The sequence below is a fragment of the Eucyclogobius newberryi genome, unplaced genomic scaffold (assembly GCF_026437365.1).
Source record: "Eucyclogobius newberryi isolate DKJ021-1_F unplaced genomic scaffold, fEucNew1.0.hap1 SCAF_13, whole genome shotgun sequence".
Taxonomy (NCBI): Eukaryota; Metazoa; Chordata; class Actinopteri; order Gobiiformes; family Gobiidae; genus Eucyclogobius; species Eucyclogobius newberryi.
This window is the reverse complement of record NW_027315757.1, coordinates 3,102,711-3,163,658: the sequence shown is the minus strand read 5'-3', so window position 1 is coordinate 3,163,658 and position 60,948 is coordinate 3,102,711. Positions and strand designations below refer to the sequence as shown.

Sequence of the window (60,948 nt, the reverse complement as noted above, 5' to 3'; positions counted from 1 at the left end):
ATCCCAAAACAAACTAGACTGTAAAAAAAATGTTTAAACTTGAGATAATAAAGTTCCGTGCTGGAATCGAACCCTCAAACACTTTGCACAAAGTCGTGTCTCTAACCATCGAGCCATCAGGTGTAGCAAAATGATGAACCGCAAGTGATTTGGGCCGCAAGAGCGCCGCCATCTTGGATTTCGTCACTTCCTTTCCAATTCCCTATTTGACCTAGTGCCAACCCTCTCTTCAGTGTGTCCACGTGTCAAGTTAAAAGTATCCACTTTAAAAGGACCAATACCCACACAGTGTACAGTACTTTTACTTATGTACTTTGTTACTTTTCACCACTGATTTGAACTGCCTTTAAATGTAAATATGTAAATGTTTTTCAGAGATGGTCCATAGTAATACACCCGTGTAAACATTGTATGAACATGTTAGAAAAGGTTGAGAGCAGCCTGAGTGCAAAGGCAGGTCCAGCTCCAGCATTAGTGTATTTTACGTAGTTCTGCAGTATTAGTATGTACTTTATACATGCTCTTGTACCTCTGCTTTAACAACTTAAACATTGTCCGACAAAACGTTCACACGACTTCATATGGGCCAGTGGAGTCAGAGCTCCATCTACTGGCAGCAAAGGGAACGACACAGGGAGAGAAACAAAGCTAGCTTAACCCGACATGCTAAAGGAAGCGTGCGGTTCTAACGAACATCGTTTGAGTCAGAAATGCTCAGAACGACTTCAAAACGCCACAGAAGATCTTGGAGCTCTAACTAGGACTAAACTTGATTCATGAAAGGAACGTGACACTAAATGACGGCTCCAGGAGTGTTTGATGTTGGAACATGATTAAAGGACGATGTATAATGTGTGTCTTTTGTGGTAGATTTGTGAAGTAGAGGTCAAGTATTAGCAGCGAGTATTAGACAGTAAACAAATGACAGTAAATATCTCTGTACAAACTCCTTGTACAACACCGTCTTCACAGAGTGGGACAAATAGTCTTTTTACAATGACATCATTTTGGCAGTGCAAGTGTCTCGGTTTAAAGCACCTTTTCATCCTGAGAACTGATGTAAACACAACACGTACACGTCTTTGACTCTAAAATATTTGATGACTCCAGGTGATCAGAGGCGGTTGTGGCTGAGGCTGAGGCGTGTCAGTCGTACTCGTCCTCCAGATCCAGCACGTTCTCCTAAACAACGACAGCAGCAACAGTCACTTCATGTTTCATCAGAACAAGACAAAGAGTTAAACCTGGGCTCGTGTGAGCAGTGACGAGGCAGCGTGTTCAGCAGACGTTCAGATCGAACAGCAGCGTGTTCAGCAGACGCTCAGATCGAACAGCAGCGTGTACAGCAGACGCTCAGATCGAACAGCAGCGTGTACAGCAGACGCTCAGATCGAACAGCAGCGTGTTCAGCAGACGCTCAGATCGAACAGCAGCGTGTACAGCAGACGCTCAGATCGAACAGCAGCGTGTACAGCAGACGCTCAGATCGAACAGCAGCGTGTACCGCAGACGCTCAGATCGAACAGCAGCGTGTACAGCAGACGCTCAGATCGAACAGCAGCGTGTACAGCAGACGCTCAGATCGAACAGCAGCGTGTACAGCAGACGCTCAGATCGAACAGCAGCGTGTACAGCAGACGCTCAGATCGAACAGCAGCGTGTACCGCAGACGCTCAGATCGAACAGCAGCGTGTACAGCAGACGCTCAGATCGAACAGCAGCGTGTAACGCAGACGCTCAGATCGAACAGCAGCGTGTACAGCAGACGCTCAGATCGAACAGCAGCGTGTTCAGCAGACGCTCAGATCGAACAGCAGCGTGTTCAGCAGACGCTCAGATCGAACAGCAGCGTGTACAGCAGACGCTCAGATCGAACAGCAGCGTGTACAGCAGACGCTCAGATCGAACAGCAGCGTGTACCGCAGACGCTCAGATCGAACAGCAGCGTGTACCGCAGACGCTCAGATCGAACAGCAGCGTGTACAGCAGACGCTCAGATCGAACAGCAGCGTGTAACGCAGACGCTCAGATCGAACAGCAGCGTGTACAGCAGACGCTCAGATCGAACAGCAGCGTGTTCAGCAGACGCTCAGATCGAACAGCAGCGTGTACAGCAGACGCTCAGATCGAACAGCAGCGTGTTCAGCAGACGCTCAGATCGAACAGCAGCGTGTACAGCAGACGCTCAGATCGAACAGCAGCGTGTACAGCAGACGCTCAGATCGAACAGCAGCGTGTACAGCAGACGCTCAGATCGAACAGCAGCGTGTACAGCAGACGTTCAGATCGAACAGCAGCGTGTACAGCAGACGCTCCGATCGAACAGCAGCGTGTACAGCAGACGCTCAGATCGAACAGCAGCGTGTTCAGCAGACGCTTAGATCGAACAGCAGCGTGTACAGCAGACGTTCAGATCGAACAGCAGCGTGTACAGCAGACGCTCAGATCGAACAGCAGCGTGTTCAGCAGACGTTCAGATCGAACAGCAGAGTGTACAGCAGACGCTCAGATCGAACAGCAGCGTGTACAGCAGACGCTCAGATCGAACAGCAGCGTGTTCAGCAGACGTTCAGATCGAACAGCAGCGTGTTCAGCAGACGTTCAGATCGAACAGCAGCGTGTACAGCAGACGCTCAGATCGAACAGCAGCGTGTACCGCAGACGCTCAGATCGAACAGCAGCGTGTACAGCAGACGCTCAGATCGAACAGCAGCGTGTTCAGCAGACGCTCAGATCGAACAGCAGCGTGTACAGCAGACGCTCAGATCGAACAGCAGCGTGTTCAGCAGACGTTCAGATCGAACAGCAGCGTGTTCAGCAGACGCTCAGATCGAACAGCAGCGTGTACAGCAGACGCTCAGATCGAACAGCAGCGTGTTCAGCAGACGCTCAGATCGAACAGCAGCGTGTTCAGCAGACGCTCAGATCGAACAGCAGCGTGTACAGCAGACGCTCAGATCGAACAGCAGCGTGTACAGCAGACGCTCAGATCGAACAGCAGCGTGTTCAGCAGACGCTCAGATCGAACAGCAGCGTGTACAGCAGACGCTCAGATCGAACAGCAGAGTGTACAGCAGACGCTCAGATCGAACAGCAGCGTGTTCAGCAGACGTTCAGATCGAACAGCAGCGTGTACAGCAGACGCTCCGATCGAACAGCAGCGTGTACAGCAGACGCTCAGATCGAACAGCAGCGTGTACAGCAGACGCTCAGATCGAACAGCAGCGTGTTCAGCAGACGTTCAGATCGAACAGCAGTGTGTACAGCAGACGCTTAGATCGAACAGCAGCGTGTACAGCAGACGCTCAGATTGAACAGCAGCGTGTAACGCAGACGCTCAGATCGAACAGCAGCGTGTACAGCAGACGCGCAGATCGAACAGCAGCGTGTACAGCAGACGCTCAGATCGAACAGCAGCGTGTACCGCAGACGCTCAGATCGAACAGCAGCGTGTACCGCAGACGCTCAGATCGAACAGCAGCGTGTACAGCAGACGCTCCGATCGAACAGCAGCGTGTACCGCAGACGCTCAGATCGAACAGCAGCGTGTTCAGCAGACGCTCAGATCGAACAGCAGCGTGTACAGCAGACGCTCAGATCGAACAGCAGCGTGTACAGCAGACGCTCAGATCGAACAGCAGCGTGTACCGCAGACGCTCAGATCGAACAGCAGCGTGTTCAGCAGACGCTCAGATCGAACAGCAGCGTGTACAGCAGACGCTCAGATCGAACAGCAGCGTGTACAGCAGACGCTCAGATCGAACAGCAGAGTGTACAGCAGACGCTCAGATCGAACAGCAGCGTGTACAGCAGACGCTCAGATCGAACAGCAGCGTGTACAGCAGACGCTCAGATCGAACAGCAGCGTGTACAGCAGACGCTCAGATCGAACAGCAGCGTGTTCAGCAGACGCTCAGATCGAACAGCAGCGTGTACAGCAGACGCTCAGATCGAACAGCAGCGTGTACAGCAGACGCTCCGATCGAACAGCAGCGTGTACAGCAGACGCTCAGATCGAACAGCAGCGTGTACAGCAGACGCTCAGATCGAACAGCAGCGTGTACAGCAGACGCTCAGATCGAACAGCAGCGTGTACAGCAGACGCTCAGATCGAACAGCAGAGTGTACAGCAGACGCTCAGATCGAACAGCAGCGTGTTCAGCAGACGTTCAGATCGAACAGCAGCGTGTTCAGCAGACGCTCAGATCGAACAGCAGCGTGTACAGCAGACGCTCAGATCGAACAGCAGAGTGTACAGCAGACGCTCAGATCGAACAGCAGCGTGTTCAGCAGACGTTCAGATCGAACAGCAGCGTGTACAGCAGACGCTCAGATCGAACAGCAGCGTGTACAGCAGACGCTCCGATCGAACAGCAGCGTGTACAGCAGACGCTCAGATCGAACAGCAGCGTGTACAGCAGACGCTCAGATCGAACAGCAGCGTGTTCAGCAGACGTTCAGATCGAACAGCAGCGTGTTCAGCAGACGTTCAGATCGAACAGCAGCGTGTACAGCAGACGCTCAGATCGAACAGCAGCGTGTACAGCAGACGCTCAGATCGAACAGCAGCGTGTTCAGCAGACGTTCAGATCGAACAGCAGCGTGTTCAGCAGACGTTCAGATCGAACAGCAGCGTGTTCAGCAGACGTTCAGATCGAACAGCAGCGTGTACAGCAGACGCTCAGATCGAACAGCAGCGTGTACAGCAGACGCTCAGATCGAACAGCAGCGTGTACCGCAGACGCTCAGATCGAACAGCAGCGTGTACAGCAGACGCTCAGATCGAACAGCAGCGTGTTCAGCAGACGCTCAGATCGAACAGCAGCGTGTACAGCAGACGCTCAGATCGAACAGCAGCGTGTACAGCAGACGCTCAGATCGAACAGCAGCGTGTTCAGCAGACGCTCAGATCGAACAGCAGCGTGTACAGCAGACGCTCAGATCGAACAGCAGCGTGTACAGCAGACGCTCAGATCGAACAGCAGCGTGTACCGCAGACGCTCAGATCGAACAGCAGCGTGTACCGCAGACGCTCAGATCGAACAGCAGCGTGTACAGCAGACGCTCAGATCGAACAGCAGCGTGTAACGCAGACGCTCAGATCGAACAGCAGCGTGTACAGCAGACGCTCAGATCGAACAGCAGCGTGTTCAGCAGACGCTCAGATCGAACAGCAGCGTGTTCAGCAGACGCTCAGATCGAACAGCAGCGTGTACAGCAGACGCTCAGATCGAACAGCAGCGTGTACAGCAGACGCTCAGATCGAACAGCAGCGTGTACCGCAGACGCTCAGATCGAACAGCAGCGTGTACAGCAGACGCTCAGATCGAACAGCAGCGTGTAACGCAGACGCTCAGATCGAACAGCAGCGTGTACAGCAGACGCTCAGATCGAACAGCAGCGTGTTCAGCAGACGCTCAGATCGAACAGCAGCGTGTACAGCAGACGCTCAGATCGAACAGCAGCGTGTTCAGCAGACGCTCAGATCGAACAGCAGCGTGTACAGCAGACGCTCAGATCGAACAGCAGAGTGTACAGCAGACGCTCAGATCGAACAGCAGCGTGTTCAGCAGACGTTCAGATCGAACAGCAGCGTGTACAGCAGACGCTCAGATCGAACAGCAGCGTGTACAGCAGACGCTCCGATCGAACAGCAGCGTGTACAGCAGACGCTCAGATCGAACAGCAGCGTGTACAGCAGACGCTCAGATCGAACAGCAGCGTGTTCAGCAGACGTTCAGATCGAACAGCAGAGTGTACAGCAGACGCTCAGATCGAACAGCAGCGTGTACAGCAGACGCTCAGATCGAACAGCAGCGTGTTCAGCAGACGTTCAGATCGAACAGCAGCGTGTTCAGCAGACGTTCAGATCGAACAGCAGCGTGTACAGCAGACGCTCAGATCGAACAGCAGCGTGTACCGCAGACGCTCAGATCGAACAGCAGCGTGTACAGCAGACGCTCAGATCGAACAGCAGCGTGTTCAGCAGACGCTCAGATCGAACAGCAGCGTGTACAGCAGACGCTCAGATCGAACAGCAGCGTGTTCAGCAGACGTTCAGATCGAACAGCAGCGTGTACAGCAGACGCTCAGATCGAACAGCAGCGTGTTCAGCAGACGCTCAGATCGAACAGCAGCGTGTACAGCAGACGCTCAGATCGAACAGCAGCGTGTTCAGCAGACGCTCAGATCGAACAGCAGCGTGTACAGCAGACGCTCAGATCGAACAGCAGAGTGTACAGAAGACGCTCAGATCGAACAGCAGCGTGTTCAGCAGACGTTCAGATCGAACAGCAGCGTGTACAGCAGACGCTCAGATCGAACAGCAGCGTGTACAGCAGACGCTCCGATCGAACAGCAGCGTGTACAGCAGACGCTCAGATCGAACAGCAGCGTGTACAGCAGACGCTCAGATCGAACAGCAGCGTGTTCAGCAGACGTTCAGATCGAACAGCAGAGTGTACAGCAGACGCTCAGATCGAACAGCAGCGTGTACAGCAGACGCTCAGATCGAACAGCAGCGTGTTCAGCAGACGTTCAGATCGAACAGCAGCGTGTTCAGCAGACGTTCAGATCGAACAGCAGCGTGTACAGCAGACGCTCAGATCGAACAGCAGCGTGTACCGCAGACGCTCAGATCGAACAGCAGCGTGTACAGCAGACGCTCAGATCGAACAGCAGCGTGTTCAGCAGACGCTCAGATCGAACAGCAGCGTGTACAGCAGACGCTCAGATCGAACAGCAGCGTGTTCAGCAGACGTTCAGATCGAACAGCAGCGTGTTCAGCAGACGCTCAGATCGAACAGCAGCGTGTACAGCAGACGCTCAGATCGAACAGCAGCGTGTTCAGCAGACGCTCAGATCGAACAGCAGCGTGTTCAGCAGACGCTCAGATCGAACAGCAGCGTGTACAGCAGACGCTCAGATCGAACAGCAGCGTGTACAGCAGACGCTCAGATCGAACAGCAGCGTGTTCAGCAGACGCTCAGATCGAACAGCAGCGTGTACAGCAGACGCTCAGATCGAACAGCAGAGTGTACAGCAGACGCTCAGATCGAACAGCAGCGTGTTCAGCAGACGTTCAGATCGAACAGCAGCGTGTACAGCAGACGCTCCGATCGAACAGCAGCGTGTACAGCAGACGCTCAGATCGAACAGCAGCGTGTACAGCAGACGCTCAGATCGAACAGCAGCGTGTTCAGCAGACGTTCAGATCGAACAGCAGCGTGTACAGCAGACGCTTAGATCGAACAGCAGCGTGTACAGCAGACGCTCAGATTGAACAGCAGCGTGTAACGCAGACGCTCAGATCGAACAGCAGCGTGTACAGCAGACGCGCAGATCGAACAGCAGCGTGTACAGCAGACGCTCAGATCGAACAGCAGCGTGTACCGCAGACGCTTAGATCGAACAGCAGCGTGTACCGCAGACGCTCAGATCGAACAGCAGCGTGTACAGCAGACGCTCCGATCGAACAGCAGCGTGTACCGCAGACGCTCAGATCGAACAGCAGCGTGTTCAGCAGACGCTCAGATCGAACAGCAGCGTGTACAGCAGACGCTCAGATCGAACAGCAGCGTGTACAGCAGACGCTCAGATCGAACAGCAGAGTGTACAGCAGACGCTCAGATCGAACAGCAGCGTGTACAGCAGACGCTCAGATCGAACAGCAGCGTGTACAGCAGACGCTCAGATCGAACAGCAGCGTGTTCAGCAGACGCTCAGATCGAACAGCAGCGTGTACAGCAGACGCTCAGATCGAACAGCAGAGTGTACAGCAGACGCTCAGATCGAACAGCAGCGTGTTCAGCAGACGTTCAGATCGAACAGCAGCGTGTACAGCAGACGCTCAGATCGAACAGCAGCGTGTACAGCAGACGCTCAGATCGAACAGCAGCGTGTACAGCAGACGCTCAGATCGAACAGCAGCGTGTACAGCAGACGCTCAGATCGAACAGCAGAGTGTACAGCAGACGCTCAGATCGAACAGCAGCGTGTTCAGCAGACGTTCAGATCGAACAGCAGCGTGTACAGCAGACGCTCAGATCGAACAGCAGAGTGTACAGCAGACGCTCAGATCGAACAGCAGCGTGTTCAGCAGACGCTCCGATCGAACAGCAGCGTGTACAGCAGACGCTCAGATCGAACAGCAGCGTGTACAGCAGACGCTCAGATCGAACAGCAGCGTGTTCAGCAGACGTTCAGATCGAACAGCAGCGTGTACAGCAGACGCTTAGATCGAACAGCAGCGTGTACAGCAGACGCTCAGATTGAACAGCAGCGTGTAACGCAGACGCTCAGATCGAACAGCAGCGTGTACAGCAGACGCGCAGATCGAACAGCAGCGTGTACAGCAGACGCTCAGATCGAACAGCAGCGTGTACCGCAGACGCTTAGATCGAACAGCAGCGTGTACCGCAGACGCTCAGATCGAACAGCAGCGTGTACAGCAGACGCTCCGATCGAACAGCAGCGTGTACCGCAGACGCTCAGATCGAACAGCAGCGTGTTCAGCAGACGCTCAGATCGAAAAGCAGCGTGTACAGCAGACGCTCAGATCGAACAGCAGCGTGTACAGCAGACGCTCAGATCGAACAGCAGAGTGTACAGCAGACGCTCAGATCGAACAGCAGCGTGTACAGCAGACGCTCAGATCGAACAGCAGCGTGTACAGCAGACGCTCAGATCGAACAGCAGCGTGTACAGCAGACGCTCAGATCGAACAGCAGCGTGTTCAGCAGACGCTCAGATCGAACAGCAGCGTGTACAGCAGACGCTCAGATCGAACAGCAGAGTGTACAGCAGACGCTCAGATCGAACAGCAGCGTGTTCAGCAGACGTTCAGATCGAACAGCAGCGTGTACAGCAGACGCTCAGATCGAACAGCAGCGTGTACAGCAGACGCTCAGATCGAACAGCAGCGTGTACAGCAGACGCTCAGATCGAACAGCAGCGTGTACAGCAGACGCTCAGATCGAACAGCAGAGTGTACAGCAGACGCTCAGATCGAACAGCAGCGTGTTCAGCAGACGTTCAGATCGAACAGCAGCGTGTTCAGCAGACGCTCAGATCGAACAGCAGCGTGTTCAGCAGACGCTCAGATCGAACAGCAGCGTGTACAGCAGACGCTCAGATCGAACAGCAGAGTGTACAGCAGACGCTCAGATCGAACAGCAGCGTGTTCAGCAGACGTTCAGATCGAACAGCAGCGTGTACAGCAGACGCTCAGATCGAACAGCAGCGTGTACAGCAGACGCTCCGATCGAACAGCAGCGTGTACAGCAGACGCTCAGATCGAACAGCAGCGTGTACAGCAGACGCTCAGATCGAACAGCAGCGTGTTCAGCAGACGTTCAGATCGAACAGCAGCGTGTTCAGCAGACGTTCAGATCGAACAGCAGCGTGTACAGCAGACGCTCAGATCGAACAGCAGCGTGTACCGCAGACGCTCAGATCGAACAGCAGCGTGTACAGCAGACGCTCAGATCGAACAGCAGCGTGTTCAGCAGACGCTCAGATCGAACAGCAGCGTGTACAGCAGACGCTCAGATCGAACAGCAGCGTGTACAGCAGACGCTCAGATCGAACAGCAGCGTGTTCAGCAGACGCTCAGATCGAACAGCAGCGTGTACAGCAGACGCTCAGATCGAACAGCAGCGTGTACAGCAGACGCTCAGATCGAACAGCAGCGTGTACCGCAGACGCTCAGATCGAACAGCAGCGTGTACCGCAGACGCTCAGATCGAACAGCAGCGTGTACAGCAGACGCTCAGATCGAACAGCAGCGTGTAACGCAGACGCTCAGATCGAACAGCAGCGTGTACAGCAGACGCTCAGATCGAACAGCAGCGTGTTCAGCAGACGCTCAGATCGAACAGCAGCGTGTTCAGCAGACGCTCAGATCGAACAGCAGCGTGTACAGCAGACGCTCAGATCGAACAGCAGCGTGTACAGCAGACGCTCAGATCGAACAGCAGCGTGTACCGCAGACGCTCAGATCGAACAGCAGCGTGTACAGCAGACGCTCAGATCGAACAGCAGCGTGTAACGCAGACGCTCAGATCGAACAGCAGCGTGTACAGCAGACGCTCAGATCGAACAGCAGCGTGTTCAGCAGACGCTCAGATCGAACAGCAGCGTGTACAGCAGACGCTCAGATCGAACAGCAGCGTGTTCAGCAGACGCTCAGATCGAACAGCAGCGTGTACAGCAGACGCTCAGATCGAACAGCAGAGTGTACAGCAGACGCTCAGATCGAACAGCAGCGTGTTCAGCAGACGTTCAGATCGAACAGCAGCGTGTACAGCAGACGCTCAGATCGAACAGCAGCGTGTACAGCAGACGCTCCGATCGAACAGCAGCGTGTACAGCAGACGCTCAGATCGAACAGCAGCGTGTACAGCAGACGCTCAGATCGAACAGCAGCGTGTTCAGCAGACGTTCAGATCGAACAGCAGAGTGTACAGCAGACGCTCAGATCGAACAGCAGCGTGTACAGCAGACGCTCAGATCGAACAGCAGCGTGTTCAGCAGACGTTCAGATCGAACAGCAGCGTGTTCAGCAGACGTTCAGATCGAACAGCAGCGTGTACAGCAGACGCTCAGATCGAACAGCAGCGTGTACCGCAGACGCTCAGATCGAACAGCAGCGTGTACAGCAGACGCTCAGATCGAACAGCAGCGTGTTCAGCAGACGCTCAGATCGAACAGCAGCGTGTACAGCAGACGCTCAGATCGAACAGCAGCGTGTTCAGCAGACGTTCAGATCGAACAGCAGCGTGTTCAGCAGACGCTCAGATCGAACAGCAGCGTGTACAGCAGACGCTCAGATCGAACAGCAGCGTGTTCAGCAGACGCTCAGATCGAACAGCAGCGTGTTCAGCAGACGCTCAGATCGAACAGCAGCGTGTACAGCAGACGCTCAGATCGAACAGCAGCGTGTACAGCAGACGCTCAGATCGAACAGCAGCGTGTTCAGCAGACGCTCAGATCGAACAGCAGCGTGTACAGCAGACGCTCAGATCGAACAGCAGAGTGTACAGCAGACGCTCAGATCGAACAGCAGCGTGTTCAGCAGACGTTCAGATCGAACAGCAGCGTGTACAGCAGACGCTCCGATCGAACAGCAGCGTGTACAGCAGACGCTCAGATCGAACAGCAGCGTGTACAGCAGACGCTCAGATCGAACAGCAGCGTGTTCAGCAGACGTTCAGATCGAACAGCAGCGTGTACAGCAGACGCTTAGATCGAACAGCAGCGTGTACAGCAGACGCTCAGATTGAACAGCAGCGTGTAACGCAGACGCTCAGATCGAACAGCAGCGTGTACAGCAGACGCGCAGATCGAACAGCAGCGTGTACAGCAGACGCTCAGATCGAACAGCAGCGTGTACCGCAGACGCTTAGATCGAACAGCAGCGTGTACCGCAGACGCTCAGATCGAACAGCAGCGTGTACAGCAGACGCTCCGATCGAACAGCAGCGTGTACCGCAGACGCTCAGATCGAACAGCAGCGTGTTCAGCAGACGCTCAGATCGAACAGCAGCGTGTACAGCAGACGCTCAGATCGAACAGCAGCGTGTACAGCAGACGCTCAGATCGAACAGCAGAGTGTACAGCAGACGCTCAGATCGAACAGCAGCGTGTACAGCAGACGCTCAGATCGAACAGCAGCGTGTACAGCAGACGCTCAGATCGAACAGCAGCGTGTACAGCAGACGCTCAGATCGAACAGCAGCGTGTTCAGCAGACGCTCAGATCGAACAGCAGCGTGTACAGCAGACGCTCAGATCGAACAGCAGAGTGTACAGCAGACGCTCAGATCGAACAGCAGCGTGTTCAGCAGACGTTCAGATCGAACAGCAGCGTGTACAGCAGACGCTCAGATCGAACAGCAGCGTGTACAGCAGACGCTCAGATCGAACAGCAGCGTGTACAGCAGACGCTCAGATCGAACAGCAGCGTGTACAGCAGACGCTCAGATCGAACAGCAGCGTGTACAGCAGACGCTCAGATCGAACAGCAGCGTGTACAGCAGACGCTCAGATCGAACAGCAGCGTGTACAGCAGACGCTCAGATCGAACAGCAGCGTGTTCAGCAGACGCTCAGATCGAACAGCAGCGTGTTCAGCAGACGTTCAGATCGAACAGCAGCGTGTTCAGCAGACGCTCAGATCGAACAGCAGCGTGTACAGCAGACGCTCAGATCGAACAGCAGAGTGTACAGCAGACGCTCAGATCGAACAGCAGCGTGTTCAGCAGACGTTCAGATCGAACAGCAGCGTGTACAGCAGACGCTCAGATCGAACAGCAGCGTGTACAGCAGACGCTCCGATCGAACAGCAGCGTGTACAGCAGACGCTCAGATCGAACAGCAGCGTGTACAGCAGACGCTCCGATCGAACAGCAGCGTGTACAGCAGACGCTCAGATCGAACAGCAGCGTGTACAGCAGACGCTCAGATCGAACAGCAGCGTGTTCAGCAGACGTTCAGATCGAACAGCAGCGTGTTCAGCAGACGTTCAGATCGAACAGCAGCGTGTACAGCAGACGCTCAGATCGAACAGCAGCGTGTACAGCAGACGTTCAGATCGAACAGCAGCGTGTTCAGCAGACGCTCAGATCGAACAGCAGCGTGTACAGCAGACGCTCAGATCGAACAGCAGCGTGTACAGCAGACGCTCAGATCGAACAGCAGCGTGTTCAGCAGACGCTCAGATCGAACAGCAGCGTGTACAGCAGACGCTCAGATCGAACAGCAGCGTGTTCAGCAGACGCTCAGATCGAACAGCAGCGTGTACAGCAGACGCTCAGATCGAACAGCAGCGTGTTCAGCAGACGTTCAGATCGAACAGCAGCGTGTTCAGCAGACGCTCAGATCGAACAGCAGCGTGTACAGCAGACGCTCAGATCGAACAGCAGCGTGTTCAGCAGACGCTCAGATCGAACAGCAGCGTGTTCAGCAGACGCTCAGATCGAACAGCAGCGTGTACAGCAGACGCTCAGATCGAACAGCAGCGTGTACAGCAGACGCTCAGATCGAACAGCAGCGTGTTCAGCAGACGCTCAGATCGAACAGCAGCGTGTACAGCAGACGCTCAGATCGAACAGCAGAGTGTACAGCAGACGCTCAGATCGAACAGCAGCGTGTTCAGCAGACGTTCAGATCGAACAGCAGCGTGTACAGCAGACGCTCAGATCGAACAGCAGCGTGTACAGCAGACGCTCCGATCGAACAGCAGCGTGTACAGCAGACGCTCAGATCGAACAGCAGCGTGTACAGCAGACGCTCAGATCGAACAGCAGCGTGTTCAGCAGACGTTCAGATCGAACAGCAGCGTGTACAGCAGACGCTTAGATCGAACAGCAGCGTGTACAGCAGACGCTCAGATTGAACAGCAGCGTGTAACGCAGACGCTCAGATCGAACAGCAGCGTGTACAGCAGACGCGCAGATCGAACAGCAGCGTGTACAGCAGACGCTCAGATCGAACAGCAGCGTGTACCGCAGACGCTTAGATCGAACAGCAGCGTGTACCGCAGACGCTCAGATCGAACAGCAGCGTGTACAGCAGACGCTCCGATCGAACAGCAGCGTGTACCGCAGACGCTCAGATCGAACAGCAGCGTGTTCAGCAGACGCTCAGATCGAACAGCAGCGTGTACAGCAGACGCTCAGATCGAACAGCAGCGTGTACCGCAGACGCTCAGATCGAACAGCAGAGTGTACAGCAGACGCTCAGATCGAACAGCAGCGTGTACAGCAGACGCTCAGATCGAACAGCAGCGTGTACAGCAGACGCTCAGATCGAACAGCAGCGTGTACCGCAGACGCTCAGATCGAACAGCAGCGTGTACCGCAGACGCTCAGATCGAACAGCAGCGTGTACAGCAGACGCTCAGATCGAACAGCAGCGTGTAACGCAGACGCTCAGATCGAACAGCAGCGTGTACAGCAGACGCTCAGATCGAACAGCAGCGTGTACAGCAGACGCTCAGATCGAACAGCAGCGTGTTCAGCAGACGCTCAGATCGAACAGCAGCGTGTACAGCAGACGCTCAGAGCGAACAGCAGCGTGTTCAGCAGACGCTCAGATCGAACAGCAGCGTGTACCGCAGACGCTCAGATCGAACAGCAGCGTGTACCGCAGACGCTCAGATCGAACAGCAGCGTGTACAGCAGACGCGCAGATCGAACAGCAGCGTGTACAGCAGACGCTCAGATCGAACAGCAGCGTGTACAGCAGACGCTCAGATCGAACAGCAGCGTGTACAGCAGACGCTCAGATCGAACAGCAGCGTGTACAGCAGACGCTCAGATCGAACAGCAGCGTGTACAGCAGACGCTCAGATCGAACAGCAGCGTGTACAGCAGACATTTCTGTCTCTACACGGCCCTGTACACCGCTAACAGACGCTTCGTACCCATCCTCCCTGGCGCTTCACCCAGGGCGTGAAGTTCTCCATGTAGCGCTCAGCGTAGCCCTGCATGCGCTGGGCCCCGGTGGCTGTGACGATGCGGCGAGACACTTCCATGGAGACGGCGATGCGGTGCAGGGTGGGGCTGGCATCAGGGGCCGGGGTTGGCACCTCATACGCCCCGAGGTCACTGCTCACAGTGTCCAGCAGCCGAGCGAACGACACGTATGAGAGGCGAGACAGGCTGGAGCGCAAGAACGGCTCCGACTCAATCTGAGACAGCAGCAAGTGGAGAAAGACAGGTTACAAATCAAATTACAAACTACTGCTCATCTTTTACTGCGGTAGTCTCAAGTGGTATTGAGACTCACCATATTCAACATCAAGTTTGAAATGAGACGACACAATTTGAAATGTAATAACACGGCACTGCTCCTGAGACTCCGCCCATCATGGTGTGAAGAGTGAATACCTTTCATGACTGTTACATCACTTCCATGTGCTGAAATTTTAGAATGTTTCGAACGCTTGTGCAGTTAACGTGCTATGACAATAGTGATTCCCACTTCCCCATGTGTCCACCACAAGAACTCAGTTGCGTCCTACAGTCTATTTGCTTCCAGGTTTATACATGTTAAAGTAGAGCTGGCAATAATTGAATGTGATCTGGCCCTTGTGACAATCCGTGTTTTTAGTTAGTGGCCATATCGTGCTTCACCTGTTTTCTGTGAAGTACAGATCGATGCTTAAAACACACACTCATTTTATTAGTCAGCCCGTGTCGTGCTCTGAGTGAGTAATAGTTTCAATCAATTGCAGTGTAGTGTGAACGTTCTGAAGAAAGATCACACTTAATTCCCCTTTATTTGCATCTTAAAGCAATATGAATATATTGAGAGAACATAAATCATCATCATCATAAAATCTCAATTGTGTTCTGGCTCTATCTGGCATATTGCCCACCTCTAGTTTAAAGTATACTTTATTAATCCACTGTGAGAGAAAAGGCCTCAAAGTGCTGTTGAGCCAAACTGCCAGGAGCAGTGGTCGCTGCAGCGCCCTGGGACCAACTCCAGTTCTTAGTCGATCTTTGGAGGATTGCAGTGCATCGGGGCTGGCCCCAGCTACAGTAAGACGTCTTGCCCACGCAATGAAAGAAACAGCCCCGAAGTCATTGATGAGGGCTTATCAGGGTCCATGAAGTCTGACACAGAGAGCAGGCAGAGGAGAGCGGGGCAGGTGTGGTGTAAGGCCACAGGTGTGGGGTAACAGGTGTGAGGTAGGTTCACAGGTGTGGGGTAGGGTCACAGGTGTGGGGTAACAGGTGTGGGGTAGGGCCACAGGTGTGGGGTAACAGGTGTGGGGTAGGGCCACAGGTGTAGGGTCACAGGTGTGGGGTCACAGGTGTGGGGTAGGGTCACAGGTGTGGGGTAGGGTCACAGGTGTAGGGTCACAGGTGTGGAGTAGGGTCACAGGTGTGGGGTAGGGTCACAGGTGTAGGGTCACAGGTGTGGGGTCACAGGTGTGGGGTAGGGTCACAGGTGTGGGGTAGGGTCACAGGTGTAGGGTCACAGGTGTGGAGTAGGGTCACAGGTGTGGGGTAGGGTCACAGGTGTAGGGTCACAGGTGTGGGGTCACAGGTGTGGGGTAGGGTCACAGGTGTAGGGTCACAGGTGTGGAGTAGGGTCACAGGTGTGGGGTAGGGTCACAGGTGTAGGGTCACAGGTGTAGGGTCACAGGTGTGGAGTAGGGTCACAGGTGTGGGGTAGGGTCACAGGTGTAGGGTCACAGGTGTGGGGTCACAGGTGTGGGGTAGGGTCACAGGTGTGGGGTAGGGTCACAGGTGTAGGGTCACAGGTGTGGAGTAGGGTCACAGGTGTAGGGTCACAGGTGTGGAGTAGGGTCACAGGTGTGGGGTCACAGGTGTGGGGTAGGGTCACAGGTGTGGGGTAGGGTCACAGGTGTAGGGTCACAGGTGTGGAGTAGGGTCACAGGTGTGGGGTAGGGTCACAGGTGTAGGGTCACAGGTGTGGGGTCACAGGTGTGGGGTAGGGTCACAGGTGTAGGGTCACAGGTGTGGAGTAGGGTCACAGGTGTGGGGTAGGGTCACAGGTGTAGGGTCACAGGTGTAGGGTCACAGGTGTGGAGTAGGGTCACAGGTGTGGGGTAGGGTCACAGGTGTAGGGTCACAGGTGTGGGGTCACAGGTGTGGGGTAGGGTCACAGGTGTGGGGTAGGGTCACAGGTGTAGGGTCACAGGTGTGGAGTAGGGTCACAGGTGTAGGGTCACAGGTGTGGAGTAGGGTCACAGGTGTGGGGTCACAGGTGTGGGGTAAGTAAGTAAGTGATTGCAAAGTGCAAATGCAATCTGTGTAATGTAAATAAGTAAATATGACGATTTGAGCGTTGTGTGTCCCTGTCCTCCTAGAGCGGGAGCAGGTCCTGTCCTCTCAAAGCACATGATGATAGTAGTTGTGGACCTTTGTGTTGATGGCGTCTCCCTCCAGAGTGATGAGGTCCACCAGCCTCTTCACCACCAGCTCTTTGTCGTACACTAAAAGACATCAAACTCTCTTCATTCATCTTAATATGAAGACAGGGACAGTGGATTCGTTTGATGTCATGGATTGCATCATGTCTCAACCTCTTTTTGTCCACGGACTAGGTGTCCTCCTGTTTATTAACCTAAGCCTGGTCCTTATATTAAAGCAGGACGGGTCTGTGTCTCTGTGGTTGGTCTGTGTCTCTGTGGTGAGTCTGTGTCTCTGTGGTAGGTCTGTGTCTCTGTGGTGGGTCTGTGTCTCTGTGGTGGGTCTGTGCCTCTGTGGTAGGTCTGTGTCTCTGTGGTGGGTCTGTGTCTGTGGTGAGTCTGTGTCTCTGTGGTAGGTCTGTGTCTCTGTGGTAGGTCTGTGTCTCTGTGGTGAGTCTGTGTCTCTGTGGTGAGTCTGTGTCTCTGTGGTGAGTCTGTGTCTCTGTGGTTGGTCTGTGTCTCTGTGGTGAGTCTGTGTCTCTGTGGTAGGTCTGTGTCTCTGTGGTGGGTCTGTGCCTCTGTGGTGGGTCTGTGTCTCTGTGGTGAGTCTGTGCCTCTGTGGTGGGTCTGTGTCTCTGTGGTGGGTCTGTGTCTCTGTGGTGGGTCTGTGTCTGTGGTGAGTCTGTGTCTCTGTGGTGGGTCTGTGCCTCTGTGGTGGGTCTGTGTCTCTGTGGTGAGTCTGTGTCTCTGTGGTGGGTCTGTGCCTCTGTGGTGGGTCTGTGCCTCTGTGGTGGGTCTGTGTCTCTGTGGTGGGTCTGTGTCTGTGGTGGGTCTGTGCCTCTGTGGTGGGTCTGTGCCTCTGTGGTGGGTCTGTGCCTCTGTGGTGGGTCTGTGTCTCTGTGGTGGGTCTGTGTCTGTGGTGAGTCTGTGTCTCTGTGGTGGGTCTGTGCCTCTGTGGTGGGTCTGTGCCTCTGTGGTGGGTCTGTGTCTCTGTGGTGAGTCTGTGCCTCTGTGGTGGGTCTGTGCCTCTGTGGTGGGTCTGTGCCTCTGTGGTGGGTCTGTGTCTCTGTGGTGGGTCTGTGTCTCTGTGGTGAGTCTGTGTCTCTGTGGTGGGTCTGTGTCTGTGGTGGGTCTGTGCCTCTGTGGTGGGTCTGTGCCTCTGTGGTGGGTCTGTGCCTCTGTGGTGGGTCTGTGTCTCTGTGGTGGGTCTGTGTCTCTGTGGTGGGTCTGTGTCTGTGGTGAGTCTGTGTCTCTGTGGTGGGTCTGTGCCTCTGTGGTGGGTCTGTGCCTCTGTGGTGGGTCTGTGTCTCTGTGGTGAGTCTGTGTCTCTGTGGTGGGTCTGTGCCTCTGTGGTGGGTCTGTGTCTCTGTGGTGGGTCTGTGCCTCTGTGGTGGGTCTGTGCCTCTGTGGTGGGTCTGTGCCTCTGTGGTGGGTCTGTGTCTCTGTGGTGGGTCTGTGTCTCTGTGGTGAGTCTGTGTCTCTGTGGTGGGTCTGTGCCTCTGTGGTGGGTCTGTGCCTCTGTGGTGGGTCTGTGTCTCTGTGGTGAGTCTGTGTCTCTGTGGTAGGTCTGTACCTGTAGAGGGCTCTTGAGCCGGGGGCTTCAGTGTGCGTTTGGGGGGCTCTGGCGACTGCCTCTTTATGCTGTTGCTCCTGTACGCGATCTGTTCCAGCCGCTCTGCCACGTCCTCGTAGAACTGCATAGGATGACCTGCACACAGCACACACAGTCCTGCTACTGACCACACACAGTACTGACCACACACAGTCCTGCTACTGACCACACACAGTCCTGGTACTGACCACACACAGTCCTGGTACTGACCACACACAGTACTGACCACACACAGTACTGACCACACACAGTCCTGGTACTGACCACACACAGTACTGACCACACACAGTCCTGGAACTGACCACACACAGTACTGACCACACACAGTCCTGGAACTGACCACACCCAGTACTGACCACACACACACTGCTGCATCGCGTGGCTCTTACCGGGGGAGATGAGCGTCGGGGGGGACTCCGGGGCCGCAGGTGTGCATGGGTCAAAAGGCAGGGTGCTGGGCCGAGGAGGAAGTGGACATGGCTCCTTGTCCTTCTCCTTGTCCTTCTCCTTGTCATTCTCCTTGTCCTTCTCCTTGTCCTTCTCCTTGTCCTTCTCCTTGTCCTTCTCCTTGTCCTTCTCCTTGTCCTTCTCCTTGTACTTCTCCTTATCAAGTTTCTTCTTGAAGAACCTGGACAGCCGGCGCTTGATTTTGTTTTTGCTCAGCTTCTTCTTTTTGTCTGCGTCGTCCTCGTCTGATGAGGTCGGTGGCGAGACGAGCGCATCCTGTAGCACAGGAGCGACACTTCAATCATTCATCAAAAGGAGTTAGAATGAGCTGCAACTAACCATTATTTTGCTAATCGGTTAGTTGTTTAAGACAAAATAGTCCCATAAATTAGAGACGAGCCATAGGCCAAAATAATTTGCCTGGCTTAGGCCCAGATTTGTCGTAAGTGATTTGAGGTGCGGCCCTCGTCATGAGGCGTGTCATGATCGCTGTGATGTAACAGCCAATAAAGCAAGGCCCAAAGAACACAGGGACCAAAATATAAACACAGGACCATGAGTCACCTCTGATCTGCTCTTTGGGCCTCACATTTACCATTGTCTGAGTCAAATCCTTTTGTGTGTTCCAGCCTTTAGTATCTTTATATCGCCTTTGAGTGGTAAATTCATCTTTTAAAGCTGCGCCCGAGCGCGTGTACATTCTAAAGGTTTACGCAGTGGACGCGCCCGGGCACTGTACACAGGTGCGTGTACGGAGCGCTCGAGCTCTCTGCGCACATGCGCAGTAGAGGTGTTGTCGCATGAGCAGTGAATTTGTTGTCTGTGTGGCCTTTCATTGTGTAAAATGATGGATATCGAGAGTGTTGTTTTCACGTATTTGGTTTGTTTCTGTCTCTGTTCCACCGTGAATACATCGTACAGCTCCTTTCTCCCACAAATAGCCACAATCAGTCTTTCGTCTGCCATTGTTGACGAAGAAGGAAGAAGTGGCTCTTCTTGGGGAATTCCACGGGGAATACCGAAAATGCGAGGGGCAATACGTACGTATGTACGTCCGTCCTGCTGCGGCGGCTACGGCGCATCTGCTACAGAGACCTGAACAAATCTGAGCACGTCGCGCTAGCCGCTTTGGTCGCCTCGGCCGCCTCATACGCGCCCTCAAAGCGTCGAGAGCGTAAGAAAACGCACCAATCGCGCCGCAAAAACGAAGAAATTGCGCCGCGGGAAACGCACTACGCGCTCGACGCGCGTTTACTACAGAATTTGAATGTAAACTGGACGCTTCGGCAGCCACGGTGTGGAGGCCCCTTAAGGCTTGATTCCATCTTTCACTCACTCACAGCCTAAGGGAGGAGGCTCGCCACACCGCCTCGAAAAGTGACTGTATGTCACTTTTGATGCGAGTTATCCAAGATGGTGCCAATGAAGGCTGCCTCTGCCTTTCGGTGCTCTTCGTTAGGACCTCCAAGTGGGAGCCCACCATCATCATCAAGAAGACCCAGCAGAGGATGTACTTCCTGCTGCAGCTGAGGAAAGACAAGCTGCCAGCGCAGAGGATGGTGCAGTTCTACACGGCCATCATTGAGTCCATCATCACCTCCTCCATCACCTCATCCATCACCTCATCCATCACCTCCTCCATCGCCTCCTCCATCACCTCCTCCATCGCCTCCTCCATCGCCTCCTCCATCACCTCCTCCATCATCTCCTCCATCACCTCATCCATCACCTCATCCATCACCTCATCCATCACCTCCTCCATCACCTCCTCCATCACCTCCTCCATCACCTCCTCCATCACCGTGTGGTACGCTGGAGACACAGCCAGGGACAAACAGAGACTACAGCGCCCTCTGCTGAGAAGGTGTTCGGCTGCAGACTTCCATCTCTGCAGGACCTGGACGTCTCCAGGACTCTGGGACGAGCAGGTCTGATCACTGCTGACCCTTCTCACCCTGGACATGGACTATTTGAGCCACTCCCCTCAGGCAGGAGGCCACTTCTCTCAGGCAGGAGGCCACTCCCCTCAGGCAAGAGGTTCTGGTCCAGATGGGACCAGAACCTCTCGCCATGAGAACAGTTTCTTTCCCTCTGCTCTTGGACTCATGATGGTGGTGGACTTCCGCAGACGCCACCCCACTGCCCCCTCACCAGTGAACATCCAGGGAAGGGACATTGAGAGAGTGACTCATACAAGTACCTGGGTGTTCATCTGAACCACAAACTGGACTGGACTCATAACACAGACTGTACATGAAGAGCCAGAGTCGGCTCTACCTCCTGAGGAGACTCAGGAGGTAGAGCCAGAGTCGGCTCTACCTCCTGAGGAGACTCAGGTCTTTTGGAGTGACAGGGCCACTCCTGAACAGGAAGAGCCAGCTCTACCTCCTGAGGAGACTCAGGTCTTTTGGAGTGACAGGGCCACTCCTGAAGACCTTCTACGACTCTGTGGTGGCATCAGCTCCTGTACGGTGTGGCCTGCTGGAGCAGCAGCATCACAGAGAGGGAGAGGAAGAGGCTGGACAGAGTCATCCAGAAGTCCAGCTCCGTCCTGGGCTGTGGTCTGGACTCGGTGCAGGAGGTGGGGGACAGAAGGGTCCTAGCTAGATTCACATCTATGCTGGACCATGAGTGTTGCCCCCTGCAGGACACTCTGTCCGCTCTGGAGAGCAGCTTCAGTGAGAGACTGATCCACCCTCGCTGTGTGAAGGAAAGGTTTCTTAGGTCTTTCCTTCTGCTGCTGTCAGACTTTATAACAAACACTGTTAGTCCTGAACACTCACAATACTGACCAAACCATGTGCGATTCTGTCATATGTGCAATTACTGTTGTGATTCATGTGCAATTACTGTGAAATTCATGTGCAATCCATGTGCTGTCGTGACACATATTCATGTGCAATTACTGTCGTGATCACATCAAATCAATTTATTTTTTTTTGCAATGCATAAATACCATGCAATGGTATTTATGTATTTATTTATTTATTTGTCAATGGGAGTTTTTATTTATTTATAGGAGATCTTCTACTGAGAGTATTTTTCAGACTTCCTATAAGTGATCTGTTCTTTTCTTCTGTATCTACCTCTGTATCTACCTGCGTTGCACCAATGAAATTTCCCCATGTGGGACAATAAAGGAATATCTTATCTTAACTTATCTTATTGTCTATTTATTCAATGGCTTTTTAAATGTAGATGCTGATCGTTTAGCACTGGATATGTGTATTGAAAAAAAGTAAATGATGATCATTTTATTGCTTTTATTTAAGGCTGCCCCTGTCTGTTTGCTGTAACCCGACACAACATTTTACAAGTGGGTCGGGTCGGTAGGTAAATTCTTATTTTTTAAGATAATATATTCCTTTATTGTCCACACATGGGGAAATTTCATTGTTGCAACGCAGGTAAATACAGAGGAAAAGGACAGACAACTTATAGGAAGTTTAAAAAACACTCTTAATAGAAGAACTCTTATAAACAAAACTCTTATAAACAAAAACTCCAATAGACAAAACCTCTCATTTCTTAATAAGGAATGGAGGGGAAAAATAAAGATAAAGTAAAATAAAAACAGCTAGCGTGAGACAAGATAATACTAACAATAATGGTAAAATAAACACTCTATTTTCATCAGTTATATGCACATGAATGTGACATTATTGCATGTGAGTACGACAGTAATTGCACATGAATATGACGGTATTGCACATGGTTAAGTCAGTATTGCACATGTTCAGGGCTAGTAGTGTTTGTTATACAGTCTGACAGCAGCAGAAGGAAAGACTGTGAAACGTCTCCTTCACACAGCGAGGGTGGATCAGTCTCTCACTGAAGCTGCTCTCCAGAGTGGAGAGAGTGTCCTGCGACACTCATGGTCCAGCATAGATGTGAGTTTAGCCAGGACCCTTCTGTCCCCCACCTCCTGCACCGAGTCCAGAGCACAGCCCAGGACAGAGCTTTGTCCAGCTTCTTCCTCTCCCTCTCTGTGATGCTGCTGCTCCAGCAGGCCACACCTACAGGAGCTGATGCCACCACAGAGTCATAGAAGGTCTTCAGGAGTGGCCCTGTCACTACAAAAGACCGGAGTCTCCTCAGGAGGTAGAGCCCACTCTGGCTCTTCCTGTACAGTCTGTGTTGTGAGTCCAGTCCAGTTTGTGGTTCAGATGAACACCCAGGTACTTGTGATGTTCCCTGGATGTTCATTGGTGAGGGGTCAGCAGAGTGGTGTCTGCAGAAGTCCACCACCATCTCCTTTGTCTTTACTGCGTTGATTAGGAGGTGGTTCCGCTGACACCAGTCCACAAAGTCCTGCGCCTGTCCCCTGTACTCCGCATCATCGTCGACCGTGATGAGTCCGATGATGGCAGAGTCGTCACAGAACTTCTGCTGGACACAGCTGTCCGTGTCGTGTCTGAGGTCTGCAGTGTAGAGGGTGAAGAGAAAGGGTGCGAGGAGGGTGCCCTGGGGCGCCCCCACACTGCAGGTCCGAGTGTCAGACACACAGTTTCGGTCTGTGAGGTAGTCCAGGATCCACTCTGCCAGGTCGTACTCCACACAAACCGTCTCCAGCTTGTCCCTCAGGAGCTGATGGTGTTGAAGGCGCTGGAGAGATCAAAGAACAGGATCCTCACAGAGCTGCCAGGCTTCTCCAGGTGAGAGAGAGCGCGGTGCAGCAGGGAGATGATGCCGTCCTCCACTCCGATGCCAGGCCGGTATGCGAACTGCAACGGGTCCATGGCTGAGCTCACGGTGGAGCGGAGGTGGTCAAGGACCAGCCGCTCCAGTGTCTTCATCAGACGGGACGTGAGAGCCACTGGCCTGAAACTGTTGAGGTCTTTGGTGCGCGGTGTCTTGGGCACAGGTACCAGACAGGAGGTCTTCAGACCTGTGGTACCACCCTCAGCTTCAGGCTCATGTTGAAGACATGCTCCATAACTCCACACAGTTCATCTGCGCAGGACTTAAGGAGCCTGGAGCTGATGCAATCAGGTCCTGCTGCCTTCCTCACTTTAATCCTCTTCAGCTCTCTCCTCGCCTGTGCTGCTGTGACAGTCAGTGGTTGGCAGGGGGACTGTGTGCTGGGGGGATGGGTGAGTCCAGGTGAAGTGGGGAGCTGATGGGCCGGGGCAGAGATGTGAAGAGGAACGGATGCAGGCCATTTTCCAGCTGTGGAAGAGAGAGCATGCAGCTGTGCAGGGGGAGGGGTCTGTGCAGGGGGAGGGGTGGGCGATTGATCAAATCTCAGGAAGTGAGAATTTAGCTCATTCACCCACTGTATAAACCCACAGCTTCAGCTATGCTGCCCTAGGAGTAACTGTGCTGTGGGAAGTATGGCAGCTTGAGCACTATCCTCTTCTTCTGACGACTTATTCTATCTAACAATATGTATTTTTTAATTGCACTTGCAAACTGATCACCGCCTTCTTTTTCTCACTCCTGAGGATCTGTGGACCCAGATGCCCCTCTCCTGGTGAAGTGGTCCCTGCCCCGTATGGCTGGTCCCTCATCTGCCTGAAGAGTGGGTCCAGCTCGACTGATGGTCCCTCATCTGCCTGAAGAGTGGCTCCAGCTCCAGTCTCCCTCGTGTCCGTCTGTGAGAGTCAGATCTCTCCTTCACTGGAACTCCTCCAGGTTTCCACTTTTCCCAAGGAGGTTTTTTGTAGTTTTTCCTGGCCCAGAAGGAGGGTCTAAGGACAGAGGACTCTGGGACATCGTCCCTTGCCACCACAGACATTGTTTGACTCCATCGCCACCACAGACATTGCTTGATTCATTTTTCACTGTCGCCCTCAGAGGCAACTGTTGTTGTAATTTTGGGCGTTACAAAAATAAATTGAATTGAATTGAATAGGTCTCCCTCCGTCTGGGCAGGGGGGTTTTTGAAGCCCGAGATGGTTTTCAGGCTCCTCCACACTCCCTGAATGCTCCTCCATCCTCCTCTTGTAGCCGGCCTCAGCCTGCCTGATCTTCCTCCTCAGCTCCTTCTGCACAGTCCTCAGCTCCTCCTTGTTCCCTGACCTGAAGGCTCTCTTCTTCTCCTTCAGCAGAGCCTTCAGTTCACGGTTAATCCATGGCTTGTTGTTTGGAAAACACTGCACCGTCCGGGAGGGAACAATGTTCTCAAAACAGAAGTTGATGTAGTCCGTGATGCACTCTGTGATGGTGTTGATGTCCTCCCCATGTGGGTCATAAAGCTCAGTCCAGACAGTGGTGCTGAAGCAGTCCCTCAGAGCCTCCTCGCTCTCAGCAGACCACATCCTCACCACACGGGACATCACAGGCTGCCTGTGCACGATGGGTTCATACACAGGCCTCAGATGTACAAGGTTGTGGTCCGACCTGCCCAGGGGAGGGAGGGGGGAAGAGGAATAAGCCTCTTTGGTGTTGGCAAAAAACAAGCCCAATGTTCTATTGTCTCTGGTGGGGCAGGTGACATACTGGGTGTATGTTGGTAGAACAGAAGAGGGAGAAGCGTGGTTAAAGTCACCAGAGATGAGGAAGAGAGCCTGTGGATGCTGTGTTTGCAGCCTACAAGTGCAGGAGAGCAGTGCTTCACAAGCATTTTCAGCATTGGCAGACGGGGCCACATAGACTGCAATCAAAATCACATGTGAGAACTCCCGGGGCAGATAATATGGCCTCATGCCAATAGCCAACAATTCAATGTCTTTGTTACATAGCTGCTGCTTCACTGTGCAATGTTCCGGCTTACATGTTTTATATCGCTTTTTACTTTGAAGGCAAAAGAAAGATCCAAATTTAGCCATTTTTTGACTCGGAGTGACGGCCAGGGGTCAGGCTTCAACAGTCCAGGGGTCAGGCTTCCACAGTCCAGGGGTCAGGCTTCAACAGTCCAGGGGTCAGGCTTCAACAGTCCAGGGGTCGGGCTTCAACAGTCCAGGGGTCAGGCTTCAACAGTCCAGGGGTCAGGCTTCAACAGTCCAGGGGTCAGGCGAACTTTATTGCAAAGTTTATTTGGCGCTCAGACCCCGGTGTAAGGCGTAGCGATCATGGGCACTCCATAATCTAATTGAATTAGATGCCTTCCCCTGGAGACTGGTGGTGGTAGATATGGAGAGAAGGTAGAGAGGATGAGGGGAATGGAGAGGAGGAGCAGGGGAGGTGGTGGGTCGCAGTACGGTTTGAAGCGGCCGAGCCATCTGCCTGGGGGCTTAAATGCGACCGCCTGGGCCCTGATTGGGAGCGGGGAGGAGTCACTTGAGAGTGTTGATTGAGGATGAGGAGCAGGTGCGAGGGACGATGACGCGGGAGTCCACTGTCCTTCCACCCTCCCTCCCTTCTTGGCCAGGAAAAACTACAAAAACCTCTTTGGGGAAAAATAGAAACCTGGGAGAGTCCAAGGTGAAGGAGGGATCTGACTCTCTCAGACGGACAGGCGGACGCCCACTTGAGTACGATGATGGAGCTGGGGAGAGGGGTCCTTCCATGGTGGCCGACGCAGATTTAATTTAGGTCTTCCAGGTGAACTTACGCAGAATTCATTTTGTTGTGATGACGCTGCTGGGCGTGTTTCAATCCCAGAATGCATTGCGCCAGTCTAATTTAAATCAAGCCACACCGTGATAGAGAGTGATATGAACTATGGCCACTTCAGTGGAACCGACAGAGGCAAACCACGTTGAAAAGGCAAAATAGGTTCTGTCTTACGTGTTCTGTTTTGTTACAGAAGCATGTCGACGATCGAAAATTAAGACTCACACACGTTTTGCGCTATGCATTATCAGTACTTTGTGATGAAAGATAGCTTTACCAGCGCTATAAAAATATTCGACACGGCAGTTTTGGAAAGACCGGTCGGCTAAATAAATGAAAAATAAAAGAATTTGACGGTTTTTCAACAAAATGCTGATTTTTTTTTTCAGTCTGCTTTTTTCGTACCGGGTCGGTCGGGTTACGGCAAACAGACATATTATTTTGCTCAGCCTAATTAAACATCCTTTTTATTATCAAAGTTGTCCAAGGAAAGTCAAAGATGGGCCTGGGTCATTTTATTTCTTGGTTTGTTTTAGCTAATGCCCCTTTTAACACACACACACACACACACACACAGGGGCCCTGCCCCCTCCTCACCTCCTGGTACTTGTGCTGTGTGGCCCTGCCCCGGGCCGGGCCTTTGGGCGAGCGAGTGTTTCGTCGAGGCAGCTGTTTGATGAAGTCCATGAAGCCGCTCTTCTTTTCATCTCCTGAGCTGAGCTCCTCAGCCTGAGAGTCCCAGGCTTTACTGCCTTTGGGCCAGTCTCTGAGAGGCAAAGAAGTTCAGTCACAATGAGCGAGGAGGAAAGATATTCCACTTTTCAATGTCATTCTTGTCTGTGTGCACATGGTAACACGGTATTATCAATAAAGGCCCTGTATTTATTCATGTAATGAAGCTTTATTGCCCCAGCACAAACATATTGTAAAGGCAGGGTCAAAATCAGACCGCTGTGTGCTGTCCACATCTAATGATAGAGTGTTGATCTCCACAAAACAGGACGTGTGCTGTTAGCATGCTAACTTTGAGATAAGGCTCAGAATGTGTTGGGGAAGTCAAGAACAACTTTGGACCACTGCAAACTGTTCCAAATGAATACTTCATATTTCTTTGTCTTTTTTATTCAAGTACAGTGGCTTTAATAACAAACTGAAGCTAATGGCTTCTTCTGAGAGTTCACACTTTGCTGTGGTTAAATTCACCTGTCACTCACTCTGAGTATGGCCAATAGGAGAAGTGGGTGTGTCAGAAGATAATCACCATTCCTGTAGTTTCATAAAAGCCTACAAATCCCACCTCCCTCTGCAGGTCTCTGGTTCCCTTGGTTACCTGTGTCTGTTGTGGTCGTGGTAGGCTCCTCCCACCCAGCCAGGCCGCTTTGTCGGGGACATGGCGGCGGTGCGGTGGAGGAACGCCTGGAGCACCAGTCGAGTCTCAGCCTTGACCTCCAACATGGACACGGACGACACGGAGGAGGTGGAGGGGAGGCGGCCCCCGCCCTCCATGGCTCAGCACTGTGACACACACACACACACACACACATACACACACACACACACACACACACACATATACACACACATACACACACACACACACACACACACATACACACACACATACACACACACACACACACACATATACACACACATACACACACACACACACATATACACACACACACACACACACACACATATACACACACATACACACACACACATACACACACACACACACACACACACACATATACACACACATACACACACACACACACACACACACATACACACACACACACACACACACACACACACACACATACACACACACACACACACACACACACATATACACACACATACACACACACACACACACACACACATACACACACACATACACACACACACACACACACATATACACACACATACACACACACACACACACACATACACACACACACACACACACACATATACACACACATACACACACACACACATACACACACACACACACACACACACACATACACAGACATGATATTATGTCAATCCAAATGTGTTATAAGATGTCTTTAAATGTATTAATTAAGGTTTAATTACCAGACAGAAGTGAAACGTTTATCAAATGTATCAGAAAACGGAAGAAATATCACCGTATATCTTTGCATGAAAGTTTAAAACGTTTTTATACATTTTTAATCAGCTCTTTCTGTATAAATGATGCTGTTGTAATGTTTGGGAATGTGCCGTGCATTACAACATAAATCATCAAATGTATAAACCTACCAGTGATCAGTGTTTCTGGAGACAACTATTCTTTCTCAAGCAACTTTACTTCTGCAGGACATTCTTTCCTCGTTTCGGACTTTTGACTCTGAATCAAGCTAAACTGGTTCTAAACACTTTCCTTTTGATTGAATGAGGCTGAGCGGTGTCCTGTCCTACCGGTGTCCTGTCCTACCGGTGTCCTGTCCTACCGGTGTCCTGTCCTACCGGTGTCCTGTCCTACCGGTGTCCTGCTGCCGTCACCAGGAAACACTTCCACAGCACAAACCCAGGACAAACCAGACCTGACCCGCGGAACACTGGTCCCGCAGCGGCTCACGGAGCTCACAAAGTCCGGTCCAAGTCCGGTCCAAGTCCGGTCCCGTCCGGGATGCGGGGCTCGTACGTCTCCAAGTTTCGGTCTGTGAGATCCTGCGTCCGTCTGCGGCTGCGCGTACTTGGCCCCGCCCCTGTAGTGACGCAGAGGGGTGGAGCCTCAGAGCTTTATTATTATATGTGGAGAGGGCATTATGAGGGGTCAAAGTCACAAACATTACATTGATCTATGTATTTGAAGTAAATGTGTTAATAATGGTCACAATGGCCACAAATAAGTACAATGTTTATGTCTATAATTTAGTTAAAATAGAGGGTATTGTTCAGTAATAAAGGAAATGACGGTGGCACTGCCTCCTACAGCTAAAGAGCCCCCCCTCCCCTCACACAACCTTTAATAGAAGTGTTATCAGTTAAAAACGATCAGAAAGTATATGATACTATTCACACACACCACTCACTCTTATTGAATAAATCAGAAAGTCTAAAGAGAACTGATCTACACCTTCAGTTGTGACACATTGGTCCGTTGCGTGGTGACGTGCAATGCCGCCTCACCAGATCAGAGAGTTACGCCCCTGCTAACACGGCTAGTGTGCCTGAGGCTGGGAATCACAGTTCTTCTGTGCTGGAAAAAAGGGCTCGCGTCGGCCATTTAAGACCAGGCTTAAAACGTTCCTCTTTGAAATGGCTTATAGTCAGGCCAGTTAGGAACAGAAATATAAACCCAACTCTGTAAATCTAAGGTAAATGAAGTTGTATATTTTGTTCTGAATGTTCCGAAAATATTTGAGAAATGTCTTTTGAGAGACACGTGACACAAATTAGCGGCGGTGGTTGGACAGGTAAATGCAGGAACGTTTTTTTTGACGCCTCCAATGGTCCGATTCCAGACCGAGACGCATTCAAACAGAATGTGGGCGGGGCTGGCGGGTCAGGCAATAAACCCACAGCTTCAGCTCCGCTGCCCTAGGAGCAGCTATGGGGGAAGTATGGCAGCTTGAGCTCTATCCTCTGCTTCTGACTTCTTATTCTATCAAACAATATGTAATATTTACTTATTTACTGTTAATATTTATATTTACTGTTTATTTCCTTTTCTTTTCTCAATCCCTTCCATCTCTGAGGGAGTGCAACAGGCACCTGTGACCCAGATGCTCCTCGAGTCCCCGGTGAAGCGGTCTCTACCCCATATGGACAGTCCTTCATCTGCCTGGAAGAACTGGTTCTCCTCCAGAAGAACTGGTTCTCCTCCTGCAGAACTGGTTCTCCTCCTGAAGAACTGGTTCTCCTCCTGAAGAACTGGTTCTACTCCTGAAGAACTGGTTCTCCTCCTGAAGAACTGGTTCTCCTCCAGAAGAACTGGTTCTACTCCTGAAGAACTGGTTCTACTCCTGAAGAACTGGTTCTCCTCCTGAAGAACTGGTTCTCCTCCGGAAGAACTGGTTCTACTCCTGAAGAACTGGTTCTCCTCCAGAAGAACTGGTTCTCCTCCTGATGAACTGGTTCTCCTCCAGAAGAACTGGTTCTCCTCCTGAAGAACTGGTTCTCCTCCAGAAGAACTGGTTCTCCTCCTGAGTGGCTCCAGCTCCAGTCTCCCTCGTGTCCGTCTGTGAGAGTCAGATCTCTCCTTCACTCTGGAACTCCTCAAGGTTTCTACTTTTTCCCAAGGAGGTTTTTTGTAGTTCTTCCTGGCCGAGAAGGAGGGTCTAAGGACAGAGGACTCTGGGACATCGTTCCTTGTCCCTATGGACATTGTTTAATTCGTATTTCACCCAGAGGCAACTGTTGTTGTGATTTTGGGCAATTTTGAACAGGTGGATACTCTTGCGGTTTTTCTGCATAGGAAGGGAGAGACAATATAACTAATCATCAGTTATTGCTCATGATGTCCGAAATAAGACAAAATACAGCATGATATGGAATCTTTTAGAGCCGAGGTGATTCCTGCGGTGTCTGCTGCGGTGGCCGCTGAGCTGAAGGCCAGAGGTGTAACCAGAGCATGCATGGACAAACACAACAGCGTGTGAAAAATAAGATCCTGGATTTGTCCAGATTACATCAACCTAACATGAGGCTTGTGAGCATAGAAGAAGGAGAAGAAGGAAAGGATAAAAAAGCTTTTTGGAGAAGATTATTCCTGAGCTCCTTGATGACTCAGGAGTGGAAATCTTTATCATAATCGAAAGAACCAAGTCCAGCAGTTGATAAAGCATGAGGCCTGATTATGAGGTTTCTAAACGATCGTGTCAAGGAACGTGTCTTGAAGGCTGCAAGGGTTAAAGGAGACCTCCAGGGTTAAAGGAGACCTCCAGGGTTAAAGGAGACCTCCAGGGTTAAAGGAGACCTCTAGTACAATGGCAAACGTATCTTCTTTGCTCCAGATATTCCATACAAAGTGTGTCAACAACGACAAAAGGAGGAGAAAGCTGAGACATGGATTATCTTTTCCCGTGACTCTTCTGGTGACTTTTGAAGGTAAAAAAGCATGTGCTCAGAACACCAGGAGAAGCAGAGGTGCTCCTCAGAACACCAGGAGAAGCAGAGGTGCTCCTCAGAACACCAGGAGAAGCAGAGGTGCTCCTCAGAACACTCCTCAGGACACCAGGAGAAGCAGAGGTGCTCCTCAGGACACCAGGAGAAGCAGAGGTGCTCCTCAGAACACCAGGAGAAGCAGAGGTGCTCCTCAGGACCAGGAGAAGCAGAGGTGCTCCTCAGAACACCAGGAGAAGCAGAGGTGCTCCTCAGGACACCAGGAGAAGCAGAGGTGCTCCTCAGAACACCAGGAGAAGCAGAGGTGCTCCTCAGGACACCAGGAGAAGCAGAGGTGCTCCTCAGAACACCAGGAGAAGCAGAGGTGCTCCTCAGGACACCAGTAGAAGTAGAGGTGCTCCTCAGGACACCAGGAGAAGCAGAGGTGCTCCTCAGAAGACCAGGAGAAGCAGAGGTGCTCCTCAGAACACCAGGAGAAGCAGAGGTGCTCCTCAGGACACCAGGAGAAGCAGAGGTGCTCCTGAAGAACATGCAAAACACAGAGAACTGAAGAGTACGAGAGATGGAGCCACCAGTGTGGAGTATGTGAGTTCGGGTTGTGGTCACACGGTGATACATTTCTGTATATTTGAAGAGACTGATGATATCCATTTTCTTTGGCTTATCCGGGGCCGGGTCGCGGAGGCAGCAGGCTAAGCAGGGACTCCCAGAATTTCCCCTCCCCAAACACTTCTTCCAACTCTTCCGGGAGGATCCCGAGGCATTCCCAGGCTAGCCGAGAGACAAAGTCCCCCCCGGTGGGACATGCCCGAAACACCTCCCGCAGGAGGCATCCGGAACAGATGCCCGAGCCACCTAAGCTGTCTCCTCTCTACGTGGAGGAACAGCAGCTCTACTCCGAGCTCCTCCAGTGTGACCGAGCTCCTCATCCTATCTCTAAGGGAGCGCCCAGCCACCCGGCGGAGGAAACTAATTTTGACCGCTTGTATCTGCGATCTTGTCCTTTCAGTCATTACCCAAAGCTCATGACTATAGGTGAGGGTAGGAACGTAGATTGACGGGTAAATCAAGAGCTTTGCCTTTCAACTCAGCTCCTTCTTTACCACAACAGTTCAATGCAGCGACCTCGTCACTGCAGCTGCTGCGCCGATCTGCCTGTCAATCTCCAGTACCCTGGAATAGACCTTACCGGGGAGGCTGAGGAGTGTGATCCCTCTGTAGTTGGAACACACCCTCCGGTCCCCCTTCTTGAACAGAGGGAGCACCAGCCCGGTCTGACAGTCCAGAGGCACTGTCCCCGACCACCACGCGATGTTGCAGAGACGTGTCAGCCAAGACAGTCCTACAACATCCAGAGACTTTAGGTACTCAGGGCGGATCTCATCCACCCCCGGAGCCACCGAGGAGTTTGCCAACAATCTCAGAGACTTCAGCTTAGGTGATGGACGAGTCAGCCGCTGAGTCCCCGGTCTCTGCTTCCTCTTTGCCGGTTTGCCAGAATTTCTTTGGGGCCGACCAATAGTCCTCCTTCATGACCTCCCCAAACTACTCCCAGCCCCAAGTTTTGCCTCTGCAACAGCACAAGCTGCGGCACGCCTTGCCCGTTGATACCTGTTAACGGCCTCAAGAGTCCTACAAGCCAAAGAGGCCTGATAGTCCTCCTTCATCAGCCTGACGGCATCCCTTACTGCCAATGTCCACCACCGGATGCGAGAGTTGCCGCCACAACAGGCACCGGAGACCTTGCAACCACAGCTCGGAGTATCAAGAATTAAAATCAATGGTCATCTGACCATAACTTAATCAGTCACTCACTACACTGTTTTTTTCTGCACCACATCTGTAAATTAAACTGTAAATGTTTTTTGCACATTGTAAGCCTTTTTCATTTTCATCAAATAGCAGATTTAAATTGTTTTTCTTTAATGCATGACCTTTTTGATTTAATATAGGTTGTGATGTGATGCATTTTTTTCAAGAACCAACTTTAACATACAAAATACAGAGTACAGCTTCAAAATAAGCCTAGCATTTGAGAGCTGTGGCTCAGCCTCCTTCATAAAGTTTCACCAGCATTGTTCTACTCACATGGTCAAAGTGTCCTGTGATAATACATCCACCTGACGCAGAGCTCTCCTCCTCTCATCTCCACCTGCTCGGTCCTCTCGCGTATCACCGCTCTGCAGCGGCTGCTTGGCTATGCGAGGGCCGCCAAGGCTGACAAGGGCCCAGCGGTGCTGCTCGTCTCCTCTATAGGTGTGCTTCACACAACAGGAACACTACAGGTGTTATCTTCCTGTCGATGTTTGGAAGAGGTCCACTCTTGTCTTATGTCAATAGGACAAGAGTGGACCTCTGACCGCTGATTGTGCACCTACGTGCACAATCAGCTTTTTTATCTCAATGTGTGGCCAAATCATTAGGAAAGAGTGACGTTATTTCAGAAACAGTGGCGCTGGGAAAAGAATGTGTGTTGATTTTTCATGTGTCAGATATGTCGTTAAAAGTGTAAAAATGTTCTTATTAAAAAGCAAAATAAATAAGGAAAGCAGATATAGCAAGCTGGAGCAAGCAGGAACGCAACTGCACTGAGGGATTTACACAGGTACAGCCTTTGGTGTTTTGGTGTATCTACCTGCGTTGCACCAATGAAATTTCCCCATGTGGGACAATAAAGGAATATCTTATCTTATCTTATCTTATCTTAATTGGCTCTGACAATGCTCACCTCATCTCTCCCGTCCATCCAGTCCTGCATACGCCAGCCCATGGACCCGTGGCTATCTGCACCAAGCTTAGATGGAACATCTAGGGTCCAAGCAGCAGTCTGCCTACAAAGCAGGGGGAGGCGCATAGCCTAAACATATCCTGCCTTTCTCCTGCAGAAGCCCTACAGCAGAATGTACAGCGAATGTGGCAACTCCCCTCTACAGACCAGAGAAGGAGGTTACACGCTCTAAAGAGGGTGGACAATCCATAGCTTTGTTAGAGGACAAGACCTTTAGAGCTCCTGTAGAGGGATATGCCACTCCCCTGCTCAGGAGGATAGATTTCCCACATTTCCAAGTCTCTCCTGAAGAGGTCAAAGGCCTCCTGAGATCCACAGAACGTAAGCTATCTAGGAATCCTGATCTAGTGCTCACGTACAACAAAGAAATCAAGAGGTTAGTAGACACAGGCTATGTTCCTTCCAGGGGTCCTCAATCACTACCTCCTGCCAGGACCTCCTTGCTATGCTACTCCGCTTCCGGCAGTTTCCAGTGGCTGTTAGCAGAGACATAAAAGTCATGTTTCACCAGGTCCGGCTGCTTCCAGAGGACCGCCCCCTCTGGTGGCGAGATGGTAAAACAGAGCAGCACCCAGACGTGTTTGAGTGGAGAGTCCTGCCATTTGGGACTACCTGTAGCCCCTGCTGTGCTACCTACACTACAGCGCCATGTGAGGGCGCATAAAGACACCCACCAGGACATTTAGGACTCGGTGCACACTGATCGTTTCCATCACACTTTCTGGTGTGATGGAAACGATCAACTTAAACGAGGCGTAGAAACGTGAACGAATAACAAAAATGATAACGGTAACAAAACGTTAACGCGACGATAGTATAAACTTAACCAAGCCAATAAACGCAGGTGAGCGCTCTCACTAATTAACCTTACACACCTTAGTGCCGCCCTCAAACACTGCAGGGTCGTGCTCGTACCTAAGCGCGTGCACAAAACCCAAATATGGCTCCTACCGTATTTGTAGGCACTCAAATCTGCAAGATCCATGAGCTGACCTCCCCAGAGCAGTGGCATTATGTAAACTCTGACAATGACCCTGCTGATGACCTCACTAGAGGCAAAGCTCTGGCAGAGTTAACTATCTCCAGCCGCTGGTCCAACGAGCCCCATTCTCTGACTTACACTCCGGACATGTGACCACAGCCCCAACAGAGCTTACAGACTGTGGCGGTGAGGAGCTAAAGAAAGCAACATTTTGTGGCCATACCACTGCATTCACGAGCCTCCCAGATCCAGCACAGTATACAATGCTGAAAAACCTGGTCCTGGCCACTCACCAGTCCCTGTCTGGGGCGGCAACTCCCTTCAGCTGAGTGACTAGAGGCACAGACACAGCTGCTCCGCTCTGCACAAACTGTTTTCCCGAGGCAGTTCAAGCCCTCCGAACGGGCCACACTGTACACTGAGTGCTCTCTCTCGTCGTCTGCGTCAGGCCACAGATGTAGACCCAGACAGCATTCATCCTATAGTGCTGACAGCAGGTGTCCCAGAACTACAGCAACAGTTGTCCAAGCATATGATGAACTTCCACTTTAACCCACTGTATGCTCCTCAGTTCTGTGGAGCCTGGGAGAGGGGAATAAGGTCAGTAAAGTGGGCTCTGCAGGTCGTCTTTAAGGACCAAGTTGTGGTAGAAGTAGAAGGTGGTAGAAGGCATCTTAAACTCTAAACCTCTCGGGTACTATGATGTTGCGAACACAGATTAAAGACAGTACCTACGTTTGCCCTGTAATCAAACTAGTGAAGCTTCATGAAGTGCCAGAGAACGCTGTTCGCACTTTTCCAGACTAGTGGAGTATGTGTGTATTTGCCCGGCAAATACAGGGGCGGCTGTTAAAGGTCCCATAACATGCAAAATCAACTTTTCAGAGCTTTTAACCTTCTTACATTGCTATTTGTGCTTCATATATGTACCCAGAGTGTTTTTTATTGATTCCCGGAGTTTTTAGCTATATTACAGACTATATCCTTTCCTCCAATCTCCAAACTGACGGGCGGTGGGTGCAAAACCGCATCATAAGGGCAAGCACGCGTCACCATCCCCCCTCCCCTTCGCAAGGGTGAGGGCGAATATCAAACCTAGCCGTCTGCATTTCCGGGTTGGTGAAGGGTCCAAGGTCTGGGCGATATTTCTTAACTATTATGTTAAGGGTGTTGCACAACCCTTATTATTATTATCAATTATACACTTAGGATAGACTATGAAACGTGAAAAAAAGCATGTTATGGCACCTTTAAAAGTCTGGTGAAAGTACTACACCTCCCATAATGCAACAGGGTTTATAGTAGTTCATTAAGGCCGTGTGTTACTGTGATGTTGGCCATTACGGTGTCAGGAGCGGAGCCTCGTGCCACTGTCATTGTCATCCTGCCTAACCCTGTGTGTATAAGTACCGTGGGCGTCAGTATGATGTAAGTATTGTTTGCGCTCATGTACGAATGTCTATCTTGTAAGTTTGAGCGCCGATGTCTGTTTTACGAGCTGATGTTCACTGCTAAAGTAAAGTGCATGGCTGGGCTCCACATGTTATCATGTATTAATAGTGGTTTACTTATACATTTATGTGTCCATAATCCTATCTTTTCTCCTGTATATTTCATTGTAAATAGCGCCTCATGTATATCTCATGTATATATTGTAAGATATTCCTTTATTGTCCCGCATGGGGAAATTTCATTGGTGCAACGCAGGTAGATACAGAGGTAGATACAGAAGAACAGATCACTTATAAGAAGTCTGAAAAACACTTTCAGTAGAAGATCTCCTATAAATAAATAAAAATTCCCATAGACAAATAAATAAATACCATTGCATGTGATCCCGACAGTAATTGCACATGAATATGTGTCACGACAGCACATAGATTGCACATGAATTTCACAGTAATTGCACATGAATTGCACATGAATTCCAACAGCAATTGCACATATGACAGAGTTGCACATCAGTATTAGGTTAGGTCAGTATTGTGAGTGTTCAGTACTAACAGTTTTTGTTATAAAGTCTGACAGCAGCAGGAAGGAAAGACCTACGGAACCTTTCCTTCACACATCGAGGGTGGATCAGTCTCTCACTGAAGCTGCTCTCCAGAGCGGAGAGAGTGTCCTGCAGGGGACAGAGTGTCCTGCAGGGGGTGAGAATCATGGTCCAGCATAGATGTGAATCTAGCCAGGACCCTCCTGTCCCCCACCTCCTGCACCGAGTCCAGAGCACAGCCCAGGACGGAGCTGGACTTCTTGATGACTCTGTCCAGCCTCTTCCTCTCTGTGGCCTGCTGCTGCTCCAGCAGGCCAAACCGTACAGGAGGGCCGATGCCACCACAGAGTCGTAGAAGGTCTTCAGGAGTGGCCCTGTCAATCCAAAAGACCTGAGTCTCCTCAGGAGGTAGAGCCGACTCTGGCTCTTCCTGTACAGTGCGTCTGTGTTATGAGTCCAGTCCAGTTTGTGGTTCAGATGAACACCCAGGTACTTGTATGAGTCCACTCTCTCAATGTCCCGTCCCTGGATGTTCATTGGTTAGGTGGCAGTGGGGTGGCGTCTGCGGAAATCCACCACCATCTCCTTGGTCTTCCCCGCGTTGATGAGGAGGTGGTTCCACTGACACCAGTCCACAAAGTCCTGCACCAGTCCTCTGTACTCCCCGTCATCGTCGTCCCTGATGAGTCCGATGATGGCAGAGTCGTCAGAGAACTTCTGCAGGACACAGCTGTCCGTGTCATGTCTGAAGTCTGCAGTGTAAAGGGTGAAGAGAAAGGGCGCGAGGACAGTGCCCTGGGGCATCCCCACACTGCAGGTCCGAGTGTCAGACACACAGTTCCGGGCTCTCACAAACTGGGGTCGGTCTGTGAGGTAGTCCAGGATCCACTCTGCCAGGTCATACTCCACACCAGCCGTCTCCAGCTTGTCCCTCAGGAGCAGCGGCTGGATGGTGTTGAAGGCGCTGGAAAGATCGAAGAACAGAATCCTCACAGAGCTGCCAGGCTTTTCCAGGTGAGAGAGAGAGCGGTGCAGCAGGGAGATGACGGCGTCCTCCACTCCGATGCCAGACCGGTATGCAAACTGCAGCGGGTCCATGGCTGAGCTCACGGTGGAGCGGAGGTGGTCCAGGACCAGCTCCAGTGTCTTCATCAGGTGGGACGTGAGAGCCACTGGCCTGAAGCTGTTGAGGTCTTTGGGGCGCGGTGTCTTAGGCACAGGTACCAGACAGGAGGTCTTCCAGACCTGTGGTACCACCCTCAGCTTCAGGCTCATGTTGAAGACATGCTCCATAACTCCACACAGTTCATCTGTGCTGGACTTAAGGAGCCTGGAGCTGATGCCGTCAGGTCCTGCTGCCTTCCTCACTTTAATCCTCTTCAGCTCACTCCTCACCTGTGCTGCTGTGACAGTCAGTGGTTGGCAGGGGGACCGTGTGCGGGGGGGATGGGTGAGTCCAGGCGAAGTGGGGAGCTGATGGTCCGGGGCAGATAAGCGAAGAGGAACAGATGCAGGGCATTGTCCAGCTGTGGAAGAGGGAGCATGCAGCTGTGCAGGGGGAGGGGCGGGTGACCGATCAAACCTTAAGAAGTGAGCATTTAAATCATTCACCCACTGTAGATCCCCCTCTGTCTGGGCAGGGGGGATTTTGAAGCCCGAGATGGTTTTCAGGCTCCTCCACACTCCCTGAATGTTCTTTTGCTGCAGCTGCTCCTCCATCCTCCTCTTGTAGCCGGCCTCAGCCTGCCTGATCTTCCTCCTCAGCTCCTTCTGCACAGTCCTCAGCTCCTCCTTGTTCCCTGACCTGAAGGCTCTCTTCTTCTCCTTCAGCAGAGCCTTCAGTTCACGGTTAATCCATGGCTTGTTGTTTGGAAAACACTGCACCGTCCGGGAGGGAACAATGTTCTCAAAACAGAAGTTGATGTAGTCCGTGATGCACTCTGTGATGGTGTTGATGTCCTCCCCATGTGGGTCATAAAGCTCAGTCCAGACAGTGGTGCTGAAGCAGTCCCTCAGCGCCTCCTCGCTCTCAGCAGACCACATCCTCACCTCACGGGACACCCCATCTGCCTGCGCACGATGGGTTCATACACAGGTCTCAGATGTACAAGGTTGTGGTCCGAGCTGCCCAGGGGAGGGAGGGGGGTAGAAGAATAAGCCTCCTTGGTGTTGGCAAAAAACAAGTCCAATGTTCTATTCTCTCTGGTGGGGCAGGTAACATACTGGGTGTATGTTGGTAGAACAGAAGAGGGAGAAGCGTGGTTAAAGTCACCAGAGATGAGGAAGAGAGCCTGTGGATGCTGTGTTTGCAGCCTACAAGTGCAGGAGAGCAGTGCTTCACAAGCATTTTCAGCATTGGCAGACGGGGTCACATAGACTGCGATTAAAATCACATGTGAGAACTCCCGGGGCAGATAATATGGCCTCATGCCAATAGCCAATAGTTCAATATCCTTGTTACATAGCTGCTCCCTCACTGTGCAGTGTTCGGGTTTGGACCAGCTCGTGTTCACATACACCGCCAGACCTCCACCTCTTTTCTTCCCGGATTCTCTAGTTCTGTCCGCCCGCAGCAGATGAAAATTGTCCAAACCTACAATAGAGTCTGGCATTTCTGCTGTTAACCAGGTCTGTGTGAAAATCAAGACACTGCTGTCCCTATAAATCCTCTGGGACCGCATGAGGCTCGCTATTTCCGTCATTTTATTTTGAAGGGACCTCACGTTACCCATGACTACGGCGGGAACCGACTTCCTGTTTGTCCCTCTCTTCTCTCGGAGTTTACGTCCAGCCCGTCTGCCTCGTTGCGTTTTCCTTAGGATGTCCGCCGGGATAACGTGACGATCTCCGGGTAAGACGACTGTTCTCTGCAGTTTCATGAGTTCCTCCTTTGTGTAAACGCGGTACGGCGCCGGGCGGGGGGCGGGGCCGGAGCCGGGGGACTCAGAGCCAAGACACATCGCAACGACACGACGAAAACACTCAATCCAGCCGAATAAAGTCAAAACAAGTTAATTTAAAGCGATTCCAGTGCGTGTCCCGATCGTTCGTGAAGTTCCTCTTTCATATAAACGTGTATATAAACGTGTACCGACGACACGCCGTACTTTAGCGCGGCCGGAGGGCGCGGGGGGGGGGGCTGGTGGGCTCGCTCGGAGCTAGCTCACGTCACAACAACACGACGAAAAACGCTCAAATCCAGCCGAAAAAAGTCAAAAACAGTTGAACAGTTGCGCGTGTCCCTATCGTGCAGTAAAATAGGAAAAATATACTAACTATATTTACAAAATATAGGAGATAAAGCACAATAAGTGTGAGAAAGAAGAGAGAGCGCTTACACCGGACTGCCAGCTGTACCAGCGCCTTATGACATAATATATGTTATTATTGTTTTATTATATGTTATTATATGTTATTATATTATTATATGTTATTATATTATATGTTAATATATTGTTCAGTTTACCTCGATTTTTATGACAGTATTTGAAAAGAGTTCAGGTTTATTTGTAACATCATTTGTAAGCTTTGGGCTCCCACTTGTGGTCATTTAGTGCAACTACAGGCCATTTATACCTAGTCAATGCAACCTGTTTTTCACTGCTTTCTAATATAGATTTTTATTGTCTTTCCTTTCAGATAAGCACACTTTCACTCTCTCACCTCACATATAATAAGGGTGTTGCATTTTGAAACTTGTGAGCAAAGGGCCACAGACAACACGACAATAAAGTGAATAATCCTAAATTTGCATTTGACATTGTTTCGATGAGCCTCCAAACCTCTGATAAGACTTGGGACAATAATATTAGGTTGGTACGATCAGTAGTCACATAGTATTGTCCAGTACACAAAACACAGTATTGTCCAGTACACAAAACACAGTATTGTCCAGTACACAAAACACAGTATTGTCCAGTACACAAAACACAGTATTGTCCAGTACAGAAAACACAGTATTGTCCAGTACACAAAACACAGTATTGTCCAGTACACAAAACACAGTATTGTCCAGTACACAAAACACAGTATTGTCCAGTACACAAAACACAGTATTGTACAGTACACAAAACACAGTATTGTCCAGTACACAAAACACAGTATTGTACAGTACACAAAACACAGTATTGTCCAGTACACAAAACACAGTATTGTACAGTACACAAAACACAGTATTGTCCAGAACACAAAACACAGTATTGTACAGTACACAAAACACAGTATTGTACAGTACACAAAACACAGTATTGTCCAGTACACAAAACACAGTATTGTACAGTACACAAAACACAGTATTGTCCAGTACACAAAACACAGTATTGTACAGTACACAAAACACAGTATTGTACAGTACACAAAACACAGTATTGTACAGTACACAAAACACAGTATTGTCCAGTACACCAAACACAGTATTGTACAGTACACAAAACACAGTATTGTCCAGTACACAAAACACAGTATTGTACACTACACAAAACACAGTATTGTCCAGAACACCAAACACAGTATTGTACAGTACACAAAACACAGTATTGTCCAGTACACAAAACACAGTATTGTACACTACACAAAACACAGTATTGTCCAGAACACAAAACACAGTATTGTACAGTACACAAAACACAGTATTGTCCAGTACACAAAACACAGTATTGTCCAGTACACAAAACACAGTATTGTACAGTACACAAAACACAGTATTGTCCAGTACACAAAACACAGTATTGTACAGTACACAAAACACAGTATTGTACAGTACACAAAAACACAGTATTGTCCAGTACACAAAACACAGTATTGTACAGTACACAAAACACAGTATTGTCCAGTACACAAAACACAGTATTGTACAGTACACAAAACACAGTATTTTCCAGAACACAAAACACAGTATTGTACAGTACACAAAACACAGTATTGTCCAGTACACAAAACACAGTATTGTCCAGTACACAAAACACAGTAGTGTCCAGTACACAAAACACAGTATTGTCCAGTACACAAAACACAGTATTGTACAGTACACAAAACACAGTATTGTCCAGTACACAAAACACAGTATTGTACAGTACACAAAACACAGTATTGTCCAGAACACAAAACACAGTATTGTACAGTACACAAAACACAGTATTGTCCAGTACACAAAACACAGTATTGTCCAGTACACAAAACACAGTATTGTCCAGTACACAAAACACAGTATTGTACATTACACAAAACACAGTATTGTACAGTACACAAAACACAGTATTGTACAGTACACAAAACACAGTATTGTACAGTACACAAAACACAGTATTGTCCAGTACACAAAACACAGTATTGTCCAGTACACCAAACACAGTATTGTACAGTACACAAAACACAGTATTGTCCAGTACACAAAACACAGTATTGTCCAGTACACAAAACACAGTATTGTACAGTACACAAAACACAGTATTGTCCAGTACACAAAACACAGTATTGTACACTACACAAAACACAGTATTGTCCAGAACACAAAACACAGTATTGTACACTACACAAAACACAGTATTGTCCAGAACACAAAACACAGTATTATCCAGTACACAAAAAACAAAACATAGTATTGTCCAGTACACAAAACACAGTATTGTCCAGTACACAAAACACAGTATTGTACACTACACAAAACACAGTATTGTCCAGAACACAAAACACAGTATTGTACAGTACACAAAACACAGTATTGTCCAGAACACAAAACACAGTATTGTACAGTACACAAAACACAGTATTGTCCAGAACACAAAACACAGTATTGTACAGTACACAAAACACAGTATTGTCCAGTACACAAAACACAGTATTGTCCAGTACACAAAACACAGTATTGTCCAGTACACAAAACACAGTATTGTACAGTACACAAAACACAGTATTGTCCAGTACACAAAACACAGTATTGTACAGTACACAAAACACAGTATTGTCCAGTACACAAAACACAGTATTGTACAGTACACAAAACACAGTATTGTCCAGAACACAAAACACAGTATTGTACAGTACACAAAACACAGTATTGTCCAGTACACAAAACACAGTATTGTACAGTACACAAAACACAGTATTGTACAGTACACAAAACACAGTATTGTCCAGTACACCAAACACAGTATTGTACAGTACACAAAACACAGTATTGTCCAGTACACAAAACACAGTATTGTACAGTACACAAAACACAGTATTGTCCAGTACACAAAACACAGTATTGTCCAGTACACAAAACACAGTATTGTACAGTACACAAAACACAGTATTGTACAGTACACAAAACACAGTATTGTCCAGAACACAAAACACAGTATTGTACAGTACACAAAACACAGTATTGTCCAGTACACAAAACACAGTATTGTACAGTACACAAAACACAGTATTGTACAGTACACAAAACACAGTATTGTCCAGTACACCAAACACAGTATTGTACAGTACACAAAACACAGTATTGTCCAGTACACCAAACACAGTATTGTACAGTACACAAAACACAGTATTGTCCAGTACACAAAACACAGTATTGTACAGTACACAAAACACAGTATTGTCCAGAACACAAAACACAGTATTGTACAGTACACAAAACACAGTATTGTCCAGTACACAAAACACAGTATTGTACAGTACACAAAAAGCCAGGGCATCTTTCAGCGGCGCCATCTTGGTTATGTATGATAACAAACCTATTGAATCAAGCTGACATTTTACAGTAGATATCACACACCTCTGGCCAACTGAGTCTAAGTTGAGACTAAGTCTGAGTCTTTATATTTTTTGGAAAAAATAAATAAATAAAATAAAATAGAAAATAAAGGAGCCTACACAAAGCCTACAACTTCTGTCTTCTTCAAGTACCAACCCTTTTGTGTGCTGTTTTTCACGACTATCTAACAGCAGAGAGGCCACAGCATGTGTCGTTCTTCAACAGCGTGACTGAAGCCCATGAATACCACCTAGAAGTACGGCTGGACATATTGACCACTGATACATAACAGTTTATACCCTTGAGGCAGATTTGTGCTTTTTCTCTGTTTAGAGACCTGCACAAACTTTAGATCACTCCTTCTTCACCGCAGTCACTTCACACACCAATAAAGCCTGGATGTCTCTGAACTTTTTAAATTTGAATGAAAAAAAGACTGAAGGCATGGTCTTTGGTGGGACTTCTGTGACCCCCATGTGTGACCCCCATGTGTGACCCCCATGTGTGACCCCCATGTGTGACCTGGGTCCTCTAGCCCATTATCAAAAAACTATCATGAGCAGTCTGGGGGTGAAAGTGGAGCCTGATAAAAGCTGTGGTGAAGTCGAGGCAAAAATAAAACCTCCGACTGGATTACTGCAATGCTCTCTATATGGGGGTTAGTGGGTCTATATGGGGGTTAGAGGGTCTATATGGGGGTTAGAGGGTCTATATGGGGGTTAGTGGGTCTATGTGGGGGTTAGAGGGTCTATGTGGGGGTTAGAGGGTCTATGTGGGGGTTAGTGGGTCTATATGGGGGTTAGAGGGTCTATATGGGGGTTAGTGGGTCTATATGGGGGTTAGAGGGTCTATATGGGGGTTAGTGGGTCTATGTGGGGGTTAGAGGGTCTATGTGGGGGTTAGAGGGTCTATCTGGGGGTTAAAGGGTCTATGTGGGGGTTAGAGGGTCTATGTGGGGGTTAGTGGGTCTACATGGGGGTTAGTGGGTCTATATGGGGGTTAGAGGGTCTATGTGGGGGTTAGAGGGTCTATGTGGGGGTTAGAGGGTCTATCTGGGGGTTAAAGGGTCTATATGGGGGTTAGAGGGTCTATATGGGGGTTAGTGGGTCTATATGGGGATTATTGGGTCTATATGGGGTTTAGAGGGTCTATATGGGGGTTAGAGGGTCTATATGGGAGGGTCTATATGGGGGTTAGTGGGTCTATATGGGGGTTAGTGGGTCTATATGGGGGTTAGTGGGTCTATATGGGTGTTAGAGGGTCTATATGGGGGTTAGTGGATCTATATGGGGCTTAGAGGGTCTATATGGGGGTTAAAGGGTCTATATGGGGGTTAGAGGGTCTATATGGGGGTTAGTGGGTCTATATGGGGGTTAGAGGGTCTATATGGGGGTTAGTGGGTCTATATGGGGTTAGAGGCTCTATCTGGGGGTTAGTGGGTCTATATGGGGGTTAGAGTGTCTATATGGGGGTTAGAGGGTCTATATGGGGGTTAGTGGGTCTATATGGGGGTTAGTGGGTCTATATGGGGGTTAGAGGGTCTACATGGGGGTTATAGGGTCTATCTGGGGGTTAGAGGGTTTATATGGGGGTTAGAGGGTCTATATGGTCTATATGGGGGTTAGAGGGTCTATATGGGGGTTAGTGGGTCTATATGGGGGTTAGTGGGTCTATATGGGGGTTAGTGGGTCTATATGGAGGTTAGTGGGTCTACATGGGGGAAGAGGGTCAATCTGGGGGTTAGAGGGTCTACATGGGGGTTAGTGGGTCTATATGGGGGTTAGAGGGTCTATATGGGGGTTAGTGGGTCTATATGGGGGTTAGTGGGTCTATATGGGGGTTAGAGGGTCTATCTGGGGGTTAGAGGGTCTATCTGGGGGTTAGTGGGTCTATATGAGGGTTAGGATAAGATAAGAAAAGATAAGATAACCCTTTATTGTCCCACATGGGTAAATTCCATTCATGCAACGAAGGTAGATACAGAGTTAGTGGGTCTACATGGGGGTTAGAGGGTCTATGTGGGGGTTAGAGGGTCTATCTGGGGGTTAAAGGGTCTATATGAGGGTTAGAGGGTCTATATGGGGGTTAGTGGGTCCATATGGGGATTATTGGGTCTATATGGGGGTTAGTGGGTCTATATGGGGGTTAGAGGGTCTAAATGGGGGTTAGAGGGTCTATATGGGGGTTAGTGGGTCTATATGGGGGTTGGAGGGTCTATATGGAGGTTAATGGGTCTATATGGGGGTTAGTGGGTCTATATGGAGGTTAGTGGGTCTATCTGGGGGTTAGTGGGTCTATATGGGGGTTAGTGGGTCTATATGGGGGTTAGAGGGTCTATATGGGGGTTAGTGGGTCTATATGGGGGTTAGAGGGTCTATATGGGGGTTAGTGGGTCTATATGGGGGTTAGTGGGTCTATATGGGGGTTATTGGGTCTATATGGGGGTTAGTGGGTCTATATGGGGGTTAGAGGGTCTGTATGGGGGTTAGAGGGTCTATATGGGGGTTAGTGGGTCTATATGGGGGTTAGTGGGTCTATCTGGGGGTTAGAGGGTCTATATGGGGGTTAGAGGGTCAACATGGGGGTTATAGGGTCTATCTTGGGGTTAGAGGGTTTATATGGGGGTTAGAGGGTCTATATGGTCTATATGGGGGTTAGAGGGTCTATATGGGGGTTAGTGGGTCTATATGGGGGTTAGTGGGTCTATATGGGGGTTAGTGGGTCTATATGGGGGTTAGAGGGTCTATAAGGGGGTTAGTGGGTCTATATGGGGGTTATTGGGTCTATATGGGGGTTAGTGGGTCTATATGGGGGTTAGAGGGTCTATATGGGGGTTAGTGGGTCTATATGGGGGTTAGTGGGTCTATCTGGGGGTTAGAGGGTCTATATGGGGGTTAGAGGGTCTACATGGGGGTTATAGGGTCTATCTGGGGGTTAGAGGGTTTATATGGGGGTTAGAGGGTCTATATGGTCTATATGGGGGTTAGAGGGTCTATATGGGGGTTAGTGGGTCTATATGGGGGTTAGTGGGTCTATATGGGGGTTAGAGGGTCTATAAGGGGGTTAGTGGGTCTATATGGGGGTTAGTGGGTCTATATGGGGGTTAGAGGGTCTTTCTGGGGGTTAGAGGGTCTATCTGGGGGTTAAAGGGTCTATATGGGGGTTAGAGGGTCTATATCGGGGTTAGCTGGTCTATATGGGGGTTAGTGGGTCTATATGGGTGTTAGAGGGTCTATATGGGGGTTAGAGGTTCTATTTAGTGGGTCTATATGGGGGTTAGAGGGTCTATATGGGGGTTAGTGGGTCTATATGGGGGTTAGTGGGTCTATCTGGGGCTTAGTGGGTCTATATGGGGGTTAGAGGGTCTATATGGGGGTTAGAGGGTCTATATGGGGGTTAGAGGGTCTATATGGGGGTTAGTGGGTCTATATGGGGGTTAGTGGGTCTATATGGGGGTTAGTGGGTCTACATGGGGGTTAGAGGGTCTGTATGGGGGTTAGTGGGTCTACCTGGGGGTTGGAGGGTCTATCTGGGGGTTAGAGGGTATATATGGGGGTTAGTGGGTCTATATGGGGGTTAGTGGGTCTACATGGGGGTTAGAGGGTCTTTCTGGGGGTTAGAGGGTTTATATGGGGGTTAGAGGGTCTATATGGTCTATATGGGGGTTAGAGGGTCTATATGGGGGTTAGTGGGTCTATATGGGGGTTAGAGGGTCTATATGGGGGTTAGAGGGTCTATTTGGGGGTTAGAGGGTCTATATGGGGGTTAGTGGGTCTTAATGAGGGTTAAAATAAGATAAGATAAGATAATCCTTTATTGTCCCACATGGGTAAATTCAATTGATGCAACGAAGGTAGAAACAGAGTTAGTGGGTCTACATGGGGGTTAGAGGGTCCATGTGGGGGTTAGAGGGTCTATCTGGGGGTTAAAGGGTCTATATGGGGGTTAGAGGGTCTATATGGGGGTTAGTGGGTCCATATGGGGATTATTGGGTCTATATGGGGGTTAGTGGGTCTATAGGGGGGTTAGAGGGTCTATATGGGGGTTAGAGGGTCTATATGGGGGTTAGTGGGTCTATATGGGGGTTAGAGGGTCTATATGGAGGTTAATGGGTCTATATGGGGGTTAGTGGGTCTATATGGAGGTTAGTGGGTCTATCTGGGGGTTACTGGGTCTATATGGGGGTTAGTGGGTCTATATGGGGGTTAGAGGGTCTATATGGGGGTTAGTGGGTCTATATGGGGGTTAGAGGGTCTATATGGGGGTTAGTGGGTCTATATGGGGGTTAGTGGGTCTATATGGGGGTTATTGGGTCTATATGGGGGTTAGTGGGTCTATATGGGGGTTAGAGGGTCTATATGGGGGTTAGAGGGTCTATATGGGGGTTAGTGGGTCTATATGGGGGTTAGTGGGTCTATCTGGGGGTTAGAGGGTCTATATGGGGGTTAGAGGGTCTACATGGGGGTTATAGGGTCTATCTGGGGGTTAGAGGGTTTATATGGGGGTTAGAGGGTCTATATGGTCTATATGGGGGTTAGAGGGTCTATATGGGGGTTAGTGGGTCTAAATGGGGGTTAGTGGGTCTATATGGGGGTTAGAGGATCTATATGGGGGTTAGTGGGTCTATATGGAGGTTAGTGGGTCTACATGGGGGTTAGATGGTCTATCTGGGGGTTAAGATAAGACAAGATAATCCTTTATTGTCCACACATGGAGAGGGTTTATATGGGGGTTAGAGGGTCTATATGGTCTTTATGGGGGTTACAGGGTCTATATGGGGGTTAGTGGGTCTATATGGAGGTTAGTGGGTCTATATGGGGGTTAGAGGGTCTATATGGGGGTTAGTGGGTCTATATGGAGGTTAGTGGGTCTACATGGGGGAAGAGGGTCTATCTGGGGGTTAGAGGGTCTACATGGGGGTTAGTGGGTCTATATGGGGGTTAGAGGGTCTATATGGGGGTTAGTGGGTCTATATGGGGGTTAGTGGGTCTATATGGGGGTTAGAGGGTCTATCTGGGGGTTAGAGGGTCTATCTGGGGGTTAGATGGTCTATATGGGGGTTAGAGGGTCTATATGGGGGTTAGTGGGTCTATATGGGGGTTAGTGGGTCTATATGGGGGTAAGAGGGTCTATATGGGGGTTAGAGGGTCTATATGGGGGTTAGTGGGTCTATATGAGGGTTAAGATAAGATAAGATAATCCTTTGTTGTCCCACATGGGTAAATTCCATTGATGCAACGAAGGTAGATACAGAGTTAGTGGGTCTACATGGGGGTTAGAGGGTCTACATGGGGGTTAGAGGGTCTATCTGGGGGTTAGTGGGTCTACATGGGGGTTAGTGGGTCTATATGGGGGTTAGTGGGTCTATATAGGAGTTAGTGGGTCTATATTGGGGTTAGAGGGTCTATATGGGGGTTAGTGGGTCTATATGGGGATTAGTGGGTCTATATGGGGGTTAGTGGGTCTATATGGAGGTTAGTGTGTCTATATGGGGGTTAGTGGGTCTATGTGGGGGTTAGAGGGTCTATATGGAGGTTAGAGGGTCTATATGGGGGTTAGAGGGTCTATATGGGGGTTAGTGGGTCTATATGGGGGTTAGAGGGTCTATATGGGGGGGTTAGTGGGTCTATATGGGGGTTAATGGGTCTAAATGGGGGTCAGTGGGTCTATCTGGGGGTTAGTGCTCTATATGGGCGTTAGTGGGTCTATATGGGGGTTAGAGGTTCCATATGGGGGTTAGAGGGTCTATATGGGGGTTAGTGGGTCTATCTGGGGGTTAGTGGGTCTATATGGGGGTTAGAAGGTCTATCTGGGGGTTAGTGTGTCTATATGGGGGTTAGTGGGTCTATATGGGGGTTAGAGGGTCTATCTGGGGGTTATTGGGTCTATATGGGCGTCAGTGGGTCTATCTGGGGGTTAGTGGGTCCATATGGGGGTTAGTGGGTCTATCTGGGGGTTAGTGGGTCTATCTGGGGATTAGAGCGTCTATATGGGGGTTAGTGGGTCTATCTGGGGGTTAGAGGGTCTATATGGGGGTTAGAGATATGGGGGTTAGTGTGTCTATATGGGGGTTAGAGGGTCTATATGGGGGTTAGAGGGTCTATATGGGGGTTAGTGGGTCTATATGGGGGTTAGTGGATCTACATGGGGGTTAGAGGGTCTATCTGGGGATTAGAGGGTCTATCAGGGGGTTAGAGGGTCTATATGGGGGTTAGTTGGTCTATATGGGGGTTAGTGGGTCTATATGGGGGTTAGAGGGTCTATATGGGGGTTAGTGGGTCTATTTGGGGGTTAGTGGGTCTATCTGGGGGTTAGTGGGTCTATATGGGGGTTAGAGGGTCTATATGGGGGTTAGTGGGTCTATATGGGGGTTAGTGGGTCTATATGGGGGTTAGTGGGTCTTTATGGGGGTTAGAGGGTCTATATGGGGGTTAGAGGGTCTATATGGGGGTTAGTGGGTCTATCTGGGGGTTAGAGGGTCTATATGGGGGTTAGAGGGTCTACATGGGGGTTATAGGGTCTCTCTGGGGGTTAGAGGGTTTATATGGGGGTTAGAGGGTCTATATGGTCTATATGGGGGTTAGAGGGTCTATATGGGGGTTAGTGGGTCTATATGGGGGTTAGTGGGTCTATATGGGGGTCAGAGGGTCTATAAGGGGGTTAGTGGGTCTATATGGGGGTTAGTGGGTCTACATGGGGGAAGAGGGTCTATCTGGGGGTTAGAGCGTCTATATGGGGGTTAGAGGGTCTATCTGGGGGTTAGAGGGTCTATCTGGGGGTTAAAGGGTCTATCTGGGGGTTAGAGGGTCTATATGGGGGTTAGTGGGTCTATATGGGGGTTAGTGGGTCTATATGGGGGTCAGAGGGTCTATAAGGGGGTTAGTGGGTCTATATGGGGGTTAGAGGGTCTATGTGGGGGTTAGAGGGTCTATCTGGGGGTTAAAGGGTCTATATGAGGGTTAGAGGGTCTATATGGGGGTTAGTGGGTCCATATGGGGATTATTGGGTCTATATGGGGGTTAGTGGGTCTATATGGGGGTTAGAGGGTCTAAATGGGGGTTAGAGGGTCTATATGGGGGTTAGTGGGTCTATATGGGGGTTGGAGGGTCTATATGGAGGTTAATGGGTCTATATGGGGGTTAGTGGGTCTATATGGAGGTTAGTGGGTCTATCTGGGGGTTAGTGGGTCTATATGGGGGTTAGTGGGTCTATATGGGGGTTAGAGGGTCTATATGGGGGTTAGTGGGTCTATATGGGGGTTAGAGGGTCTATATGGGGGTTAGTGGGTCTATATGGAGGTTAGTGGGTCTATCTGGGGGTTAGTGGGTCTATATGGGGGTTAGTGGGTCTATATGGGGGTTAGAGGGTCTATATGGGGGTTAGTGGGTCTATATGGGGGTTAGAGGGTCTATATGGGGGTTAGTGGGTCTATATGGGGGTTAGTGGGTCTATATGGGGGTTATTGGGTCTATATGGGGGTTAGTGGGTCTATATGGGGGTTAGAGGGTCTGTATGGGGGTTAGAGGGTCTATATGGGGGTTAGTGGGTCTATATGGGGGTTAGTGGGTCTATCTGGGGGTTAGAGGGTCTATATGGGGGTTAGAGGGTCAACATGGGGGTTATAGGGTCTATCTTGGGGTTAGAGGGTTTATATGGGGGTTAGAGGGTCTATATGGTCTATATGGGGGTTAGAGGGTCTATATGGGGGTTAGTGGGTCTATATGGGGGTTAGTGGGTCTATATGGGGGTTAGTGGGTCTATATGGGGGTTAGAGGGTCTATAAGGGGGTTAGTGGGTCTATATGGGGGTTATTGGGTCTATATGGGGGTTAGTGGGTCTATATGGGGGTTAGAGGGTCTATATGGGGGTTAGTGGGTCTATATGGGGGTTAGTGGGTCTATCTGGGGGTTAGAGGGTCTATATGGGGGTTAGAGGGTCTACATGGGGGTTATAGGGTCTATCTGGGGGTTAGAGGGTTTATATGGGGGTTAGAGGGTCTATATGGTCTATATGGGGGTTAGAGGGTCTATATGGGGGTTAGTGGGTCTATATGGGGGTTAGTGGGTCTATATGGGGGTTAGAGGGTCTATAAGGGGGTTAGTGGGTCTATATGGGGGTTAGTGGGTCTATATGGGGGTTAGAGGGTCTTTCTGGGGGTTAGAGGGTCTATCTGGGGGTTAAAGGGTCTATATGGGGGTTAGAGGGTCTATATCGGGGTTAGCTGGTCTATATGGGGGTTAGTGGGTCTATATGGGTGTTAGAGGGTCTATATGGGGGTTAGAGGTTCTATTTAGTGGGTCTATATGGGGGTTAGAGGGTCTATATGGGGGTTAGTGGGTCTATATGGGGGTTAGTGGGTCTATCTGGGGGTTAGTGGGTCTATATGGGGGTTAGAGGGTCTATATGGGGGTTAGAGGGTCTATATGGGGGTTAGAGGGTCTATATGGGGGTTAGTGGGTCTATATGGGGGTTAGTGGGTCTATATGGGGGTTAGTGGGTCTACATGGGGGTTAGAGGGTCTGTATGGGGGTTAGTGGGTCTACCTGGGGGTTGGAGGGTCTATCTGGGGGTTAGAGGGTATATATGGGGGTTAGTGGGTCTATATGGGGGTTAGTGGGTCTACATGGGGGTTAGAGGGTCTTTCTGGGGGTTAGAGGGTTTATATGGGGGTTAGAGGGTCTATATGGTCTATATGGGGGTTAGAGGGTCTATATGGGGGTTAGTGGGTCTATATGGGGGTTAGAGGGTCTATATGGGGGTTAGAGGGTCTATTTGGGGGTTAGAGGGTCTATATGGGGGTTAGTGGGTCTTAATGAGGGTTAAAATAAGATAAGATAAGATAATCCTTTATTGTCCCACATGGGTAAATTCCATTGATGCAACGAAGGTAGAAACAGAGTTAGTGGGTCTATATGGGGGTTAGAGGGTCCATGTGGGGGTTAGAGGGTCTATCTGGGGGTTAAAGGGTCTATATGGGGGTTAGAGGGTCTATATGGGGGTTAGTGGGTCCATATGGGGATTATTGGGTCTATATGGGGGTTAGTGGGTCTATAGGGGGGTTAGAGGGTCTATATGGGGGTTAGAGGGTCTATATGGGGGTTAGTGGGTCTATATGGGGGTTAGAGGGTCTATATGGAGGTTAATGGGTCTATATGGGGGTTAGTGGGTCTATATGGAGGTTAGTGGGTCTATCTGGGGGTTACTGGGTCTATATGGGGGTTAGTGGGTCTATATGGGGGTTAGAGGGTCTATATGGGGGTTAGTGGGTCTATATGGGGGTTAGAGGGTCTATATGGGGGTTAGTGGGTCTATATGGGGGTTAGTGGGTCTATATGGGGGTTATTGGGTCTATATGGGGGTTAGTGGGTCTATATGGGGGTTAGAGGGTCTATATGGGGGTTAGAGGGTCTATATGGGGGTTAGTGGGTCTATATGGGGGTTAGTGGGTCTATCTGGGGGTTAGAGGGTCTATATGGGGGTTAGAGGGTCTACATGGGGGTTATAGGGTCTATCTGGGGGTTAGAGGGTTTATATGGGGGTTAGAGGGTCTATATGGTCTATATGGGGGTTAGAGGGTCTATATGGGGGTTAGTGGGTCTAAATGGGGGTTAGTGGGTCTATATGGGGGTTAGAGGATCTATATGGGGGTTAGTGGGTCTATATGGAGGTTAGTGGGTCTACATGGGGGTTAGATGGTCTATCTGGGGGTTAAGATAAGACAAGATAATCCTTTATTGTCCACACATGGAGAGGGTTTATATGGGGGTTAGAGGGTCTATATGGTCTTTATGGGGGTTACAGGGTCTATATGGGGGTTAGTGGGTCTATATGGAGGTTAGTGGGTCTATATGGGGGTTAGAGGGTCTATATGGGGGTTAGTGGGTCTATATGGAGGTTAGTGGGTCTACATGGGGGAAGAGGGTCTATATGGGGGTTAGAGGGTCTACATGGGGGTTAGTGGGTCTATATGGGGGTTAGAGGGTCTATATGGGGGTTAGTGGGTCTATATGGGGGTTAGTGGGTCTATATGGGGGTTAGAGGGTCTATCTGGGGGTTAGAGGGTCTATCTGGGGGTTAGATGGTCTATATGGGGGTTAGAGGGTCTATATGGGGGTTAGTGGGTCTATATGGGGGTTAGTGGGTCTATATGGGGGTAAGAGGGTCTATATGGGGGTTAGAGGGTCTATATGGGGGTTAGTGGGTCTATATGAGGGTTAAGATAAGATAAGATAATCCTTTGTTGTCCCACATGGGTAAATTCCATTGATGCAACGAAGGTAGATACAGAGTTAGTGGGTCTACATGGGGGTTAGAGGGTCTACATGGGGGTTAGAGGGTCTATCTGGGGGTTAGTGGGTCTACATGGGGGTTAGTGGGTCTATATGGGGGTTAGTGGGTCTATATAGGAGTTAGTGGGTCTATATTGGGGTTAGAGGGTCTATATGGGGGTTAGTGGGTCTATATGGGGATTAGTGGGTCTATATGGGGGTTAGTGGGTCTATATGGAGGTTAGTGTGTCTATATGGGGGTTAGTGGGTCTATGTGGGGGTTAGAGGGTCTATATGGAGGTTAGAGGGTCTATATGGGGGTTAGAGGGTCTATATGGGGGTTAGTGGGTCTATATGGGGGTTAGAGGGTCTATATGGGGGGGTTAGTGGGTCTATATGGGGGTTAATGGGTCTAAATGGGGGTCAGTGGGTCTATCTGGGGGTTAGTGGGTCTATATGGGCGTTAGTGGGTCTATATGGGGGTTAGAGGTTCCATATGGGGGTTAGAGGGTCTATATGGGGGTTAGTGGGTCTATCTGGGGGTTAGTGGGTCTATATGGGGGTTAGAAGGTCTATCTGGGGGTTAGTGTGTCTATATGGGGGTTAGTGGGTCTATATGGGGGTTAGAGGGTCTATCTGGGGGTTATTGGGTCTATATGGGCGTCAGTGGGTCTATCTGGGGGTTAGTGGGTCCATATGGGGGTTAGTGGGTCTATCTGGGGGTTAGTGGGTCTATCTGGGGATTAGAGCGTCTATATGGGGGTTAGTGGGTCTATCTGGGGGTTAGAGGGTCTATATGGGGGTTAGAGATATGGGGGTTAGTGTGTCTATATGGGGGTTAGAGGGTCTATATGGGGGTTAGAGGGTCTATATGGGGGTTAGTGGGTCTATATGGGGGTTAGTGGATCTACATGGGGGTTAGAGGGTCTATCTGGGGATTAGAGGGTCTATCAGGGGGTTAGAGGGTCTATATGGGGGTTAGTTGGTCTATATGGGGGTTAGTGGGTCTATATGGGGGTTAGAGGGTCTATATGGGGGTTAGTGGGTCTATTTGGGGGTTAGTGGGTCTATCTGGGGGTTAGTGGGTCTATATGGGGGTTAGAGGGTCTATATGGGGGTTAGTGGGTCTATATGGGGGTTAGTGGGTCTATATGGGGGTTAGTGGGTCTTTATGGGGGTTAGAGGGTCTATATGGGGGTTAGAGGGTCTATATGGGGGTTAGTGGGTCTATCTGGGGGTTAGAGGGTCTATATGGGGGTTAGAGGGTCTACATGGGGGTTATAGGGTCTCTCTGGGGGTTAGAGGGTTTATATGGGGGTTAGAGGGTCTATATGGTCTATATGGGGGTTAGAGGGTCTATATGGGGGTTAGTGGGTCTATATGGGGGTTAGTGGGTCTATATGGGGGTCAGAGGGTCTATAAGGGGGTTAGTGGGTCTATATGGGGGTTAGTGGGTCTACATGGGGGAAGAGGGTCTATCTGGGGGTTAGAGCGTCTATATGGGGGTTAGAGGGTCTATCTGGGGGTTAGAGGGTCTATCTGGGGGTTAAAGGGTCTATATGGGGGTTAGAGGGTCTATATCGGGGTTAGTGGGTCTATATGGGGGTTAGTGGGTCTATCTGGGGGTTAGAGGGTCTATCTGGGGGTTAGAGGGTCTGTATGGGGGTTAGTGGGTCTATATGGGGGTTAGTGGGTCTATATGGGGGTTAGAGGGTCTATATGGGGGTTAGTGGGTCTATATGGGGGTTAGTGGGTCTCTCTGGGGGTTAGTGGGTCTATATGGGGGTTAGAGGGTCTATATGGGGGTTAGTGGGTCTATATGGGGGTTAGAGGGTCTATATGGGGGTTAGTGGGTCTATATGGGCGTTAGTGGGTCTATATGGGGGTTAGTGGGTCTACATGGGGGTTAGAGGGTCTATCTGGGGGTTAGAGGGTTAATATGGGGGTTAGAGGGTCTATATGGTCTATATGGGGGTTAGAGGGTCCATATGGGGGTTAGAGGGTCTATATGGGGGTTAGTGGGTCTATATGGGGGTTAGAGGTTCTATTTAGTGGGTCTATATGGGGGTTAGAGGGTCTATATGGGGGTTAGTGGGTCTATATGGCGGTTAGTGGGTCTATATGGGGGTTAGAGGGTCTATATGGGGGTTAGTGGATCTATATGGGGGTTAGAGGGTCTATATGGGGGTTAAAGGGTCTATATGGGGGTTAGTGGGTCTATATGGGGGTTAGTGGGTCTATATGGGGGTTAGAGGGTCTATATGGGGGTTAGAGATATGGGGGTTAGTGTGTCTATATGGGGGTTAGAGGGTCTATATGGGGGTTAGAGGGTCTATATGGGGGTTAGTGGGTCTATATGGGGGTTAGTGGATCTACATGGGGGTTAGAGGGTCTATCTGGGGATTAGAGGGTCTATCAGGGGGTTAGAGGGTCTATATGGGGGTTAGTTGGTCTATATGGGGGTTAGTGGGTCTATATGGGGGTTAGAGGGTCTATATGGGGGTTAGTGGGTCTATTTGGGGGTTAGTGGGTCTATCTGGGGGTTAGTGGGTCTATATGGGGGTTAGAGGGTCTATATGGGGGTTAGTGGGTCTATATGGGGGTTAGTGGGTCTATATGGGGGTTAGTGGGTCTATATGGGGGTTAGAGGGTCTATATGGGGGTTAGAGGGTCTATATGGGGGTTAGTGGGTCTATCTGGGGGTTAGAGGGTCTATATGGGGGTTAGAGGGTCTACATGGGGGTTATAGGGTCTCTCTGGGGGTTAGAGGGTTTATATGGGGGTTAGAGGGTCTATATGGTCTATATGGGGGTTAGAGGGTCTATATGGGGGTTAGTGGGTCTATATGGGGGTTAGTGGGTCTATATGGGGGTCAGAGGGTCTATAAGGGGGTTAGTGGGTCTATATGGGGGTTAGTGGGTCTACATGGGGGAAGAGGGTCTATCTGGGGGTTAGAGCGTCTATATGGGGGTTAGAGGGTCTATCTGGGGGTTAGAGGGTCTATCTGGGGGTTAAAGGGTCCATATGGGGGTTAGAGGGTCTATATCGGGGTTAGTGGGTCTATATGGGGGTTAGTGGGTCTATCTGGGGGTTAGAGGGTCTATCTGGGGGTTAGAGGGTCTGTATGGGGGTTAGTGGGTCTATATGGGGGTTAGTGGGTCTATATGGGGGTTAGAGGGTCTATATGGGGGTTAGTGGGTCTATATGGGGGTTAGTGGGTCTCTCTGGGGGTTAGTGGGTCTATATGGGGGTTAGAGGGTCTATATGGGGGTTAGTGGGTCTATATGGGGGTTAGAGGGTCTATATGGGGGTTAGTGGGTCTATATGGGCGTTAGTGGGTCTATATGGGGGTTAGTGGGTCTACATGGGGGTTAGAGGGTCTATCTGGGGGTTAGAGGGTTAATATGGGGGTTGGAGGGTCTATATGGTCTATATGGGGGTTAGAGGGTCCATATGGGGGTTAGAGGGTCTATATGGGGGTTAGTGGGTCTATATGGGGGTTAGAGGTTCTATTTAGTGGGTCTATATGGGGGTTAGAGGGTCTATATGGGGGTTAGTGGGTCTATATGGCGGTTAGTGGGTCTATATGGGGGTTAGAGGGTCTATATGGGGGTTAGTGGATCTATATGGGGGTTAGAGGGTCTATATGGGGGTTAAAGGGTCTATATGGGGGTTAGTGGGTCTATATGGGGGTTAGTGGGTCTATATGGGGGTTAGAGGGTCTATATGGGGGTTAGTAGATCTATATGGGGTTAGAGGCTCTATCTGGGGGTTAGTGGGTCTATATGGGGGTTAGTGGGTCTATATGGGGGTTAGAGGGTCTATATGGGGGTTAGTGGGTCTATATGGGGGTTAGAGGGTCTATATGGGGATTAGTGGGTCTATATGGGGGTTTGTGGGTCTATATGGGGGTTAGAGGGTCTATATGGGGGTTAGTGGGTCTATATGGGGATTAGAGGGTCTATATGGGGGTTAGTGGGTCTATATGGGGGTTAGAGGGTCTATCTGGGGGTTAATGGGTGAATATTGGGTTTAGTCGGTCTATATGGGGGTTAGAGGGTCTATATGGGGGTTTGTGGGTCTATATGGGGGTTAGAGGGTCTATATGGGGTTTAGAGGGTCTATATGGGGGTTAGTGGGTCTACATGGGGGTTAGTGGGTCTATATGAGGGTTAGTGGGTCTATATGGGGGTTAGTGGGTCTATATGGGGGTTAGTGGGTCTATATGGGCGTTAGTGGGTCTATATGGGGGTTAGAGGTTCCATATGGGGGTTAGAGGGTCTATATGGGGGTTAGTGGGTCTATCTGGGGGTTAGTGTGTCTATATGGGGGTTAGAAGGTCTATCTGGGGGTTAGTGTGTCTATATGGGGGTTAGTGGGTCTATATGGGGGTTAGAGGGTCTATCTGGGGGTTATTGGGTCTATATGGGCGTCAGTGGGTCTATCTGGGGGTTAGTGGGTCTATATGGGGGTTAGTGGGTCTATCTGGGGGTTAGTGGGTCTATATGGGGGTTAGAGCGTCTATATGGGGGTTAGTGTGTCTATCTGGGGGTTAGAGGGTCTATATGGGGGTTAGAGGGTCTATATGGGGGTTAGTGGGTCTATATGGGGGTTAGTGGGTCTATATGGGGGTTAGAGGGTCTATATGGGGGTTAGAGGGTCTATATGGGGGTTAATGGGTCTATATGGGGGTTAGTGGATCTACATGGGGGTTAGAGGGTCTATCTGGGGGTTAGAGGGTCTATCAGGGGATTAGAGGGTCTGTATGGGGGTTAGTGGGTCTATATGGGGGTTAGTGGGTCTATATGGGGGTTAGAGGGTCTATATGGGGGTTAGTGGGTCTATATGGGGGTTAGTGGGTCTATCTGGGGGTTAGTGGGTCTATATGGGGGTTAGAGGGTCTATATGGGGGTTAGTGGGTCTATATGGGGGTTAGTGGGTCTATATGGGGGTTAGAGGGTCTATGTGGGGGTTAGAGGGTCTATATGGGGGTTAGTGGGTCTATATGGGGGTTAGTGGGTCTATCTGGGGGTTAGAGGGTCTATATGGGGGTTAGAGGGTCTATATGGGGGTTATAGGGTCTATCTGGGGGTTAGAGGGTTTATATGGGGGTTAGAGGGTCTATATGGTCTATATGGGGGTTAGAGGGTCTATATGGGGGTTAGTGGGTCTATATGGGGGTTAGTGGGTCTATATGGGGGTTAGAGGTTCCATATGGGGGTTAGAGGGTCTATATGGGGGTTAGTGGGTCTATCTGGGGGTTAGTGTGTCTATATGGGGGTTAGAAGGTCTATCTGGGGGTTAGTGTGTCTATATGGGGGTTAGTGGGTCTATATGGGGGTTAGAGGGTCTATCTGGGGGTTATTGGGTCTATATGGGCGTCAGTGGGTCTATCTGGGGGTTAGTGGGTCTATATGGGGGTTAGTGGGTCTATCTGGGGGTTAGTGGGTCTATATGGGGGTTAGAGCGTCTATATGGGGGTTAGTGTGTCTATCTGGGGGTTAGAGGGTCTATATGGGGGTTAGAGGGTCTATATGGGGGTTAGTGGGTCTATATGGGGGTTAGTGGGTCTATATGGGGGTTAGAGGGTCTATATGGGGGTTAGAGGGTCTATATGGGGGTTAATGGGTCTATATGGGGGTTAGTGGATCTACATGGGGGTTAGAGGGTCTATCTGGGGGTTAGAGGGTCTATCAGGGGATTAGAGGGTCTGTATGGGGGTTAGTGGGTCTATATGGGGGTTAGTGGGTCTATATGGGGGTTAGAGGGTCTATATGGGGGTTAGTGGGTCTATATGGGGGTTAGTGGGTCTATCTGGGGGTTAGTGGGTCTATATGGGGGTTAGAGGGTCTATATGGGGGTTAGTGGGTCTATATGGGGGTTAGTGGGTCTATATGGGGGTTAGAGGGTCTATGTGGGGGTTAGAGGGTCTATATGGGGGTTAGTGGGTCTATATGGGGGTTAGTGGGTCTATCTGGGGGTTAGAGGGTCTATATGGGGGTTAGAGGGTCTATATGGGGGTTATAGGGTCTATCTGGGGGTTAGAGGGTTTATATGGGGGTTAGAGGGTCTATATGGTCTATATGGGGGTTAGAGGGTCTATATGGGGGTTAGTGGGTCTATATGGGGGTTAGTGGGTCTATATGGGGGTTAGAGGGTCTATAAGGGGGTTAGTGGGTCTATATGGGGGTTAGTGGGTCCACATGGGGGAACAGGGTCTATCTGGGGGTTAGAGCGTCTATATGGGGGTTAGTGGGTCTATATGGGGATTAGAGGGTCTATATGGGGGTTAGTGGGTCTATATGGGGGTTAGAGGGTCTATCTGGGGGTTAATGGGTCAATATTGGGGTTAGTCGGTCTATATGGGGGTTACAGGGTCTATATGGGGGTTTGTGGGTCTATATGGGGGTTAGAGGGTCTATATGGGGGTTAGATGGTCTATATGGGGGTTAGTGGGTCTACATGGGGGTTAGTGGGTCTATATGAGGGCTAGTGGGTCTATATGGGGGTTAGTGGGTCTATATGGGGGTTAGTGGGTCTATATGGGGGTTAGAGGGTCTATCTGGGGGTTATTGGGTCTATATGGGCGTCAGTGGGTCTATCTGGGGGTTAGTGGGTCTA

General features: G+C 50.3%; 1 protein-coding gene across 1 annotated transcript; it reads right to left on the bottom strand.

Moving 5' to 3' along the window:
- Positions 1-1,111: 1,111 nt before the first annotated feature.
- Positions 1,112-29,078, bottom strand: bcl2l12 (BCL2 like 12). The gene is made up of 8 exons (XM_072442087.1): positions 28,970-29,078; positions 27,773-27,957; positions 27,040-27,208; positions 18,888-19,221; positions 18,460-18,594; positions 16,897-16,970; positions 14,424-14,690; positions 1,112-1,182 (listed from the first exon to the last, which is right to left on the bottom strand). The coding sequence occupies exons 2-8, from the start codon at positions 27,946-27,948 to the stop codon at positions 1,147-1,149; spliced, it is 1,191 nt and encodes a 396-aa protein (XP_072298188.1). The 5' UTR covers positions 27,949-27,957; positions 28,970-29,078; the 3' UTR covers positions 1,112-1,146.
- Positions 29,079-60,948: the final 31,870 nt, after the last annotated feature.

Bases quoted from the DNA above. Each gene is read 5' to 3' on its own strand.
- bcl2l12 (XM_072442087.1), bottom strand. From the start codon at position 27,948: ATGGAGGGCGGGGGCCGCCTCCCCTCCACCTCCTCCGTGTCGTCCGTG. The intron at 19,222-27,039 runs GTGAGGAGGGGG...CCTGTGCTACAG, and splicing joins CACAGCACAAGTACCAGGAG to GATGCGCTCGTCTCGCCACC. The intron at 14,691-16,896 runs GTCCACAACTAC...CTGCTGTCTCAG, and splicing joins GAGACGCCATCAACACAAAG to ATTGAGTCGGAGCCGTTCTT.